The sequence below is a fragment of the Ixodes scapularis genome, unplaced genomic scaffold (genome assembly GCF_016920785.2).
Source record: "Ixodes scapularis isolate PalLabHiFi unplaced genomic scaffold, ASM1692078v2 PGA_scaffold9__187_contigs__length_104089568, whole genome shotgun sequence".
Classification (NCBI taxonomy): domain Eukaryota; kingdom Metazoa; phylum Arthropoda; class Arachnida; order Ixodida; family Ixodidae; genus Ixodes; species Ixodes scapularis.
Genome location: NW_024609884.1, coordinates 144,203 through 216,291, shown reverse-complemented (window position 1 = coordinate 216,291; position 72,089 = coordinate 144,203).

Genomic DNA, 72,089 nt, shown 5'->3' with positions numbered 1-72,089 from the left:
TGTTGGCATTTTGCGGAAATGCAGGGCCGGGAATAGGTTCAGTTTGTCCTCGCTGTCATCTGCTCGTCTCCTCCGTATGGATGTGCTTAGAGGATTGATGTTCCGTGGACGTCTTGTCACTTGATCAATTTATCTGCGGATAAGTTCATGTGAATCGGCAATAAGTGGACAACGGAGTCTGCGGTGACTTAAAGGGGTTATAACACGAAAATTAAACGGATCTGTTATTCTTGAAATGGATTGCTCATAGACTACTTAGTATATACACCAAGTTACGCAATTTTAGAGCTCTGGTAATTGCACTATTCAATTTACGAATTTGTATCATTTTCGTCTGGCGACCAGGCAACACTGCCCAAGTTAGTCACATCATGGTGCCCATAAAGCATGTGACCATGAACGCTCTTTCATTCTAGGGGCCCCCATGATCGCCCAAGCTCTCCTCGCCACGGTACGATCAAAACCGCTCGCGCAACTCGGTAACCCAAATGCTTTTCTCGCTCTCGCCGCCGGCCCGTTGACCTTCCAACTTGCATGCGCCTGCGAGATATTCCCGGGCGACAGTGACCACAACGAGTTCGTCCGTAACTCGCCGTCACTGGAGTTTGTCGCCAGCGGGACGCAGTCAAAATGAACAGCTTTCAACATCTCTTGATAGCAATCATACTCATCGCTGCTGCAATCAATGTCGAACACTCTGACAAGGCGAGCGATGTCGTAGACGTAATCATCACAAACCGCATGCTCGAAACGTGTAAGGTAAACGAGAAAACTGAAGCTCGAGACGCCAAAATAGCCAAATCTGTCAGTGCGTGCAAGGAGACATCGCGCTGGAGGCTGGCTACAAAGCCAGCCTCCAGTGCTGCTTGGATCCGCCCCTGCGAGGGATTCACATTTAAGTGGATTTATCCACGAAACTATCGCGCCATTCTCAAAACAAATCTAGCAGGGTTACAGGAACATACAATGGGTTCTAGCAGTATAGCTATCTTATATTGTATTTTTCGCGTGTCATTTCACGCCAAGCATTTTTGTTGACGTTGCCTGCACGTCATAAAAGTGTGTCTCGTATCCAATTAGACATTGTCGAAGGAACGAGGAAACTGCATAGTAATGTCGCACACTGTTTACCTTAACCGTTTCTTTTTTCTTCAGTTTTTGATCCTAAGTTGTTTTTTCTATATTTATTGCACGTACAGCCTAAGCTGCACATGTCTCCAATATCAGTCGCCATCCTTAAAAATGTGTACAATAAAAAAAAATACATGCTGCCATCTCTGAGCAGCACCGCAAACTATGCTCGGAACAAGCCTGGGATGTCCAAAAAGAGCCAAGGGGCGAGGTATAGTGCGCGGATGAGTTACACCCATCCTATACGGTTTAGGAACAACCCTAGGTGGACGAGCGAGGCTCGTCCAAAATGAGTTAAGGTGCACCAACACCTTCCACGTTGTTGAATATTATGTAGTAGTATATGATCCTAAATTACCAGACTAGGTTACAGAAAGTAAAGAGTAAGAGGAGGACGGGACGTCGTACTTTTTCATGTTCTCATTTTTTCGCCAGTCCTGTATTAAAAGGTTTTCATAGTAAAAGTGACGGTTGTATTTTATCTACGCTTTTGTTTCTCGCAATCTCCTGCCTACCAACTCAACCAGCAAAGTAATGCCCCCCCCCCCCCCCCCGCCCCCCAACACACATCCAACCCTCAATAGATATTTTTGGATACAAGATGCCATGAATGTGCTGTGCATGTGAACCAAGCTGAAGGCAAATTTGCGGTCTGAGGGAATAAAGAGTTACAAAACTGACAAACATGGCAGCAGCATACGTTTCACTTTTGCACATGTACAAGAACCGCTAATTTCTATTAGAAAAGCGGAAAAGCCCAAGGCTGTCAGGTTACTCACCGACAGCAACTATACCAGGAAGAGAAAGGGGAGGGTCATGATTGTGAGGGCAGCTGGTCTGTAATGCTTGTGCTTTCCTGAAAGTTGCAAGTAAGACTTTTAAAGAAAAATGACACAAACTATTGCAACAAAATATTCTTTCATTTCATTTCTCATACCAAAAAGGTTGGCATGAGGAACTTTGCCCAACTGACACGACGCAGAATCTGGTACTCATCTGCGTCGAAAAGCTTCTGTAAAGACGCGTCTACCACGCCGCAATCACTTTGAATCTCCAATCAATCTTTCACCCAGCAAGACCTTTCTTGTGGCTGTGGTGTACTGAAGGCGCAACTGCAAAGTCAGTGGAGGCATCTCCAAATGCCACTTAGCGGGCCCCGGACTTCACCGCCTCCACACCAAAGTCTCCTCGAGCAGGACCATGCTTCTGTCTCTGCCATGGTTTGGTTTAGTAAGGCTAGGGGCGCTTCGCAGTAAGCCTATCATGGTGTTATGTCTCACTCTGCACGTAACAGTGGCGCGCAGTTCTTGTTCAAAGCAGCAAATGTCTATTTCCATCTTGGACGACAGTGCCACAGTGTGGTCGCAAACATGTTCAGCTCGTCCTGGCTGTCATTTGCGCGTCTGCTACTTCGTGTGGATGCGCTTGGGAGACGGACGAACCGCGGATATGATCAATCTGTCTGTGGATCAGTTCGTCGTGTGAACCAGCCATCAATGAAGAGTGCTGTTCATTTTGAACTTGATATGAATAGCCCTTTTGCAAAATCCCCCAAGCACGAGGCATTGTGGGAGAGACTGTCCCTCGCCTAGCCGCTCTGCCTTGAGGTTGCATTGCCTTGTCGCTTGCCTCCTCTTAATCCTCTGTTTTTTTATTCCATTACCTGTTTTTATCTATTCCAATGTATTTTTTATTGCTTCTAAGCATAGGCGTAGACTTGGGGGGGGGGGGGGGGGGGGGGCATCGGGACTCGTGCCCCCCCTGGTGAGATCCGCGGAGGGGAGAGGGGGGCAGGGCAGGGCCCCACCCTCGGGCCCTGCCTTGCCCCCCTAAGATACAGCGGTGTGCTGTATCTTAGTTAAGTAAGCGGCACTCGAAGGCATACGCTACAGTGCGAGTAAATGGAGCAAGCGTGGGTGGCCAAATCACAGCTCGCTCGGCTCTCGCGTCACGATAGTTGATTCAGAGCTGTGCCTATCCCTATGACATGTGCGCGGGTGTTCATAAACGGCTCCTCTCGACTGTACGCGGGTCAAATTGAACCAACACAAACAGCTAACCAACACAAACAGCTAACAGCGCGATAGGAATCAGTAGCAATGGTAGTACTCATCCCGGGAAACGACGCGCGAAGCGACATGTTGTCCGTCGGCACTCCCGTCGAAAAAGGCAAAATAAAGCCACAAATACTATATACGTATATACAAGAAATATTGTGCACAGAAGAGAATAGAAACCCTTAGAAGCGATAAACAATACACTGGAATAGATAAAAATATGTAACGGAATCAAAAAACAAGATTAAGAGAAGGCAAGCGACAAGGCAATGCAATCTCAAGGCAGAGCGGCCAGGCGAGGACAATCTCTCCCACAATTCCTGGCGGGCGGGCCGGGGCCCTCGGGAAAATAGCGAATTGTCTATTAACTGAGCAGCACCTTTCTGTAGGATGGCTAACCTAACCTAAAACCCCTGGATATGTTTGTGTTAGTTTCTTAAGTGGTGTCAAAGTGCCAGTGCACGAGGCCCGTGCAGCACTTGGACGCAAATGGCAGTGTAGCCCTGAAATGAAAGGCATTTGGAAGTGAGTTGCATGTGTCTCTCACGTTCATACAATTCAAGCTGAACCGTATGTATGCGATTTAGCGAGCGACGGCAATGAGTGACGGAGAGCTCTCATTGGTCGGTTTTTGGATTTCTAGAAAGCTTTGCTCATCGCCTCGGTCGCTTGCTCCTGTCGCTTTCATGTGGCTTGCCTCGTCGTGCAGCTGATCGAGCGATAGCAAAAAGGGTCGCTATCACTTTTCTTGTTGCTCGCTAAATTGCTTACATGCGTTTTATACTTTATAGTTGTTGGCACTTGCCAAAATGTGAAGCATGCAATTTATTAAGGGCTTTGCCCTTGCTGACTCTCAGACTGCTGGGATAACTTTGGGTTCCAGTGAAATACGACCACGTGATTTCTCCCTTTGCTAATGAGCTGAGGAGGAAGTAGTTTAAAAGACTTTTTTTTTCTGTTTCTTTCGACACTAGTCAATGCACGTTTTTTTTGTTTTTTTTTCTCCTAACCTTTACAGTGAAGTACTGCCAGAGGGTTAGTAAATAAGTGCACCATATACAGAATTTTTTTTATAAGAAGTCAGTGCCCCAGTCGAGAGAGAACTCGTTTATACTCTTCGCAAGCAACGTCATCAATACAGACCTTACTTCTAAAGGCGCACGTCACGCAATGTTTGGAGTAGTTTCCGAGGACGAAAATCGAACTTGAATCTAACCTCGCACAGTGGAAGCGAATACAAGCGCCATCACACTAACGGGTACCTTTAGCAGTCGTGGGTTCCGCAAAACATACCGCCTAGCTGTCTGGTACCAAGCCGCCACCCGATTTGCAGAAATCAAGCTCCCTGATACACTCACCAAGTGCCCCGCTTGGCCCCCCTTGCCTCCGGTGGGACCTTTGCCTTTGGTTGCGTTCCCGCAATCTGAGTGCCCGTGCAGTGACACGTCGGTTCCGTGGCTTCCTTGGCAAAAGCTCGAGGGTCATCCAATGCGGAAAGCACCTGTGCGACAAGGAACCGCACACGTTCGCTTTCACGCCGACTGCACACAAAAGGATCACGTTATAAACGCTCCGAACAGAAAGGACTCAAAAAGTAAAACGAGTGAGCGAGCACTCACCAATTAGACTCATATCCACAGCTGGTTTTATGGGCGCGCCGGCACCTGGGACACTTCCCTTTTCCAAGAACGTTCTTCGATGTTTGTTCCTAGAGTCTGAAAGCGCCCGAAAGTTGCGAAAGTTGCGAAAGTTTTGAAACTCGCTTCGTTTTCGAAAGTTTTTGCGTTTTGTTACGATGGCGATGGCGATGCGGCGATGCGGCGATGCTCGTTGGTTCCGAGTTCTGACCGAGTTTATTTGATGCAACGTGAATTTGCTTGTTTTATTTGACTTAAATTAAAACTTTAAGATACAAAAAAATTGTTTTAAGATTTATAAAATGATTTGTAATAAAGCATGTCGAAGCGCATTGTGTACTAAACTGGAGCTTGGCTTCGTCAGCTTCATTTCAATTTAACATGGCGGCGACCACTATTGTGCCGTGTACCGTGCTCGACCTATTTGCTGTGCATTGGTTGTCTTGTTATCCACCTCCTGCGATCCTCATCAGCCCCAAGCCTCGCCGGAAAGAATATCCAGTCTTCTTGGAAGCGTTGCTCGAATGTCGTTGGCACCCACGAACCGACTCGGCGAGCCTCACGTCGTTGCTTGGTTTCTCCTCGTTTCCTGCGATGGATCCCCCAGCCCTGGCCTCAGCCCTACAGGACGTAGCCGGTGAAAAACAATCTACGACAACGCGGTGTCTTTGGAATTCGATAGCTACGATCAGTGGCTCTTAAAAACTCAGTAGCCCCCCTTCAATAGTGAACTCTTCGATGTGAACGCCCTTACCCTCAGTGTCCGGAGACTGCTGCAAACCTCCGACGAGAGCGGACGTCTTCTCCGGGCTCCGCAAACCCCAGAGAACTGTACGCGACTGTACGTGATCCTGGTATAAACATCGCCAAAAATATTCCAAAAGCCGGGAATCATAATGATCAAAAAAACTGCTCCGACTTTACTCAACAAGATTAACAATTTAATCAAACGTTTCGTCTCCCATCCAGGAAACATCGTCAGTGAAACCTACAAGCAGGAATGAGAGAAAAAACTTCAACAGTCCTATTTAAGCAAGTCCGCGTACACATCGGGGAGGGGGCCGCGGTTCGAGTTGCAAGCTGATGAGTCACTTCGGATGAACCATGATTCCACGAACCTGCGTGGACCCCACCTTTGTTCGCCCGCCAGAGTGGACGCATTCTCAAAGTCGAAACAGTGACCCGTATTCCAACAATGGTCTACGAGTTCCGTCTTCGCTCTTGTCGCATGCGTGGCCTTCGCCACGTCCCTTTTGTGTTCGTTTAAGCGAGTGCAGCGCTTTCGGCCTGTCTCCCCAATGTAGGATGCGTCACAGTCTAGACAATTCACTTTATACACAACACCGCACTGGGACTCTGGGGGGGTGTAATCTTTAGGTTTAGAAATGAGGTCACGTAGTTTACGATGGGGTTTGAAAGCAGTACGGATATTCAAAGGGGCGAGGGCCCTGCGAATAGACTCAGAAACACCTCTCAAATAGGGTATTGTTACTTGCCCTGTCCTAAGTCGTCCATTATCCTGACTTCTTCTTTGCCCCATCTGTTTGCGCGTGTTATCAATAAAACGTTTCGGATAATTCCGCTTCATCAACAGGTCAACAATAACAGCATCTTCAGAAGCGCGCAATTGAGGATTAGAAGAAATGCGTTCGGACCGATGTAGTAAGGTTTTTACGACAGCCTTTTTATGTTCGACAGAATGGTGCGAGTTAAAGTTTAAGAGGTTGCCTGTATCGCAAGCTTTGCGGTATACTGTTGTATCTACACTGTAAAAAATTTTCACCCCATTTTACGGGCAAAAGTTGCCGGTTCAATATTGCCGGTATGGTTTGCCATAATCTAGAAACGGGACTGTCTGTAAAACTAAGGCATATAATTCCGTAAATGACAAAACGTCCGTAGTTCACTTTACAGACAGTTATCCGTTTTCCATTTTACGGGTAAAAGTTGCCGGTTCAATATTGCCGGTATGGTTTGCCGTAATCTAGAAACGGGACCGTCCGTAAAAACAAGGCATATAATTTCGTAGAATGACGGAACGTCTGTAGCCCACATTACGGACAGCTATCCGTAGGAAATGTGAAAGCTGTCCGCACTAAATACCGAAGGACTATACCTTTCCGAATTATATAAGGCCAAAGCCTCGAGCCATCCGTACCACCTGCACCTCCGATACATCAGGCGACTCACCTGGCAGAGCTCTAGATCTGCCAGGGGTGTCACCTGACTTATCAGAGGTGCAGGACTGGTGCGGATGACTCGTAGCTTTGGCCTTATATAATTCGGAAAGGTATAGTCCTTCGGTATTTAGTGCGGACAGCTTTCACATTTCCTATGGATAGCTGTCCGTAATGTGGGCTACAGAAATTTCGCCATTCACAAAATTATATGCCTTGTTTTTACGGAGAGTCCAGTTCAAAAAGACGTAAATGTCAAGTGTTTCATTATTTAGTGCAAAAAGCTTCCATATTCAAGCAAGCCTAAGTCACATGAAGCTTTTGGGGTAGATTGGTATGGAGAGTTCATAGCTCCGTCATTGTAGATATGAACTTGAATAATCTTTCATCCTCAGCCAAAAAGTTCATGTTTTGCGAAAGAGAAAGAGCACACAACCGGTACTTCTCACTGCAAGGATTTTGTTTGTGTGAGCTCAGCTGTTCCTATAGATGACAGCTCAACAAACGAACCAATTAAGAAGCTTCGCCACAATACCTTTATTGGAAGAAGGCATGCCTTGCTTTAACTTTGGAGAAAATTTACATTATAGTTGTCCTTGTGCTGGCCAATTAGATGCCCCTCCATGCTTGTGCTTGAAGTTGTCATTCAATTGAAGACCTCCTCGGTATCTTCATGGTGCATGTAAGGGCAGCTTGAAATAAAGAGCAGAAGAGGATTTGCATTCAAACACAATCGCAACAAATTGTATATGACATGCATGGTTAAAGTAAGTGAGCAACGTGCCTACAAACTAGCCTAGCTCCTACTAAACATGACATATAAAATAAACCCCCCATAAATTGAACCAAAGTAAAAATTTGCATTGATTTGAATACCGAACATATCAAGTGCTTGAGAAATAAAACTAGCCAATTAAAATTGCACAACTATTCAGTGATGTTAAGCATATTGGATTGAGCCAGATCTCCCTTAGTATATACAGTAGGCTCGCGATAATTCAAACTCGGATATTTAATACTTTTGGTTAAGTCAAACAAATTTCAAAACTTTGGTTGACCCGCTACGTTTTCAATGTATTTATAAGCCGCTTAACTCGAACGATGTTTTCGTGTAATTCATACTGTTTGTTCTCGCAGCACCATTGAGCGCACTTCTTTCGGAGCACCGGTGCACTGCGGAGAGGCAACACCCGTGGAGCTTGCTTCCGCTGGTGTTGCTTTTCCGCAGTGCACCGGTGCTTGGAAAGAAGTTTGTTTAACGGGGTTAAAGCAGAGCAGAACCGTGTATAAACTGTTTTACTAAAAGAGTGCGAGAGATAAAAGGGGAAAGGGCTATCGGCGCTTTCCCCCTTGCTGGAGCGTTAAAGACGGTGAAAGCCCCAGATGAGAGGCTTTGCCAGTGTTCGGTGTAAGCATTGCCCGAACTTCGTTCGTGTTTTGTTCTCTGTTTTAAACTCCCAAACTTAATTAGAGCCACGGGCTTGGATGGCAACGGTCCCCCGGTCATCAAGACACCATTGCTCAGTTATACGGTGCACGAATAACGACAGAAAGCGTCGAATACTGTCCGAGAGCCTGTGTAGCTTGCACGAAATCCGGCAAGGCGAGTGCGACTGCAGTGTCTTTAAGCTCCATCGCTTTCCACATAATCCCGATTTCCGGCAGTAGTGGCTTGCGTCCCTAAATCGAAAAGACTTTTCCCCAACGCCATCCTCTCGACTGTGCTCGGAACATTTTGTGAATGGAGTGGGCATGACATTTAACGCTGTACCGTCGATGAACACGGGGTGCGCTCGCAAGATGTGTGCAAGTTTTCTCCTCATATTTGCTTTCAGCTTGTAACATTTTGGAACTGAATTTATTTTAATATAGATATTTTGAAGTGGTGACATTGACTCAATTTTATTATATACAGCACTTAGTTGAAGGCTGATTTTCGTCGCCAGGTGTGGCTGGCGATTGTCAAAAAGTTAGTTCTATTGCTTTGCCTGAATCCCAATCTCCTGCGCAATACCAGAGAGCCATGAGCCCATGCTGACCGTCACAATGCGACTAGATTCTTCTCATTTTAAAAATTAGTACATAATGTAGCTGGAAAGAAACCTTCAATTTCTATTGCTTAAAGTTGAAACATGCTCATGCATCACTGTTTATAAACATAGAAACATGCTCATGCATCGGTGTTTATAAACGTTTTATTTGAGGATCCCGTGCCAACGAGTGTGTCTTTTGTCGAGAACTGAAAAGAGCAAAGTCGAGATGGGCCTTTTGCCGGAGCCAGTCGGTCAATGATTTAATGATTTGAAATTGATGCATGAGCATATTTCAACTTTCAGCAACAGAAATTGAAGGCTTCTTCCCGGCTACATTATGTACTAATTTTTAAAATAAGTATCTAGTCGCATTGTGACGGTCAACATAGGTTCACGGGTCTCTGGTATTGCTCAGGTGATCGTGATTCAGGAAGACCAATAGAACAAGCTTTTCGACAATTTTCAGCCACACCCGGCGGCAGAAATGAGCCTTCAACTCAGCGTTGTTGATAAAATTGAGTCATTGTCAACACTTTGAAATATCAATATTAAGATAAATTCAGTTAGAAAATGTTACAACGTGAAACAGCCATTATCTCGAGAAAACATGCACGCACCTTGCGAGCGTACCCCATGTTCATCGATGGTACAGCGTTAAGTTCGGTGTGCGCTCCATTCACAAAATGTTACGAGCACGGTCGAGAGGATAGCGTTGGAGAAAAGTCTTTTCAGTTTACAGAAGCAAACCACTGCCACCGGAGATTGGGGTCATGTAGAAACAGCCGCACTCACCTTGCCGGATTCCGTGCAAGATACATAGGTCCTCAGACTGTATTCAACGCTATCTGTCGTTATTCGTGTACCCTAAAACCGAGCAATGGTGTCTCGATGACCGAGGGACTGTCGCCATCGATGCTTGTTGCTTGAATTAAGTTTAGGAGTTTAGAACAGAGAAGAAAGCGCAAACGAAGTTAGGGCAATGCAGATGCCTAACACCGGGACGCAAATAGAGGGCTTGACAAGATCTCTTGGCCAACCAGAAGCCGAAAAGAATCTCCTAGCCGTGGATTGGGATTGGAGGGCAATGTTAAAGAGCACCTCATGTTTAAGAGAAAAAAAAAAAGCCGCTCACCTGATGTGCATTTCTGGAAACAGGCTTTGACTAGCAATAAATTATTGCCTCAGGAATGAAGTGCTGCTTCAGTAATGGTTCCTGCACAAACAATTCAAGTGTAAGAACACAAGCACCAAAATTTTCTTGCCATCCTCCTCCGTCTACTTTTTTGTGCATCTAATTAATTTCATCCCTTGGCAAATCCTAAAGATTTCGAAGTGCTTATCCTACGTCTTTCTCTTAGAGCCTAGTTCATGTTGCAGAAACTTAGCTGAGTGGATAAGCTGGAGCGTTCATTGTTCATTGAGACACTTTTTCTTTCACCCCATCCTGTTCTTGAAAGCAGAAAATCCTCTCCCTTGACCACGGTCATTAACGACTTTTTACAGATCATACACAGGAGGTTGGCATTGAAAACACAAACTAATGTCTTTACTTTGAGCATGGAATAAATGTATGTCTGATCTACGGAAAGTTCCTGTTATACCAAGGCGCGTACTATTCCGTTGTCAAAGGAGCAGGCATTGTTCATAAAAACTTCGCTTAATTACATTGTTTCAGAGAACAATTGTTCTTTTTTTAATAGGGATCAATTAATCATATTAGGACAATTGTCAAATAATGGCAGATTCACGCGATGGATTGAATCGCAATTTTCATCCGTGGACCGTTTGTCACGTTACCATCATGTCGGCTATTCCTCCGATTTGCACCTCGTCAGCAGACGCCCAGACTTAAGGGCAAAGTGCCCTTCCATGCCCAGATTTTTAGCGGGTGAGTAAAGGCCCGTTCACACTCTTGCGACCGAGTTAGACCGAGAGAGACCAGACCGGTTTTTAAGCCTCTTGCGACTTCTTAGGTCCAACTCCGCTGCATCGCATCCGGTCCTAAGAAGCCGCAAAAGGCTTAAAAACCGGTCTGGTCTCTCTCGGTCGAAGTCAGTCGCAAGAGTGTGAACGGGCCTTAACAGTAAAAGCGTTTACGGTAGAGCACCAACAGCAGAGCAATATTTTTGGTTTTCGAATGAGCCAAACAAAGATAGTGCACTGTATTTTGTCCATTCGCTGTTTCATTTTGTCGAACCATTCTTATTTTCCACTCGTGAAAGAAGCTGCAAGAACTTTGCCCAGCCGACAAGCCGCAAGTTCAGGTACTCCTCCGGGTTGGTGTCAAGAAGCTTCAGTGAAAACTTGCCTAGCAAGCTGCAAGCTTCCCTGTGTGTCCACCCAGTTTTCAACCCAGCCGAGACATTTCTTACGGCTTTAGTGTGCTGAAGAGTGGTGCACAAGCAAGCAGTGCGTGAAGGTATTTCCAAATGCCCCTCCGCAACACTAGGACTTCATCACTCAGACGCTGAAGCCTCCTGGAGCAGGATGATACTTGTGTCATGTGGTTAGTAAAGCTAGTAGCACTTCACGCTAAGCCTGTCATGATGCTTTGTCTTGCTCGGTATATAACAGCAGCACACAATACTTTTTCATAATAGCACAGTGATCGTAGTCGCAAACATTACTTCTCACCTTGGAAAACTGTGCCACAGTGCGATGTTGGCATTTTGCGGAAATGCAGGGCCGGGAATAGGTTCAGTTTGTCCTCGCTGTCGTCTGCTCGTCTCCTCCGTATGGATCTGCTTGGAGGACTGATGTTCCGTGGACGTCTTGTCACTTGATCAATTTATCTGCGGATAAGTTCATGTGAATCGGCAATAAGTGGACAGCGGAGTCTGCGGTGACTTAAAGGGGTTATAACACGAAAATTAAACGGATCTATTATTCTTGAAATGGATTGCTCATAGACTACATAGTATATACACCAAGTTACGCAATTTTAGAGCTCTGGTAATTGCACTATTCAATTTACGAATTTGTATCATTTTCATCTGGCGACCAGGCAACACTGCCCAAGTTAGTCACATCATGGTGCCCATAAAGCATGTGACCATGAACGCTCTTTCATTCTAGGGGCCCCCATGATCGCCCAAGCTCTCCTCGCCGCGGTACGATCAAAACCGCTCGCGCAACTCGGTAACCCAAATGCTTTTCTCGCTCTCGCCGCCGGCCCGTTGACCTTCCACCCTGCATGCGCCTGCGAGATATTCCCGGGCGACAGTGACCACAACGAGTTCGTCCGTAACTCGCCGTCACTGGAGTTTGTCGCCAGCGGGTCGCAGTCAAAATGAACAGCTTTCAACATCTTTTGATAGCAATCATACTCATCGCTGCTGCAATCAATGTCGAACACTCTGACAAGGCGAGCGATGTCGTAGACGTAATCATCACAAACCGCATGCTCGAAACGTGGAAGGTAAATGAGAAAACTGAAGCTCGAGACGCCAAAATAGCCAAATCTGTCAGTGCGTGCAAGGAGACATCGCGCTGGAGGCTGGCTACAAAGCCAGCCTCCAGTTCTGCTTGGATCCGCCCCTCCGAGGGATTCACATTTAAGTGGATTTATCCACGAAACTATTGTGCCATTCTCAAAACAAATCTAGCAGGGTTACAGGAACATACAATGGGTCCTAGCAGTGTAGCTATCTTATATTGTATTTTTGGCGTGTCATTTCACGCCAAACATTTTTGTTGACGTTGCCTGCACGTCATAAAAATGTGTCTCGTATCCAATTAGACATTGTCGAAGGAACGAGGAAACTGCTTAACAATGTCGCACACTGTTTACCTTAACCGTTTCTTTTTTCTTCAGTTTTTGATCCTAAGTTGTTTTTTCTATATTTATTGCACGTACAGCCCAAGCTGCACATGTCTCCACAATCAGTCGCCATCCTTAAAAATGTGTACAATAAAAAAAATACATGCTGCCATCTCTGAGCAGCACCGCAAACTATGCTCGGAACAAGCCTGGGTGTCCAAAAAAAGCCAAGGGGCGAGGTATAGTGCGCGGATGAGTTACACCCATCCTAAACGGTTTAGGAACAACCCTAGGTGGACGAGCGAGGCTCGTCCAAAATGGGTTAAGGTGCACCAACACCTTCCACGTTGTTGAATCTTATGTAGTAGTATATGATCCTAAATTACCAGACTAGTTTACAGAAAGTAAAGAGTAAGAGGAGGACGGGACGTCATACCTTTTCATGTTCTCATTTTTTCGCCAGTCCTGTATTAAAAGGTTTTCATAGTAAAAGTGAAGGTTGTATTTTATCTACCCTTTTGTTTCTCGCAATCTCCTGCCTACCAACTCAATCAGCAAAGTAATGCCCCCACCCCAACACACATCCAACCCACAATAGATATTTTTGGATACAAGATGCCATGAATGTGCTGTGCATGTGAACCAAGCTTAAGGCAAATTTGCGGTCTGAGGGAATAAAGAGTTACAAAACTGACAAACATGGCAGTAGCATACTTTTCACTTTTGCACATGTACAAGAACCGCTAATTTCTATTAGAAAAGCGGAAAAGCCCAAGGCTATCAGGTTACTCACCGACAGCAACTACCAGGAAGAGAAAGGGGGGGGGTCATGATTGTGAGGGCAGCTGGTCTGTAATGCTTGTGCTTTCCTGAAAGTTGCAAGTAAGACTTTTAAAGAAAAATGACCCAAACTATTGCAACAAAATATTCTTTCATTTCATTTCTCATACCAAAAAGGTTGGCACGAGGAACTTTGCCCAACTGACACGACGCAGAATCTGGTACTCATCTGCGTCGAAAAGCTTCTGTAAAGACGCGTCTACCACGCCGCAATCACTTTGAATCTCCAATCAATCTTTCACCCAGCAAGACCTTTCTTGTGGCTGTGGTGTACTGAAGGCGCAAGTGCAAAGTGAGTGGAGGCATCTCCAAATGCCACTTAGCGGGCCCAGGACTTCACCGCCTCCACGCCAAAGTCTCCTCGAGCAGGACCATGCTTGTGTCTCTGCCATGGTTTGGTTTAGTAAGGCTAGTGGCAATTCGCACTAAGCCTATCATGGTGTTATGTCTCACTCCGAACGTAACAGTGGCGCACAGTTCTTGTTCAAAGCAGCAAATGTCTATTTCCATCTTGGACTACAGTGCCACAGTGTGGTCGCAAACATGTTCGGCTCGTCCTGGCTGTCATTTGCGCGTCTGCTCCTTCGTGTGGATGCGCTTGGGAGACGGACGAACCGCGGATATGATCAATCTGTCTGTGGATCAGTTCGTCGTGTGAACCAGCCATCAATGAAGAGTGCTGTTCATTTTGAACTTGATATAAATAGCCCTTTTGCAAAATCCCCCAAGCACGAGGATTTGTGGGAGAGACTGTCCCTCGCCTAGCCGCTCTGCCTTGAGGTTGCATTGCCTTGTCGCTTGCCTCCTCTTAATCCTCTGTTTTTTGATTCCATTACCTGTTTTTATCTATTCCAATGTATTTTTTATTGCTTCTATGCATAATGCGTAGACTTGAGGGGGGGGGGGGGCATCGGGACTCGTGCCCCCCCTGGTGAGATCCGCGGAGGGGAGAGGGGGGCAGGGCAGGGCCCCACCCTCGGGTCCTGCCCTGCCCCCCTAAGATACAGCGGTGTGCTGTATCTTAGTTAAGTAAGCGGCACTCGAAGGCATACGCTACAGTGCGAGTAAATGGAGCGAGCGTGGGTGGCCAAATCACAGCGCGCTCGGCTCTCGCGTCACGATAGTTGATTCAGAGCTGTGCCTATCCCTATGACATGTGCGCGGGTGTTCATAAACGGCTCCTCTCGACTGTACGCGGGTCAAATTGAACCAACACAAACAGCTAACCAACACAAACAGCTAACAGCGCGATAGAAATCCGTAGCAATGGTAGTACTCATCCCGGGAAACGACGCGCGAAGCGGCATGTTGTCCGTCGGCACTCCCGTCGAAAAAGGCAAAATAAAGTCACAAATTCTATATACGTATATACAAGAAATATTGTGCACAGAAGAGAATAGAAACCCTTAGAAGCGATAAACAATACACTGGAATAGATAAAAATATGTAACGGGATCAAAAAACAAGATTAAGAGAAGGCAAGCGACAAGGCAATGCAATCTCAAGGCAGAGCGGCCAGGCGAGGACAATCTCTCCCACAATTCCTCGCGGGCGGGCCGGGGCCCTCGGGAAAATAGCGAATTGTCTATTAACTGAGCAGCACCTTTCTGTAGGATGGCTAACCTAACCTAAAGCCCCTGGATATGTTTGTGTTAGTTTCTTAAGTGGTGTCAAAGTGCCAGTGCACGAGGCCCGTGCAGCACTTGGACGCAAATGGCAGTGTAGCCCTGAAATGAAAGGCATTTGGAAGTGAGTTGCATGTGTCTCTCACGTTCATACAATTCAAGCTGAACCGTATGTATGCGATTTAGCGAGCGACGGCAATGAGTGACGGAGAGCTCTCATTGCTCGGTTTTTGGATTTCTAGAAAGCTTTGCTCATCGCCTCGGTCGCTTGCTCCTGTCGCTTTCATGTGGCTTGCCTCGTCGTGCAGCTGATCGAGCGATAGCAAAAATGGTCGCTATCACTTTTCTTGTTGCTCGCTAAATTGCTTACATGCGTTTTATACTTTATAGTTGTTGGCACTTGCCAAAATGTGAAGCATGCAATTTATTAAGGGCTTTGCCCTTGCTGACTCTCAGACTGCTGGGATAACTTTGGGTTCCAGTGAAATACGACCACGTGATTTCTCCCTTTGCTTATGAGCTGAGGAGGAAGTAGTTTAAAAGACTTTTTTTTCTGTTTCTTTCGACACTAGTCAATGCACGTTTTTTTTTTTTTTTTCTCCTAACCTTTATAGTGAAGTACTGCCAGAGGGTTAGTAAATAAGTGCACCATATACAGAATTTTTTTTATAAGAAGTCAGTGCCCCAGTCGAGAGAGAACTCGTTTATACTCTTCGCAAGCAACGTCATCAATACAGACCTTACTTCTAAAGGCGCACGTCACGCAATGTTTGGAGTAGTTTCCGAGGACGAAAATCGAACTTGAATCTAACCTCCCACAGTGGAAGCGAATACAAGCGCCATCACACTAACGGGTACCTTTAGCAGTCATGGGTTCCGCAAAACACACCGCCTAGCTATCTGGTACCAAGCCGCTACCCGATTTGCAGAAATCAAGCTCCCTGATACACTCACCAAGTGCCTCGCTTGGCCCCCCTTGCCTCCGGTGGGACCTTTGCCTTTGGTTGCGTTCCCGCAATCTGAGTGCCCGTGCAGTGACACGTCGGTTCCGTGGCTTCCTTGGCAAAAGCTCGAGGGCCATCCAATGCGGAAAGCACCTGTGCGACAAGGAACCGCACACGTTCGCTTTCACGCCGACTGCACACAAAAGGATTACGTCATAAACGCTCCGAACAGAAAGGACTCAAAAAGTAAAACGAGTGAGCGAGCACTCACCAATTAGACTCATATCCACAGCTGGTTTTATGGGCGCGCCGGCACCTAGGACACTTCCCTTTTCCAAGAACGTTCTTCGATGTTTGTTCCTAAAGTCTGAAAGCGCCCAAAGGTTGCGAAAGTTGCGAAAGTTTTGAAACTCGCTTCGTTTTCGAAAGTTTTTGCGTTTTGTTACGATGGCGATGGCGATGCGGCTATGCTCGTTGGTTCCGAGTTCTGACCGAGTTTATTTGACGCAACGTGAATTTGCTTGTTTTATTCGACTTAAATTAAAACTTTAAGATACAAAAAAATTGTTTTAAGATTTATAAAATTATTTGTAATAAAGCATGTCGAAGCGCATTGTGTACTAAACTGGTGCTTGGCTTCGTCAGCTTCGTTTCAATTTTACATGGCGGCGACCACTATTGTGTCGTGTACCGTGCTCACCGTGCTCGACCTATTTGCTGTGCATTGGTTGTCTTGTTATCCACCTCCTGCGATCCTCATCAGCCCCAAGCATGCTGTCTAAGTATTGTGTCCTCGCCGGAAAGAATGTCCAGTCTTCTTGGAAGCGTTGCTCGAATGTCGTCGGCACCCACGAACCGACTCGGCAAGCCTCACGTCGTTGCTTGGTTCCTCCGCGTTTCCTGCGATGGATCCCCCAGCCCTGGCCTCAGCCCTACAGGACGTAGCCGGTGAAAAACAATCTACGACAACGCGGTGTCTTTGGAATGCGATAGCTACGATCAGTGGCTCTTAAAACCTCAGTAGCCCCCCTTCAATAGTGAACTCTTCGATGTGAACGCCCTTACCTTCAGTGTCCGGAGACTGCTGCAAACCTCCGACGAGAGCGGACGTCTTCTCCGGGCTCCGCAAACCCCAGAGAACTGTGCGCGACTGTACGTGATCCTGGGGGGCTATGTTCGACAAATGTTTCGTTTCTCCTAAAAAGAAACGGAAGTGACGAAAGTGACCATATCACGTCTGATTGGTCAGAGTCTCAAATGACAAAAGTTCTCTCTTTCGTCATTTGAGCTTCTAGCCAATCAGACGCGATATCGCCATTTTCGTCACTTCCGTTTCTTTTCAGGAGAAACGAAACATTTGTCGAACATAGCTCCCCTGGTATAAACATCGCCGCGCTCCGTCGGCCCGCCGCAGCATGTCCGCCGAGAGATCGGTTCGCTCGAGTCTCGTTCTGCGAGCGGCACGCCCGTTTCTGCTTCGAATATGGCTACAGCCGACATCGCCGCTTCGCAGCTTACCAATATCTTTCCGTCCATCCTGAGCCAGGACATGAAAATCTCTCTAAGGCGAGACGACCAAGGTGGGAAATGGATCACCCCTGGAAAGCCCCGCAAATCTCGTCTTCCGGCCGACTTTGACCCCGAACTTCACGTAGTTATAGTGCATTTCCCAGTCCGTCCTGCTGGCGCAGCTGCGCTGCCTCTTGACAGTTTGCCGGGGTTCTTGCAAGCCGCACAGCTCCCTGCTCATACATGTACCGACGTGTCGCTCCACCTCCGGCAAAATAACCGTCCTCCGCACCCATCACGAAGCATCGTCAACTGGCTACTTCGCATCACCAATATCACCTTAAAAAACACTTCCCCTCCCGTCCACTCCTACCTAGCCGCTCCAAACAACTCCTGCCGAGGTGTTATACGTGGAATTGCCTCGGAGGCCACCCCCGACGAGATCATCAATGATCTGGAGTCTTATCAAGGTGACATCCTTCACGCAAGGCGAGTAGGCACAACAGGTTCAGCCATCATCACCTTCATCGGAACCCATGTCCCTTACACAGTGTACTACCGCCGCCTTGAATTTCGCTGCCGTCCCCACAAACCTCGAGCCCATCATTGCAACAGCTGTGTCGAGTACGGACACCGCACTCTGGCCAGCCCGGGCAACCAGCGACGCTGCCCCCCGTGTTCCACCACCTTGGCCCGCCCAGACGAACCCCATCCCTGTACTCCCTGGTTTGCGTTGCTTCAACTCGCAGTGTGGTTCTCAAACAGGGCACTTGGTCCCGAATAAGCTGCTGCACCTTCACTCACTCCATGAGACGCATCCCTGAACAGTTCTAGCGGCATGTAAAGCGTGGATGCAGGATTCGGTTTATGGCAGTCACCTTGTCAATTGCTACAGTGGAGCACACTGCTTACAGAAAGGATCGTGCTAAGAACTGTAGGCTCACTCCGGATCACTCACTGCTTTGACATTGGCTAGAATTCTGGACCTTCACTGGACGACCAGAGTTGATCTCAAGTGTGGCCCTCCAGCGGGTTGTCTTATTATGCCTCCTAAACAGCGTTGTGGAACTGCAAGTTCATGAGACAGCACTGAAGGGAGTTGTTTGCAAGAATTGTGCTGGTGCCTTTCAACCGTTTCATACTCTTTCAACCGTTTCGTACTGTAGAGCAACAGCCTTCCTTCTTGGTGTGGTCTTCACTGTTCTGGCAATCCCTTTATTTGCACTCACGCAGAACCCCCCTAACAATCATCACAAGCTCGAAAACATCTGTAGACAGGAAACTCGCTACCTTCACCCCACTGAGGTAGAGCAGTGCCTATGTGCTTTAACGTGAATTGCAGACTTTTACTTGATTTCTATTTTGTGTTTTCCCCCACTTTTATTTGTTCCTTTTGCAGGGTACTCGGGTTTCTCGGTATAGTCTTTGGCCTCTTTACTATTCGCCTCGCAAGTGGGCTCATTTTCGTCTTCTGCGCATGAGAAAGGAAGTAGCGGTGACGTCAGAACGCCGAGTCCTGATTGGCTGATCGCGACCCTCTATTGAGCGTCGTCTGCTCCTTTGCAACGTCGTCTGCTCGCAACATCGTGTGCGTCTGTCTTACCTTTCCTGCGACTTTCGGAAGTCGAGCTCGACTTCGCCTTTCAGAGAGGACAGACGAAATAACTCGAGCGGTACGTTGTTTTCGTCTAACAACTAGCAGACGCGCATCAAGGAGGGAAGTCAAAGGACTCACTGGCGAGGTGTCCTGGGGCGCCGAGGTTTGTTTGCTTAGTGTCCGCAAGTTCCCTCCCAAATACTTTTTACCTCCATTCGTGTGCGGCGAGACCCCTGGCGCAGTTAACGTCGTCTGCTTTACGTCTGATAGTCAAAGCGATGGCAGCTGCTTTACCTTTCCTGCGTCTGCCAGAGATTCGCCGCTTTTTCACCGGCGAGAGTCACCGTTGCCTCGGGAAACAAGGAGATAACAAGAGGAAGAAATTGACCTCTTAATCTAAAATTGAGGTCAGCGATCAAAGTATAACACGGGAAGGGTTCACAAGGGTCGCGCGGGCATATTCCATTCAGCACGTCAGCCGGTCGTGGGCAGACGATCGCCGAGTCGCGGAGTGCCTGCTAGGCCTAACTGCCCAGCTCGTTTGGTCGCGTTCGGTGGAATCGTCGCCGTTGGAGCTTTTCCCCGGTGTCTGTGGATCCAGTGTTCTTGTTCGTCGTGCTCTGTTTCAAGTAATTTTTACTTTTTTTTTTGCTGCTTGAAGTCAGGACGCGTGAGAAGCTCACGTAGAAAAATAAACGTCGGTGGGTCGTCACGACCGCGACGCTGTCGGCCATGCTGACTTGATCGTAAGAAGTGCGTAAGACAGCTTCGGAGCAGTCGTAGGATTTCGTCGTAACCTGCGCAAAACTTACGAAAATTTCGTTTCGTGAATACGAATTTGTTCTTAAGTTTTGTCTAACGCACATTTTTGGCGTAAGATCGTTTCGTGAATCTGGCCTCTGCACTTCCGAAAGTCGCAGGAAACGTAAGACAGACGCAGACGACGTTGCGAGCAGACGACGTTGCAAAGAAGCAGACGACGCTCAGATAGGGGGGCTCGATCAGCCAATCAGAGCTCGGCGTTCTGACGTCACCGCTACCCCCTGCGCAAGGAGCAGACGAACTTGCCCTCCGCATAACGAATTGCTCTTAGCAGGATTAGACGATAAAAGCACTTCTAACGCTTTTATCTTTTACTATGGTACTCTTTGGCACACAACTGTACTATTTTATTCAACCTAACGAAAAACGGGTTTTATGTCCGTTAACTAAGAAACGGACACACTGTCCGTCAGAATTACGACAAAGTGTTTGTAAAATTACGGAAATTTTTTACAGTGTAGGTTGTTGATGCTCAAGCCTTTCGTCCGCGGCTTGCCGCCAGCTGATCCGGCTGCTCGACGGTGAGGAAGCGGCGAAAGTTACCTCTGAAGTAAATATAAATCCTTGTTCATACAGTTATTCGGTGTCAAAGTGTGGAAGGTGTCCAACGTGTATTGAGGGCGGGAACTACGAGCGTTTTGCCTTGCTTTCGTAACCGAAACCAGAACAGCGAGATAGCTGCCTTGCGTACTCCAAAATGATGAAAGCAATAAGTCGTCAAAAACCCGTTTCTAGGGTTTCGAACCAAGTAAACAAGACAAATATAATTCAACTTCGTTGTCTGTATGCCGGAAAAGAAAGTAAAACTCAGTCTGCCGTATATAGCAGCAACTTCTCCGCTGCAAAGCCTATGCTGGCAACGTAAGCGGTTTTAATATGGCAGCCTCCGCTTTGCGCCGCGTTCCCTTTCCCTCCTTCCCCCCCCCCCCCCCCCCCCCCCCCCTGCAAGAAACAGTCCGCCGGCAACTCCAGCCTCCAACGTAAGTGGCTCGAGCACCGTTCAGAAACTTGTCAAACTTGACAGAGTCAGCTGTTGCTTGATGTAGTGCCCATCGCTGGAAAACTTTACGAAAGAACGTCCCAAAGCCGAGAAAAAAATTAATCTTTCGGCTAGGGGACCAAGGGTTCCGCCATAGGAAATCCGGAGCAGATAAAGTCTCCAAATAACTCGTCGCTGGTAGATTGGGAGGTGCTATGCAAGAAGCAAAAACAGGTTTGTCAAGAAAACGTACGACAGAGGAGCGCTGAGCAATATCGAACCTGAAAATTGCTGCTTTCCTGTGGGAAGTCGCATCAGTGCTCGTACAGTAAAATATCCACTCGATCGGAGTTAAACTACAGTCGTCGGGTCTTCTACGCAACGCGTGCTCACGTTTGACACCAACATCGCGTCTCGGAAACGAAAATTCAGCCTCGGAGGTCCGAACACAGGTTCCGAAAGTAGAATTGGCCGCCATGACCATGCCCACGGTAAAAGCGTCGTAGCTTCGCGTAAACTTTTATTACACAAGTTCAAAGTGGTGTTTATAGAGTCTAGAAAGACCAAGGAACACATCGGTGCTAGCGGTAATGAGCTACGACCAGTATTAATGAAGGGAGATCAACGAGAATGCTCCTCTGAATAAATAGTGCAAAAATAAAGAAAATAATAAAGAAAAAAGAAGCGTCGTGAAGGGGATCACGCCTCCTGGCGGAGGGCAGACACACTAGCCCAGGCGAGTGGTGTGTCTGCCCTCCACCAGGCGGCGCGATCCCCTTCCTGTTTTGTCGCGGCAGTTGCGGTGAGCGGACCTGTTTCCTGCAGGTTCTCCTCGAGCATCCGAAGCTAAGTGCCAGTTTTTCTTCTTTTCTCTCTCTTATTTTGAGAGTTGATTGGAAGTGATTATGCGGTAGCAGTATTAGGTTTGAAGAGCAGCAGTTAACGTTAGTTTCGCCAAGTAGGCTCTGTTTGAATTTTTGGCGGGAAGGGACGGTTTGTTCCCGGTCTAGACATGGGTCTAGATTTGGGTCGGCATGACAAGGGTGGAGACGGGTTGGTGCAGTGGGAGGGGTGTGGGAGGTGGTGTTACCTAGAGGAGCCGGGTTTCGGAAGCCTGGAGGAGGCGGCGGGGATGAGTTTCGAGTGTCGGCTTTGTGTGAAGGTTCAGCAGGTAACTGGGGAATGGGAGGGTAGAGTTCGGGAGATTGAGGCCCAAATTAAGGAAGGAGAGAAGTGGGTGGGTCTCGAGGCCCAGGTTGAGGTGCTGACTAGGCAGCTTAATCATGAGAGGGAGCAGTGGGTCGGCCTCGAGAAGCAGGCGGAAGAGCTGGGGGAAGTATGGAAGGCGGGCTTAGAGCAGTCTAAGAGGGAGTGTGACAGTAGGGTAGAGCGCCTAAAAGGGGTAATTCGAGCGAGTGAGAGTAGCGAGGGAGGAAAGGAGGAAGTGTCAGTTCTAGCGGGACGAACCACCAGTCTGCAGGCTGGGGTCACTGGTGGTCGGGAGTCCAGCCTGTTGGCTGGACTCGCACCACAGGTGCGAGTCCAGCTTGCACTTGTGCCAGCAATATCAGGTCGCAACCCATGAGGTCTCTATCTGAAGTATGCAAGACTTAACTTGAGGACTGCAATCCATGCGTCGGTGGTGGAGGTTCGGTAGGAAGGACATTCAAAACAGGGATGCCACCGTATCGTTTTATCAATCGTAACAGAAGACATGTGTTCCAGGATGCTTCAGGTGGTCCACTAGTTCTTGAAAATTCCAAATGATACTGCCTGCATGGTCTTCAACGAGGTAACCTATAACGAAAGCACGTATTGTCCTTTCATACAACAGCGAGGTAAAGTTTCATGTTCAAGGCCACCACCTAGAGACAAAGAATACCAGTTCATTCCATCGTGACGTCATGTGATAAATGTTGACAGGGGCGTCCTTATTGAACAGGCGCATGGTGACATTTTGATAGAATTTAGGATGACATAGAATTTATATAGAGGTCGAAGTCTTTTCGCATCCCTCCTTAGACAGACAGGATGTCAGGAAAGGGACCGCGGTCAGTCTTTGATGGAATGTTTTTTTTTTTTTTTTTTTAGCACACTGAAGACTCCTCGTCGTCCGAAATCACTAACTTCAAGGCAAAGTGCCAAGCCTACGGGAAAGTAATTTCAGAATCGAAAGCTTCCACTTCAAGCTTCATCTCACTTGGCGTCTCAAACAAATTTGGAAAATGTATTGCAGTATCAGTATTTCCGTATTTGTATTTCTGCCCTCCCTAAAATGTATTCCTGTATTTGTATTTCCAAATACTTTTTGCCTCTATTTAAAATGTATTTCCGATACGTGTCGCGATACACTTTTACAGATATATTTCAGTATCAGTATTTTAGCTACTATTTTAATGTATCCCAGTATTTGTATTTCCAAATACATTTTTGAGTATTTCTGCCCAACCCTGTGGGATCTAGAGTACTGGTAGCTCTAACGTAGCACGCGTTAAGAGGGGTGTACATAACAGGGTAAAGGGAGACCAGAGGGTAGCCGTAGAGGTCCAGCCAGGGAAGTGTATGGTGGATGCTATGACCACAGCACGTGAGGGGGTGTGGGATAACCGGGAGGGAAGGAACCTAGTAATAGTTCATGCGGTGCTTAATGATGTGCTCAAGGGTAGGAGCCAGAACCTCGGAAAGCAGCTAAACGTGGGAATGCGTAAGCTGAGGGACGTGTCTGAGAATGTGCACGTGATTTTGTGCACCATTCCAGAAGTTCGGGGGCAGTCCGGGGGGACGGAGAGAAGGGTTGTCGAAGCCAACCGAGTAATTAAGGGTAAGAGTCGACAGCTTCGGTACGACGTTAAGGAAGTAAACAGGGAAGTGTGCGAGGCTGGTTCCCACCCTTTGCAGACGGCCTTCACTACAGTGAGGTCAGTGGTTACAGGGTGGGAGATAGGATGGGCCGCACGGTGACTGCTTTTTTGGGGGGATCGAGGGCCCTGGGGGCTCTGAAGTAACTGAAAACCCAACAAAGTCAGGAGAGGCACCCAGGGTTAAAAAGAGGAGAAAACGTAAGAACATGCATAGACATGGATATATTAAGATGCAGGGTGGTAGAAATAGGTTAAAATGGGAAGAGGTAGAGGGGCAACTAAGAAAGGAGGATTTAATAGTGTATGAGTTCGTGGAAACACATCTCAGAGACATGGAGCAGCCACCTTGCAACCCTGACTATGTGTGGGAAGAATGCAACAGAATGGAGGGAACGAGGAAGGGAGGTGGAATTGGAGCATTTATTGAGAAGAATATGAACTTTCAAAGGATCAGAAAGGAGTGCGCCGAGCATTTCTGGCTGAAAGGAAAAGTCGCTGGGGAATCAACAGTCCTTGGAGTTGTTTACTTGTGGATAGGGACAGGTGCTAAAGAGGAAAACAGAAAAATGATTGATTGCATATCAAGAGACATTAGTGAGCTAGAGGAAGGCTCTGAATTAATTATTATGGCAGACATGAATGCCCATATCGAGAGTCTGGATGGGTATGCGGACTCAACTGGAAGTATATTACTATAACTGGTGGAAAAACATGACTTAGTTTTATGTAATACCAGTCAGAAGTGTGACGGGCACATAACGTGGGAAACTGGCAATCTACATTCAACAATTACATACAATTACAACAATCAACATACAATATATGGTAAGTTACAAGTAATGAAAACAGATGAAGATGGTTCCAAAAGTCTTGGTACACTCTAAGAAAAAAGGGAGCGTGATTTAGTCCCTTCGGGGAGTAAATGCGCTGACACTACCTTTAGTCCCCTTGGGGGCTAACGGGGATGGGAGCAACTGTTGCACCCGTACGGATAGTCCCTCACAGTTGGTCCCCATAGGACTAACTGTTGCACTCTTGCATTTAGACCCCTGGGACTAACAGTAGCGCCCTTCCATTTAGTCCCTTAGGACTAACACATACACCCACCACTTAGACCCCTAGGACTAACTGTTCCGCTCTTGCATTTAGACCCCTGAAACTAACAGTAGTGCCCTTCCATTTAGTCCTCTAGGACTAACACATGCACCCACCCCTTAGACCCCTAGGACTAAATGTTAATCCCACACATTCAGTCCCACAAGACTAAATATTAATCCCGAAGGAGTAAATGTTAATCCATTACATTTGTTCCATAGGGACAAATATTTGAGCCCTTGCTTTTTGTCCCCTAGGACAAGCTGTGCGCTTGAAGATGCACTCCTGTTGCCTCGATGGTTTTTCAGTTTGCAGCTCAAGTCAATCACACATTTATTTGAGACCTGCTGTTAAAAACATGTAACAAAATACAATGCAAGTAGTACAGTGAGCTTCAGTTGTATCACAGCATGCACCAGTTAATTCAGCCCGTTCAAGTTTGAAATCTAAACAAAAAACACCGCACATATAGGGTGAAAAAACATAATACATGACTTATTCTGGGGCATTAAGAGACACTGATATAAGAAAGTCAAAAAATCAAAAGCTAACTGTGAAGATGAAAATTATGAACACGTCCAACAAGTAAACAAAAGACAAAGAAAGTGGCAGTGGGCTGGAGTTCTATCACAGGGTGCACTGCAGGCACGACACTATAGTCAGTGACAGGTTGAGAACCCAGGACAAGCTGCCCCGCAAAGCTCTACACCATTTGAGCAAATGCTGGAGAGGAGGTCAGTCCCTCCTCGAACCATCTCCAGCAATTGCTGTGCTGAGGTGATAAGACTAGACAGCTTTGGGGAAGGGGGGGGGGGGGAGCTTGTACTGGGTTCTTAACCTGTCAATGACTATAGATCAGACCATAGGTAAGCTTGAATTCTAAACAAAAACAATGCACATCTGATGTAAAACACATAAAACATGATGTAATCTGACATTGCTAAAAAACAAATTAGGAAGATGGAATTCCACATGCATTATGCATGACGCAAAGTCAAGAACTGCAGTTAAAAACAAAAAAATTACAAAATTAGTACAGTGAGCCTGAATTCTATCACAGTGTGCTACAAAGCACAGCAGTTCAGACCCCTTGCAAGTTTAAATTCTTAACAAAAAACATTGCACATGTGGTGTGAAAAAAAAATAAAATGACATTCTGGACCATCAGGCGACAATGATATAAGTAAAGAAAGAATAAAAATAGTGAAATGGAAATTCTGGAAACAAGATGAAGTATAAAACTGCAGGGTGCTTCAGAAAGTGCAGGCCAAATTGTTCCCACCAGAACTATGCACCCACAGCAAAAGGCTGATGTCATAAGGCCAAACGTAGGAAAATGAATAGCCTAGGGAATATAGAGGTAGTTAATTATTTACAAATAATTAACTTTTTAAATAACAAAAATAAGAGCATAATTAAATGAAAATTAAAAACTCGTTACGTATAATGCAATACCACTAAACTGCCTCACTTTACAAAAATATGCGTGCATAGCATTCTTACAACGTCCTGAAAAAAGTATCACTAAAGCGTAAATTAAACGTGCTTTCATAGAGCACATTTTCTTCAGGATGCTGTAAAATGTGGCATGCATGTTGCATCTTTTTGAAGTACAAAGATTTAGCAATTTTCAGTGATGCCCAAGTTTCTTAATTGATCTATGCTCGTAGCTTTGTTAATTAAAAAGCAAATAGATCAAAACGCTGAACACCTCTTTATTCCAAACATTATTAAGGGGGAAGGCTGGTCTTTAACTTCGTGTTTTTTTATTTTTCATTTATCGTGCTAAAATTTAGTATACGGATGTATTTCTGAGTGGTGATTTCAAATATGCAATTAGTTTTCAGGTAGCTTTAGTAGATCCTGAGTAATCAATAAATTTGTCATTTTAATTAGGTCTTGCTTACGGGCCGTTACCGTAAAATTCTTCAGAATATATCAGTAATATTTATAGAATCGAAATCACCAAGTGATGTTTTGTGCGGTGATGTTATTTTTGTTGCTTTATATCTCATACAAGAATTTTAATTAATTAGTCTCAAAAAGATAGAGCCTCCCGTTTTGTGCAACTTGATTGCAAATGTTTTTTTACCAATGTAACATCATTAAATCAGGCTTAAAATAGCATCACCGCACAAAACATGTCTTGGTCAATGCAATTCTATAGATATTTCTGATATATTCTGACAATTTTATGGTAACGGCCCGTAAGGAGGACCTAGTTAAAATGATAAATTTATTAATAACTCAAAATCTAGTGAAACTATCTGAAAACTAATTGCATATTTGAAATCACCATTCAGAAATACGTAAGTATACTAAATTTCAGCCCGATAAATGAAAAACAAAAACCAAAAGTTAAAGTCCAGCCTCCCACCTTAATTGTTTTAGATAGAAAAATGAGATCAACCTCTTTGCTCTGTGGTGCAAAGTTTTCTCATTAAAATTTGGCCTGAAATTCATAAAAAAGAAACCTTTACAAGGTGTACAGCTGCCGGTCGGATAACCTAGCCACAAAGAATACCTATGGCCACCCGCACCAAAGGGCTAGCTGGGATGCCAGAATTAACCCCAAACACATGTGACATTAACTGCATTGTCTTGGAGGCTCTTGGACTAAATTCCATATAGAACACCCAATACATGGCAGTCATGTTTGTAATTGCACCCAGCAGCGAGTCTTCCCTGACATGAAGTCCATCTACGGTCACAACGAACGATGACGACTCATAGACGTTCTCCTCATAGCTCACTGCTGGGTACGCTTGAAGTGCGTCTGGGTCCTAAAGAAATGTAAAAAAAATAAGCATTATATTAACAAATACCATGGCACACATTTCCAAATTCTGTATTTTCTTTTGTAATTATGTTATTGTATAAGTGAGACAAAGTGCCAAGCATTCCACCCAAAAAGTTGTGTTGTGCAGATGTTTAGACAACATGAAGTTAGCCAGCCCTCAAAAGGGCCAGATAAGTTCTCTGCAGTAGATGAGTGATTTGGTGAGCACAGTGAGACTGCTAACATAGGATTGAGAACATGCTCACATAGCCCAGGCAGCACCGAGTTCTGGGCCAAAACTTGGCTTGCGTCTGGCAGTTTAGGGCATTAAAAAGCCCGAAGAAGCCAAAGTAGTGCCAAACCTGACCTCCCTTGGCAACAGTCTGGGTATCTTGGCCCTAATTCGCCAAACAAGTGCCAAACTTAGGCTTCGCTCTGGGTAGTTCGGTTATTATCTGGCATTTTCGGGCCTAAATCGCCTAACAAATGCCAAATTTAGGGTTACTGCCCGTTAGTTCGGCAGATCTTTGGCATTTTTGGGCCAAAATCGCCAAACTAATGCCAAAGTTAGGCTTCACTTTTTGATAGTTCGGCTATCACCTGGCACATTCGGGCCAAAATCGCCACAGATGTGCCAGAGTTAGGCTTACTACCTTGTAGTTCGGCAGAGCTTTGGCATTTTTGGGCCAAAATCGCCAAACTAATGCCAAAGTTAGGCTTCACTTTTTGACAGTTCGGCTGTCACCAGGCACATTCGGGCCAAAATCGCCACAGGTGTGCCAGAGTTAGGCTTACTACCTTGTAGTTCGGCAGAGCTTTGGCATTTTCGGGCCAAAATCGCCGAACTAATGCCAAAGTTAGGCTTCACTTTTTGACAGTTCGGCTGTCACCTAGCACATTCGGGCCAAAATCGCCACAAATGTGCCAGAGTTAGGCTTACTACCTTGTAGTTCGGTTGAGATCTGGCATCTTTGGGCCCAAGTCGCCAAGCGAGTGCCCAAGTTAGGCTTCGCTTCCCGATAGTTTGGCTGTGATCTGGCAGCGACGGGCCAAAGGTGCCAAACAAGTGCCAGAACTAGGCTTACTGCCCTGGAGTTCGGCTGATGAGGTATTTGATGTACGCGGGTGGTCTTCATCTTAATTAAATAGAAATCAAGTTTTATTCGGCTGGCAACTTTATCTTATTTTGGTTGTCTCTTGATTTCTGCAGTGCAAAGGTTGGCTGAATGTTTTGACGCGGCTGGAGCAGGCTTTGCAAACGCAAATTGTGCCGGATGTTTTACTCGCGCGTAGGTACACAAGCCAATATCGGGACGCGCCGTGAGACTGGTTCGACATTATGGCGCGTTCACACCGGCGATGCGATCTAGTCGCGCCATAACTTTCATCGCAAAAGCGACCATCGCGGGCAAAAAGTGACGGGTTTTGAGCAGTCGCTTGCTGACCCGACGTTTTGCGATGCACTCTAGTGGCGGAGAGGCCGAGCCAACCAACGGCGTTCGGAGCGAGAGTTTTTGAGACGCGACTCGCCAACGAAGGCATTGGACTCGCTCATCGCGCACGCCAAATTGACCAACTAATTACTTTTTTTTTATTTTTTTTTTTTTGCGATGCGATTTAGCTGGATCGCGCGTCTGCTATCCCCGGTGTGAATCCGCCTTTACAGAAAGTGCTGCCATTGAGCTAACACTGCGCAAGACGGATGTGCGCACGTCTCAACAAGATCTATCATTATTAAGGGGTGTCCAAACTGGACACTACAAAACGCACGACTCCTACAAATCGTGAAAATTGAAGCGGACGCGCCCGCTTCAAGCCCGCTTCAATTTTCACGATTTGTCGGAGTCGTGTCCTGTTTGGACATTCCTTTATGCGGCGCATTGCAAAAGCGAGCGTGGCTCTGTGCGTGTCTTGCATTGTGATTGAGCACTGTCAAATCCTAGGGATACCAAAGTGCGGAAACGACCGTGGCTCTATGGCGCGGTTCTTGCATCACACTTGGGGGATGAAAATGAAATCCCGGAAATCGTCCTATTTTAGCGTGTTGATACTTTTTAAACATTAAAAAGTGGAGACACAAAAGGGACGATAAAGATAGGACAATCTCTGAACTTTAAAGCCGCTGTACAAACGGGACGTTCTGCAGAGAAGAACCTTCTCTCCCGAAGCTGGGGGACGGGGAGGGAAAGGTCAAGCGTTGGATGGAAGGAGGTTTAGAGAATGGGATTAGCCTCGGGGCGAGGCCATCCTCTCGAGAGGGAGTGGGGACGGAACAAAGCTGGCCGTGGTGGTTCCGGCTACCAGGTGGAAGAAAGTTAAGCCATAGCCTCCTCTATAGAGGAGAGGAGGCTATGGTTAAGCTTGTCAAACGGCGACCTCGGATCCGAGGACGGGCACGCCAGAGAATTTGAAAATAGCTGCTTGATTAGCCGGACGACCCAGTGCGGTCTACTGGTTCTAGAAGGTGACTCGGATGAAGAAAACTCGTTTTGGTCGAAAACTCTAAAAGCATTCTGGACGTGAACCCTTGCCACAAATAAAAATAACACATGCATGAAAAACTGCGAAGGCACCTAAGCTTTCGCCTATGATGTGGGAATGCGTGAGCATTACTGGCAAAGTTATGTTGGCGCAACTTGCAATAAAGAAAGAAAAAAAAAAAAGTTATGTTGGCTGCAATAAAGAAATAAAAAAAAAAGTTATGTTGGCGCAACGGATAGCGCGCTAGTTTCACGATCAAGAGGGCCTAGCTTCGAAACCGGGCAGGGGATAATTTTTTTTCTCGTGTTATTTTTTTTTTCGTTTTTTTTTTGGTTTGGTCACGTGGCAAGAAAAATCACATGAACAGAATTTTTTTTGGCCAAGTCACCAGAGATTTTTTTTTCTAATTTCTCCTTTTCTTCAGTCTTTCTTTCTTTCTTTCTTTCTTTCTTTCTTTCTTTCTTTCTTTCTTTCTTTCTTTCTTTATTTATTTTTTTTCCTTTTTTTCGGTTTACGCTTCCTATCGCAAAACTCTTTGCACCTATTTCGCGTTACATTGGCGTTAGCCAAATCATTTTATTTATGGCAGGGAATTCTGCCGTACGTATCTTATGTTACTATTACCGGGATGAGGACGATTCGTCACATGCGCGCTCGTCACAGGACGATTGGTCACAGGACGATTCGTCACGTAGGAACATTCGTCACAGGATGACTCGTCATGCGGGCAACTGGTCACATCGATCGGGCAGGCGACGATAGTAAATCGCAAATTTGAACAACTGCCCACATTCCAGCTGATGAGGACTTTCACGACTTCCCACTGTCACATAAACCAGTGGTTAGGAAAACTAATCTCACAATGCTCCTCTTCCGCTTTTACTTTCATTATATTACGAGTCTTTAGCAGGTTGATATCAGTTGCTGGCTTGAAGGAGCAATAATCCGACTGGCAGCTAAATCAGTTTTTACTTTTGCCTTGCATACACCTATTCGACAAAATCAATAAGTGTCGGAATTTTTTTTGCTAAATGTGTACGAGTGAATTTGTACAGCCTCTCTCTGTTGCGATCCCCTCCATTATTTTGAATGTAGTCCGATAGTCCGAGTTCAAAAATAATCACTCTTATATGGCTTCCGCATTCACCGTTCGGGACGGACCCAGAAGCTAAAACGTCTGTTACAAATTCTTTGACCTTGAGCAGCGAAAGACATGTTAAGATGTGACCCACTTTGTGAGACCGAACCAACATTCAATGTTCGGGACCGAAACAGAGGCTAAAACCTTTGTTACAAATTCGTCGCCTTTGAGAAGCCAAAAACATACTAAGATATGAGGTGAGCCACTTTGTCCGCCCGAACCAAATTGAACATTTTTGGGGGGACTAACTATTGTGGGACCGGTTGGCCATGTGACGAGTCGTCCTATGATGAATGTTCCTGTGTGACGAATCGTCCTGTGACCAATCGTCCTGTGACGAGTGTGCATGTGACGAATGGACCCTATCCCACTATTACCAACCCTGGATTTCGTCCGGCAACCAGTTTGGGAATGACGACGCCAAATTTCTGTTATAATTTCTTTGAGGTCTAAGGCCTCGTTATCCGTCGGCCTCTAAGATTGGCTCTTCAAGTATCTTTTGGGAAAGAGTTGACGACAGGCATCTTTAAGGAGCACGTGTGTCGACCAGAGTAAACATTGCTGAAGCGCCTCTAGTGTGATTTTGGCCGTAAATAACTGGAGGCCCCGGGCAAACCAACCCAATGGAGAAAAGTATCTACCTTTCTGGTTTCATAGAGAGCTATGAAACTCAGAAGGGACGAATCCCAGCCGAGTCAAACTACCGGCTTGCAAACGCAATCGTGTTGATAATAGCGCAAAGGAGTTTGTATGACTCTCTCTCTCGGTGCGCACAGGGTAAAGGCACGGAGGTAATATATGCTTTTGCCCAGTCACCTCGCGAACGGTTGGGTATTGGCTGCAGAGATCAATTTCGCGTTGTTTTATTACGGGATTATATCTTGTTTTCTTTGTTCCTAGTTTCACAGACAGAACGAAATCGCTTTTCTCGTGTGGTGTCACGGCGGGAAGACAGAAATCAATCAGAGTACCGAAATTCGACGCTTGTGCTCGTTCTATAGCGCTTCTAAAAACCGTGCGATCACGGCTGTGTATCGTCAACATTGCATAAACTGCCGTTACTTGTACTCGTATTGCATCGTGAGGGAACGACTATGACTGGGTAAACAGAAATAGGGAGAATGGGTGCGTGTGATTTGATGAAGTTCGAATCAACAAATCGAGCTTCAACGAATGCGATAGTATTGCATTCACTCAACCAGCTATATGAGTTTTCAGATCCTTCCAAGTATGCGATTCGTGTTCTGCCAGTGGTACCTCAGTAAGATTAAAAAACAAAATCCACGTTAAAAAAAAAAAAAAAAATTACGGTGACTCGAGTTGCTCCCGCGCCGAATCATGTTTCACGTAAGCGTAATTTTGGGTTTGATGCACGACGAGGGGTCTTCAATTATAAAAATATTTTGATTACGATTATTTGCGGCGCTAAAAATTTGAAAGCCAAGCAGTGAAGACGATGGTGTTCTTATAAATATTATATACATTTTATTTTACACTGTTTGAATACGCTGCCGTCGTTATGTCCTTGAATTATTGGCTAGCTTGTGGCGGACAGGGAAGTCTTGCAGGACCATTATGATAGCACCTACACTAAACCTGCCGCGCTTCGAAAAACGTTAGTCCAATGCATACCAGCTTGTTCAAGGCGGACGAAGCATTACGCATCCGGCAAAGCGCATTAAATCGCTGCCCGCGACGTTTTTTTTTTTTTTTTTTTTTTTTTTTTTTTGTGCAGCGAGATAATTTTTAGTCAAGCAGCACGCCCCCTCTACGGCGGGTTATGCCGGATTAACGGAGGCGTCTCCTAATCCATTCTCCGTGTTGGCCCCTCGGGGGAGGGCGGTGAAGTGAGGAAAGGAGGGCAGGAGAGGAGGAAACGCAAAAAAAAGTGGAAAGAGCGAACTTTATTTTCGGCTTCAACCTCAAAACCCGCCCGCTCCGTGGGAGTACCGGAAAGAGAAATCTTGGCGGAAGGAGAGGAACCGAAGGAAGTGTACGCGATCCCCCTGTCCTGCGGGACCAGGTACATCGGGCAAACGGGGCGATGCCTCAACGACCGACTCCGAGAACATCAAATGGACGCCGAAAGAGCTGCTTCGCACTCAAAGCACCCGATAGTCATTCACGGGAGAAAATGTCCCGGTTGCGCTCCTAATTTATGTAATAACAAAAACGGCTTGACATAACAAAAATAACAATTTAATTAAACGTTGCGCCTCCAATGCGGGAGGCATCTTCAGTAGAGCACAGAGCGAGTGAGAGTCGCACAAAAAAGTTCGGCTATTTAGGCATAAAGTTTGTGTACACGTCCGGCAGGGGGCCACGGTTCTTGTTTACCAGCGATGAATCACTTCCGCATTTGTCATTCTGGATGAACCAAGATTCCAGCAGCTTCCTCGGTCCCCACCTTATATCTCTCGCCAAGGTCGATGCCTTCACAAAGTCAAATTGGTGTCCTCACGTCCATGCGTGGTCGACGAGTTCGGACTTGAAGCGGGTGGCGTTCGTGGAATTGGCGACATCCCTTTTTCGTCCTGTCTCTCCAATGTAGGAAGCGTCACATTCCTTGCAGTGCACCTGGTAGATCACGCCCCTTTCTGCCTCTGGCGGGGTCAGGTCTTTTGGCATGGCGATAACATTGACAATTGTTCTTTCGTACCCCCAACGGCCTAAGGGCGCGTCCCAATGCTTCCGGGATGCACACGACGTCACGTGTTCGTTCGGCTCGATCCGGGCGCCGACGGGACATTTGTTTCTTAACGCGATTGACAAACCAGTCGGGGTAGTTACGTTTTTTCAAAGCCTCCCGCACATGGCTAAGTTCTTGAATGCTAAGTGTTGACTTAGATGGGAGAGTTTCTGAACGATGAAGTAACGATCTTACAACTGAGCTTTTGTATTGAGTAGGGTGATGAGAGTGGTAGTCAAGAAAGTTTTGTCTGTCACATGGTTTACGATATACGGATGTCTCCATCTTAAAAAAAGGTTCACTAGTGCTATGGACACGTACATCTAAACACGGCAAGGTACTATCGGTTTCATGTTCGCAGGTGAACTGAATTGAGGGGTGGACACTATTCAAATTGCGGTGAAAATCAGTTACGTTCTCTCTGTTAACCATTACAAAAGTGTCATCGACATAACGACGGTAGAACTTCACGAGGAAATCAATGCCAGACATTACCTTTCCTCAACATATTCCATGACGAGATTCGAGACGGTGACGGAAACTGAACTCCCCATAGGGCATCCGCTGACCTGTTGATATATGTCCCCATTAAAACTAAGATTACACTGGTTGAGACAAAAACGCAAAAGGAGTATAACGTCTTCAACAAGGAGGGTTGTGCGAGTGGACAACGACTGGTCTGCCAACAACCGGTCACGGGCGACATCAACCGCCAGGGCGTTGGGGACATTCGTAAATATTGAAATCACATCAAAGGATACCATAGCCTCGTGCGGTAGCAGGGTCTGAGCGCGTATAAGTTCAACAAAGTCATGGGAATTCCGGAGGCTAAACTCATTTTTTCTTGTAAGAGGGCTCAGAATCATAACCAGATATTTGGAAAGGCTGTAAGTGGATTAACTAATAAACGATACAATCGGGCGTAGGGGGCAACCCGGTTTGTGAATTTTGGGGAGTTCATACATCTTGGGTGTCGCGGCGTCAAAGGAGAAGAGACGACGGTATAGGTCGTCACTGATGCGTCCTTTCTTTTTCAGCTCTCGAAGGTGGTCAAGTAACTCTCTTTCGGACTTAGCAGCGGGATCTCTTGATAGCCTCACGAAATAGTGACTGTCGTTTATAACTTCATACATCTTCTTCATGTAGTCATCCCTATCAAGCACAACGGTTCTTTTTCCTTTGTCGGCCTTTAAAATCATGATGGAGCTGTCTGACTTCAACTCATTAAGACCAATGCGGTCTTGTTGACCAACAAACAAATGTCCCATCGGCGCCTGGATCGAGCCGAACGAACACATTACGTTAAGGGTTTCGGAGGCATTGGGACGCGGCCTTGGGCCGTTGGGGGTACGAACTGCATACAAACCCTATAGAACAATCGCCAATGTTATCTCCAAGCCAAAAGATCCGACCCTGCCAGAGGCAGAAAGGATCGTGATTTACCAGGTACAGTGCAAGGAATGTGACGCTTCCTACATTGGAGCGACGAGACGAAAAAGAAAAACGAGACTAAAAGAACACGCACGGGACCGCCACCGGCTTCATGTCCGAACTCGTCGACCACGCATGGATGTCAGGACACCAATTTGACATTGACAAGGCATCCACCTTGGAGGGGGATAAAAGGTGGGAACCGAGGAAGCTGCTGGAATCTTGGTTCATCCAGAACGACAAACGCGGAAGTGATTCATCGCTGGTAAACAAGAACCGTGGCCCCCTGCCGGACGTGTACACAAACTTTATGCCTAAATAACCGAACTTTTTTGTGCGACTCTCACTCGCTCTGCGCTCTACTGAAGATGCCTCCCGCATGGGAGGCGAAACGTTTAATTAAATTGTTATTTTTGTGATGTCAAGCCGTTTTTGTTATTACATTTATCACGTCTTCGCCCGGCTTGTGGAGTATTTTTGCGCTCCTAATTTCACCGGCACGACAGCCATGGGAGGCCACTGCGAGCAAATGGGGAGAGAAATAATTGAGGCCTATCGGATGGCGACAAGCCCGGAAAACATAACCACCCCGTCCATTTCGCTCTCAAGAAAGGAGATTATCTTTCTTAGGCCCTTAAAGGGCCCATGAAACGATTTTTGGGTTGGGATAAATCATTTTAGATTGGGATTTTACTAATAGCACATCGTTCAGTGGACCAAAAAAAAAAAGGTAGAAAGTCAAAAGCCTGACTTTCAGTGCGAAAATTTGAAAACAGAGCGGACTATTTCGTACCTCCTCCCCTTCGCAACCTCTCTGCCTTTTCACTGTGATACAACCGCGGTCCCAAAAGCGCGTTATCGGGTCCAAACTGACGTCACACGCAACCGGACCTCACTTATTCCCTTCAGCCCTAAGCTGACATTGTGGTGGAAGCTACACGCTTGCCGGACCAATCAGCCGCCTCCCTTTCATCACCTGACTTCATTCTCTGCAGCCACATTTGCCACGCTCACGTGGCAAGTGTGGCTGGCCCAACGAGCACGTAGCTTCAACAGCACTGTCAGCTTCGGAATGAACGGGGTGGGGAAAGCGACTTTTGTCTGAATTTTGAGCGACGGGCTAATCTTCTAGGGGGAGAATGGATGTGTCCGGGATTACACAAACGGGAGTGCGAGCAAGAGGGGACTCCCCCTTTTCGTCTTCTTCAACTGTTTGGTGGAATGCGCGATTTATGAGTTCAGGAGGAAAGCGAAACAGGAAAAAGTTGGAAAAGCGTTTCATGACCCCTTTAATGGAAGCCGAACGCTGACAGACTAAGCGACAAGGTCACCGGCAGAAGCGGCCTTTCCTTTTATGCGTTGTTGATGCCCCTTCGACCTCGCCTTTTGCAAATCCTCCCCACCTGCTTTTGCGTCTTCGTGTGGCTGTCAGCGAGCGCGACAGCCGCTTTAAGCAAATCAAAAGGATGAAGCGAAACGCGTTACTCAGCGTGACCTCTCTACATAGGACGCGTAGGACAAAAAAGTTTGGACGAAAATTTATCACGTGACGTTTTCTGTCACGCTGATAGGATCTCTGGGGCTGTCGTTTTCGCCGTTTGCCTAGTTATAGAAATAAGCAGGCCACGTAGGTCCGGTTTTCGAACTGGGCTCTTCAGTGTTCTGTTGCTTTCGTGCGTTGCAGACGTGGCCGTGTTTTTTCGTCGTAAACGGTCGGAATACGTCCATGCCAATTTTTCGGTAACAGTCATTTTTTGCACCGGAGTTCGTGGAATACTTGTGATGTGTTTGTTGGACACGCTTCGACAAAAACTGCTCTTCGCCGACGACGAGACGTCAGTTGAATGTGCGCGACCTTCTTCCTCGAATGTGTTTGTGGGGTGCCTGAGTTGGATTATGCATCTATCAAGGATTACATGATATCGCTCTTTTATTAGTAAGTGCACTGCAAGCATGATTCTGATAGTCGCCCTGCTTTCCTTTCATTCTCCGCGGTTTTACGTGTGATGAGTTTTGCTTGGCATGAGGACAGTGTTAATTGTATTTTATAATTTGCTTTTCGTTTTACAGAGAAGTGTGACCTTTGTAAATATGTTGAGAATACACTGTGTGTAATGATAGTTGTTTAATAAACTTCTGGGAGCGATCGAAAAAATTTGTTTGTCCGTATAAGTGATTGGATATGCAACAAATGACATGTAACGTACACATACTTGCACGACGTTCGGCCAATACGAAGCAGACGCATCGTAGAGTTTTCGCACAATATTACGCGAACGCTAGGCCGGGGCGAAACAGCTGTACGGCAATACCTGCCGGGTATCAAACGGTGGTGCAAAACTGGACAGTTGAGCGATATTGTAACCGACTTTCGGCCGGCACTGGCACAATACTGCAAAGTATTGCCGTGCTGCTTGGGAACGGAGGTGATGACATCTTACTATCGTGCTTCCAACGCTTATTTATTTTATTTCTCTCCTGGGACGCGTAAAAGAGCACTTCTGTGACACACCAGAGATATTCGAAACTTGGGCTGGCCTCTCGGCTTTCTTTGCCACTTTTGGCACTTATTTGGCACTTCAGTGGGTAGCCAGAAAAGAGCCAAACTTCGGCATGCCCCGAATCGACAAATTAACATTTACTGCGGCAGTTATGGCTCAAGTCTGGCACTTACTTTGGCACAACTGTGGCGGACCAGAGAAAAGCCAAACTCGGCGAGGCTGAAATACCGAAATTAGGCGTTGCTTTGGTAGTTATGGCTCAAGTATGGCACACTTCGGCACTCCTGTGGCGTATCAGAGAAACGCCAAATTTTGGCGTGTCCGAAATACCCAAATTAGGCGTTGCTCTGGCAGTTATGGCTGAATTATTGCATCAACTTTGGCGCTCCTCTGGCGCACCAGAGAAACGCCAAACCTTAGCACGTCCCAAATACCGAAATGAGGCGTTGCTCTGGCAGCTATGGCTGAAGTATGGAACCAACTTTGGCGCTCCTCTGGCGGACCAGAGAAACGCCAAACCTTGGCACGTCCCAAATACCGAAATTAGGCGTTGCTCTGGCAGTTATGGCTGAAGTATGGCACCAACTTTGGCGCTCCTCTGGCGGACCAGAGAAGCGCCAAACCTTGGCATGCCCCGAATTCCCAGTTTTGGTTTTATTATGGCAGTTATGGCTCAAATCTGGCACCAACTTTAGCGCTCCTCTGGCGGACCAGAGCAACGCCTAACTTTGGCATGTCCAAAATACCCAAATTGGGCATTGCTGTGGCAGTTATAGCTCTAGTATTGCACTACTTCGGCAATCCTGTGGCGGACCCGAGAAAAGCCAAACTTTGGCACGTCCCAAATACCGAAATTAGGCGTTGCTCTGGCAGCTATGGCTGAAGTATGGCACCAACTTTGGCGCTCCTCTGGCGGACCAGAGAAACGCCAAACCTTGGCACGTCCCAAATACCGAAATTAGGCGTTGCTCTGGCAGTTCTGGCTGAAGTATGGCACCAACTTTGGCGCTCCTCTGGCAGACCAGAGAAATGCCAAACCTTGGCATGCCCCGAATTCCCAGATTAGGATTTACTATGGCAGTTATGGCTCAAGTATGGCACCAACTTTGGCACTCCTCTGGCGTACCGGAGAAGAGCCAAACTTTGGCATGCCATAGGATCGCCCAACTAAGGCTATACTTAGGCACCCTACTTTGGCACTGATGAATGCCATGGTGCAAAAACCGAACTGCGCCAAAGTTGGGCCCTTATGTTTGCCAGACCTTTGCCCAAGTTGGGCATTCCTCTGGCGTGCTACCTGGGAGTAGATACACAAACAAATGCCAGTATGATGCTTATTCAGATTAAAATAGACAGACATTGAACAATGTCTCTTTGGGTTCCGCAATATGACCTACTACTCTACGTGCCCTAAGCTGTTGCGCACTGAGCACAACAATGTAGTGCAAGGTGCATTATCGCATTCCTCTGCTACCACTACCACGCTCTCTTTTTTACTAATGCCATGTCAAGTCAGCTACGGTCACCATGGCAATAATGTCATGGTTTGCCGCAGCTTACAGCAGTGCAAGACAAAGATAGGTGTGATCCGGTTTTGCAGAGCTCAAAAATTTTAAGATGCACACATTTTGTGCATAATTTACTAAATCTGCATGGTGCAAAACAGCAGGATTACATAAAATCATATATATACACTTCCAAAGCACTTACTACAGCAGACATGAAAATTAATGCAAGCACCTAAGTAAAAATGCAGAGATAAATGCAAAAAAAGAAATAACAGCAGTAAGAAGAGTAGGAAGTGAGGACACACAGCATTGAAATTCAATGTGCTATAGTAATTCTTCTAATATTTTTGGCATTTTGAGTTCTCAAATGGATCTTAAATATTCCTACAGCGTCCGATGCAATATACATAGGGTTTAGCGTTTTCAGTTCTGTTGAATTCGGCACACGTTATTTGGTTTCTATCTCAAAATAATTTTTTGGGGGATAATATTGTTCTGAAAAACAAATTGTTTCTTTTTTCAGTTACCATGTGCATGCATATTAAAGTTCAAATGTGCTTGTTCAGTGACCAGTGCAGACGTGGGGAGTATGAAAATGCCATTTGAAATTGTGACAATCTGGACACTAAACGTATATGCCTAGAGCATGACAATATAAAGCCGAGAAATAGGACACTATTTGTCCAAGTAATGCGTAATGTTTCAGAGCTGTGCCTACTACATATAATCACTGCAACCGGCTAGAACTCTAATTAGGATATAAATCTAGGTCGTTGTTTGCTCTGAAATTTTGAAACTGCCCTCATACATAGTTGTTAGCCGTTTCAGGCAATGAAAACAATCGAAACATTTTCTTCGAACGGCTGGTCACTTAACACACAAAATCCAGTCCCCCAAAAGAAAACAGATTTAACCCTTAAGCCAACCTTGGACACAATGCCCAAAAGACTGGATCTACAACAGAGACCTTCTGATGATGAGCTGTCAACTTGATAAAAAAATGTGTGGCAAGGTCATAAAATGGGTAACCGCAGGCTATTGCTTGCAATTAGCCGAGGAGCTCCCTTTTTCTTGGCAACTTCACTCTGCAATATATCTCAGAACAAGGGACGTGTAACGATGTTTGGTCACCTTTCTAATATGCATACCTGTCAACCTGTGGACCGATCCGTGGCCACCGGATACACGGATAGTAAAGACGGTAAAGACCACGACGCTGCCGTGGACAGTACCTATCGCCCTCTTGAGGTGGTGCAAGATACCGCCAACAGCGAATTAAAAATAAATAAATAAATAATTAAAAATATGTTTTCGTAAAGTTTGAAGCAAAATTCGGAAACTCGGAAGAGTTGGCAGGTATGAATATGGGAATAAGCCACAGATTATTGCAATTCCAAGGTTTTTTAGGGGGGATCGGTGGCCTAGTGCACCGTGTCGCAGCTAGGAGCACGTGTAGCGAAAGCTTGCGCTGCAGAATCCAGGGATCCTGGGTTCACTCCCTACCCCTGCCCGTTTCAATCTGGATGAGCATCGTACCGGCACACGTTCGTGTTTCACTACTGCATTACCTACGTAAAGACCCCAGGCTGGCGGTTGTACTGCTTTGGCTAAATTTCTCATCTACAGTGCGAGACATGTCGCATCACTTGAATGCAGACAAACGCCGCGCTGCATAAATATTCCCACACAACACAATTCAGGGTTTTTAAAACCTTAGAGTGTGTAAATGAAGTTACCACCATAAAAAGAAATTTAGTGCCGTCTTATAAGAGCCAGGTAAGAATGTATATTGACTGCTTCAAAGCCATTTAAAAAGCTGCAATTACATTATAAACTGTGAAGAACAAGATTGGTCCCTGAAACTTACATGTGTGTAGAGAAAGGCAGAGCTTCTCTCCTTAACCAAGGAAGGCAACACATAAAGAGCAGCCGTTGTCAAAACTTCTGTAATGATAAAGGCCATGATGACGTTTAGTACAAACTGCCCACGAAAACATAAAATGGCTCAAGGACATTGGCTCTACAAGTCACAAGATGGCAAAACACAGCACGAAGTATGAGCAGGTCATGCTCCTGAAGTTAAGGCCCACAATCAATCAGAAGGTTGCTTAAGAATATTTCTGGCTTATGCTGCCTCAGAATATGAAAACCTCTACTCTCTTCGATATACAATCATCATGGCTGATATGATGAAGAGGCGTACAACTATCTGTTTTACTCTTACTCGGAAACTAGGTTTTCCTCTTAGCTAATAGAATGCTACAGACGTGAGGTGGAGGCTGAGGTAGGCCCGAATGTAATGCGCGTGCTTGTGCATTGAAATCAACCCTTCAAGCTAAGAGCTTGTGCATTGTACCCTTTTCCGTGTTTTAGTGTAAATGCCTGGAACCCAGCTGCTTTGTGGACATAAGGGAATTACCCAGGGTGTCTACCAAATTACTGAGTTCAAATTTCCTGACTTTTCCAAGTTTCTCCCCGACTATTTTGATAAAACTCCCTGACAGTTTCTGGGTAACATTATTTAGCATGGCTGTGCCGATGCATAACCATCGCCTTCAATCCAGACTGCCACGCCACTTTCACTGGTCATTTTTCCTGATTTACCGTATTTTTTTCGAATCTAGGCCGATAGTTTTTTTTAAATACCAATACATCAAACTCTAGTGTCAGCTTAGATTCGAGGTTTTTGAAACATGTGCCAATTTCCAAGTAAAATTAAAGTGGCGCGCAACTAGCTCTACCTAGAAAAGAAAGTATTGTAGCCATTACTAGCCGAGCCAGTAGCCACTTAAGTAGATGGGGAGTTATCAAATATCACCACTATTAAGTATCACCTGCAATTGAAACGCCACGCCGCACGCCTGCGTGCGGCGTGGCGTTTTCTTGCGATTATAGTTCCGCTTTTAAAAGAAAAGTTGTTTCAGCCGCAGAGTTGTCGCCGAACGTTGAAGCCGGGCGGGACTTCAGCATGGATGAAAGAACTGTCCGTTGTTGTAGGAGGCAACGGGAGAGAATATTTGAGTGCGCCGCAACGAGGATGGCATTCACCGGACCACAAAGGCCGTCACCACGACCTTTTCGTGGTCCGGTAAAAGGCCGTCACAACAGCCTCTTCATGGTCCGGTGAACATGAAGATTGAACATCGTCATGTCCAATAAATGTCTCATTTTTGTGAACGGTGTCTTCGCCTTTTGGCTCGGCCCACATTCGAGGCAAGTTTTTTTTTTTTTTTTTTTTTTTTTGCTGGTTTCAAGCTTTCTGGGGTCACCTTAGAATCGGAGCCGGCCTAGATTCGAATAAATACGGTAGCCAACTTTCTAACTTCCCTGATATTCTCTGACTTCTCCAGATAATTAAAATTCCCTGAGAATTCCCGGTTTTCCAGATTGGTAGACACCCTGATTACCACATGCCTCATAGGAAACCATAGACAAGCAAGAGCACGCTTCCACACAACTAAGTCTAGGTCTCAATGCGAATAAGGAATGTTGGCTGAAACTTAATACTATAGAGACTAGATAACAAACTATTACGGAGCACATGCAACATTTCATTCAAACAACTAGAAAGAGGAAACGAATAGGGGACGACACAGGTGGGACCATCTTTCAACTTTAAAACTACATTTATCACGCATGGTGCCCCACTCCATGGGAAAAAGGGAATAGGAAAATGCTTAAGTCAGGGGAAGGGGGGGGGGGGGCAAAAGGATTGGCATACAAAGATGCTTCTAAGTGGAAGGGGCGGTGGGGCAGATGGGAATTACAGCGAGAAGGGGCGTCTGCGTAGTAGACTCTGCTGAACTCATTCTCTTACCGTGTTTGTCAATCCTCAACGTCCATAGTCAGCCTCAGAATGGCTAATCCTTTTTGCTATAGAGAGATGGGTGGGGAACCTAATATTCTGTGGGCTCAGTCAACATCCGAAAAGCCTAGATTATTTCTCTGACAAACTTGCAGTGGCTCCCCAAATTCGTCATGGCAGCGAAATTAGGAGCGCAGCCAGGGCATTTTCCCCCGTGAATAAAAATTGCATGTTGGGAGTCCAAAGCAGCGATATTAGTGTCCATACCTTCGCATTCCACCTGGCATGCAATCGTTTTGCCCCCCTCCCCCTTCCCCATAGCAATTTCCCATTATCTTCTTCCCACAGAATGGTCGTACGCCGTGCTTGAAGTCTAAATGAAATGTAGTCAAAGGTGGAAGATTGTCCTGTCTCTGTCATCCCTTATGTGTCTCCTCTTTCTGAGTGCATAAAGGCTACCAACACGCCCAAAAAGTAAATTTCTCTCCTTTCTACCTAATCTATCTAAACAAAGATTAAGCACAGGAAGACTGAGCATTGAAGCCTTCCTGCAGTATTCATCTTATCAACCCCAAGTTATTTGAACCATCAAGTCCTACCATCTTCCGGGCCCTTGTCCCCTTGTGCGACTCGTCGGTCCAGATCCTCGAAAAAGCTACACAGGTGTAGCTTCTTCCTAGCGGCATCCAAGATCCGCAGGCAGCTCTCGGACAGGCAGGCCGCCAAGCTGACCTCCATTGGCTTGCTTGTCACAGCAGTAAACTCTTGCTGCAACTGTATTAAAAAAAGAGAGGATGTCAAGGCAAGTGAACTGTGTTTCTGGAACACTTAAAGGGGCACTAAAGTGCTTTTTATGATCATAACTCGGTCTACGAGTTCTAAGCGTCCTAAAAAACCCGCAATTACATTCATACGCGGCGGATCGCCTTATTAATCAAGTGATCAAAGATTGTGAGTTACCGTTGCTGCAGACGGACACATGGTGCTACGAAACCTTGCTGAATATGGTTGAATGACGGACAATGCTCGTCAGCCTGCTGCAAGCGATAGGTTCCTGTGTGGACGGCGGGAACCCGTCACTCGCAGCTGGCTGCCGAGCACTGTCCGTCGTTCGACCATATTCAGGAAGGTTTGGTAGCACCATGTGTCTGTCCCCAACAACGGTAACTGTCGCAATCTTTGATGACTTTTTTTAATAAGGCAATCGGCCACGCATGAATGTAATTTCGGGTTCTTAAGGATTCTTCTTATATTAAGTTATAATTAGGGCTCTGCGTTTTTTTTCCTCTAAAATTCGGCATACTTTTGTTCTTTTTTTTTCTAAATGATGTTTTTGGTTTTTATTGGTAAGTATATATACAGATGCAAGTTAACCGGTTTTTGTCGATGAATATGTAATGATGAAATACACTCTTTTTATGCTTGTCCATCCAAAGTGCAGTACATTAGGCACTTAACTGTTTTATCTGTTGCTGTATTTTCAATTTTCCTTAAACCAATTAGGACAGTGTAGTTTTCACTTTGATGTGGTGAGCAGACTCTATGTGCTCTTCTAGACAATGATAATTTTTGGCATGCCTTCTCTTCCTTCCCATTTTGAGGACTGCCAAAGCTGGTTAGTTTCTACTGGCAACATGCTCGTACAGCAGCAAACTGAATTTCCTTTAACCAAACAGGAAGCGTGATGGTGTGTGCTAGATAGTAGCGTGTTTTTTTTTTTTTCGGTGTCCCCTACAGTACAACCTGAATTAGATCAGACAAGATGACCTGCCCCCTCTCTCTTTGAGAAAAAATCAAAGGAATAAAATACAATGCCAGCAGTTGAGACTCTATCTTGAGAGGACAAGAGCAAACTTGACACAGGAAGACTGGATCACGAACAACACAAATTTCATCCACAAGGCATGCCCAAACTCCCCTTCAGCAGTGTCAGCCGGTGAAGCCTCCACCCTACTAGGCCCGCGATACTACTCAAATACTGACCTTTTTCGGTTAAAACCGAATTTCCGAAAAATAATTCGGCATACTTTTGTCGCTTTCAAGCGAAAACACCAAACCCTAGTTATGACCACAAAATGAGGATCTCAAAACGGACTTGAGTGCCCGTTTAAAGGGTCTGTGCAACAATTTTCGAACTTTGGGACGTTAAGCCTGGGAGTTAGTCTTCACCATCTCTAGAATAGAAAACAAAGTCTTTTTTCCTACGAGCCCAAATTGTCATTAAAAAAAAAGATTCAAACGTAAAACGCCTTTTTAATCTCGAGGAGACGTCCGGTTCCCGTGGTAGTGACGCAAGTAAGATATGAGCACCACTGACGTCAACTGTGAGGAGAATACCTGCCAAGGTCGCACGACAGGCAAAAGAGCGTAGAACATGGTTTTAGTCAACACAAGGAGATGGTGCCACCATCCCAGCAGAGAGGACACTTATAACATCATCCGTCATTAACGCAGGCAGTGTGAAACTGCATGTTTCACACTGCCGCCACGTTGCTAATGCAGATAGAGAAATAGTCCGTATTCATTTTTCGATTCCTCAAAGGTATGGCATTATTTCCGAGGAAAGAGAAGCTACTTCTATTACTTGACAAGGTAAACAATCTAAAAATTACAAACTAAGAATTCTTTTTAATGTTAAAATAGTTGCACAGCCCTTTTAAAATCCTACCTTCAATATTACTTACAAAACTGCTATGTTCAAAAGCAGGGTATTTTGCAACAATGGCTGCCACACTTGGGTGATCAGTGGTTATCCATGCCCGCCGTGTACCAAGTGTCCTCGACATGAAGTCGGAAACATAGGCGACATTTGGATTTGCTTTTCGCAGTTTTTTTTTCATGTTGACGATATGGCCCTGCAGGCTTTCGTCATCCTCTCCATGTGCTGGCAGCACTATGTTCTGAAATATATTACACAAAAGTAAAAAAATTAGTATCAAGGCTTACCAATTCTTGAAGGGGCACTAAAGTGCTTTTTGAAACCTCGTTTTATGGTCATGACTCCACGTGGGAACCCATCACTTGCAAGTAGCTGACGAGCGCCGTCAGTCATTCTGTGTCAACGGTGTCAGGATCTTTGATCACTTTTTTAATATGCAAATTGGCCGCACATGTTAGTAATTTTAGATATTTTGAGATGCTTCTTCTAGCTTCGTGACCATAAAACGAGGATGTAAAGAAAGCACTTTAGTGCCCCATTAAAATAGAAAAGAGTCTCCATGAAACAATCTCTCCTACCGTCCCAGGCCTCGTCACCCGCTTTGGGTTAGGGTCCCTCGATGCCCGCGGCTGATTCCGCGGTGAAGCCTGCTTTTCAGTGTTGTCCTTCATCCGCAGCTTTGACCGTTCACGTTTTGCTTTGTATCGCATAGCAACGCGCCAGGAGTCCTGGATGTACCCACAAAAAAAGAATTTCAGACAGCTTGTTTAAAAATAATCCTGGCAAAATGGTATCTCTTGTGTACAGCACATCACATCTCACATGGGCATGTATTAAGAAACATATCTACCATAATATCCCATTCTAGCAACACACTGAATAAGAGGACTTCTCCTAACCGAGCTATTAAAGACCATTTGCATAAAACTATGCCGCTGAAACCCATTTGACGTTATTACATATCTTCCAACTTTGTTTTGTAAATGCGATGGTTTCATCAATAAATTCGGTTCAGCCGCAGAACCCTCATCTCCGCCCATTCACTGAGGCCGCCATGTTTGAAAGCGTAGAACCTTCCCCCATCCCTTAAACGTCCATACACTCCATGTACGGCGGCTGGTGTGCCGCCGTACATGGATAGTTTGATATTTAAGTTATATTTAAGCATTCAATATAACAAAAAAACTCAAAAACGCCTTGGCATTTCTCATTGGCCAAAAGTTGCGCACGTTTCTAGCCCCAACACTTGCTCACTACATCTATTTCAATAAATAGTTTGATATTTAAGTTATATTTAAGCATTCATTGTAACTAAAAACTCAAAAACGCCTTGGCACTTCTCATTGGCCAAAAGGTGCGCACGTTTCTAGCTCGAACACTTGCTCACTACATCTATTTCATTAAATAGTTTGATATTTAAGTTATATTTAAGCATTCATTGTAACAAAACTCAAAAACGCCTTGGCACTTCTCAATGGCCAAAAGTTGCGCACGTTTCTAGCCCCAACACTTGCTCACTACATCTATTTCATTAAATGGATTGATATTAAAGTTATATTTAAGCATTCAATATAACAAAAAACTCAAAAACGCCTTGGCACTTCTCATTGGCCAAAATGGTGCGCACGTTTCTAGCTCCAACACTTGCTCACTACATCTATTTCATTAAATAGTTTGATATTTAAGTTATATTTAAGCATTCATTGTAACAAAACTGAAAAACGCCTTGGCACTTCTCAATGGCGAAAAGTTGCACACGTTTCTAGCCCCAACACTTGCTCACTACATCTATTTCATTAAATGGTTTGATATTAAAGTTATATTTAAGCATTCAATATAACAAAAAACTCAAAAACGCCTTGGCACTTCTCATTGGTCAAAAGTTGCGCACGTTTCTAGCTCCAACACTTGCTCACTACATCTATTTCAATAAATAGTTTGATATTTAAGTTATATTTAAGCATTCAATATAACAAAAAACAAAAAAAAAAGCATTGGCACTTCTCATTAATCAAACGTTGCGCACGTTTCTAGCTCCAACACTTGTATCACTACATCTTTTATTATTTACTTTTATTAGTCTCTGTTCTGATTTTTCTTTTTTTCAATGTGTCACCAAGCCTACTCGATTACTGATGCGACGGCCAATGTGTTAGACCTTATTCTTACAACTGACCCTAATCTCGCGTCTTCTATAACTTATTTACCGGGCATTAGCGACCATGCTATTCTGAATTTCAGCCTGCAAGCTTCCTCGGATGTTGCTAACAAATCTACCAAACACTTTTTCGATTATAGCAAAGCAAACTTCGCTGCAATAAATAACGAGTTGGCTTGCTTTCTTGATGAATTTCTGCCTGCGTTGTCAGATCGCACGATTGAGACTAATTGGACCATGTTTAAAAACAAAGTAAATTCTCTAATTAATTTATTCATTCCGTGTAGGAATATCGTATCTAACCACGTGTCTCCCTGGTTTAATGTAACTCTTAAACGCCTTGCTAATAAGAAAAAACGCCTTTTCCGCGCTGCAAAGTTGTCTTGCCTCGCTGAGAGCTGGGAGTTTTATAAATCTGTTGTCAATGCTTATAGACCTTTTCGGCCTCCGTCGCATGGGCGCTGCCATCTTGGTATCATGTGACACGGCCGCCATAAGGTGGCTTCAACTCGTCGCTCCACTCTCCCCTCCGCGACTTGGCGAAGGCGTTGCATTTGCGTTTTTCGACGCGTTTCACCGCATTTCTCGCCTTATTGTAAATTGCCGCCCGATGTTTACATTTACAACTTAATTGCATGCAATCATTATGTACACGACGACATATGCAGTTAAGTTTGTAACCGATTTTGACTATTTTCACCGTCGGCGTACCGGATACGCGTGAGGAGGGAGGAAATACATGAATCAGGGTCAGAACTAGCGCCTATTAAGCCCAATTATTTATGACAAGTGAAGTTTACACAGTGATAGTGGCGGAATATTCGAAATACGTATAGCGAAATGTATGTGTATAATCGCGCATTTAGATTCTTAAGGAATGTGACCAAAATAGTATTCAGCATATGAAGCGATGTGTGTTTTCTGAAAGCCTCCAGGCCTTGCCTTCATAACAAATTTAAAATAGTTATTTTTGATTATATAGGACATATAAGATATACAGGTGACGAACGTTTAACTCACATTTTATCTGATGCTTGGAATAATGGTAACGTCCACATCGGGCGATTTGTTTGTTGACGACATTGCACCTAAATCTGTTAAACGGTCTAAAATCGTTTTTGCAATAAAAACGTTTGTTTGATTTGTTTATTTATGAACTTAGAGAAACTGTAAACTATGCTCGGTCACACATCTGCAGTCATTAAATTGTGTTAACATTTTTATACAGAATTTAATTAATGAATTTTATTTATTCTAAACAAAAAGACCCTTGTGAAATAATCTGTCGCAGGCAACTTCAAAGTGCCTAGGGTTCGCATTATGTAATGCCGAAAAGAAGCCATTCTACATGGAAATCACCCAAGTTCAAGGTTGATTTTAAATCGCATCAGTTTGGATGGAGATCTGTCATGAAGGTTCATGAAGTCGTGCCTAGCATTCGATTTCAACCAAACGTACGAGAGGTCACTTCTTTCGTACCCTTAATTTTATTTCGAAAGGTTTATACAAAGAAAAAATTTCAGATTTTACTTGATGGGCCTCACTTATCTCATGTGCCAAGCACGTTGTAATCAAATGTCAGTAAAACAAATAGTTAATTTTCTAACGCCAACGTTGTTAAATGCTGCTAATAAGTACTTTAGCAAGGTCAATAGCTAAAGAAATTTCCACCCGACAGGACGCGGTCTATGGAAATATATCTCGAGTAATTTTTTTTTGTTTTAAGAAAACAGCCCCAGACAATATCACTTATTTCTTGGAATATCTGCGTATTATAGGAGATATTTCGAGTTTCTAAAGTTCACAGAAATTTGGTGTCCGCGAAAATCAGTCGGTGAACTTGGGACTTCGTGTGTTTTTCGCGATTTAGGAGGTTTTTAATTAGGTTGTGGACCTGCATTTTTACTATCTATCTACTCATTGACATTCCGAAAGCTATGTGCATCCATTCTGAACGAAGTCATTGTCAAGGCGTTTACTGATAATGATGGTTTAGATTATCCTATTTTTCCAGATTATGCATTCTTTCCCATGGATCCGCATGCTTTTGATTACGACGGGATTGTAAAGTTGATTGATAATTTGAAAGTTTCTTCGTCGTGTGGTGTTGACAACATTACCTCTAAATTTCTTAAAAACACTAAACATTACATGTAAATTTTTCTTACAAACTTTTTTGAGCAGTCACTCAACCTTGGTGTCTTACCGGATGATTGGAAAAAAGGAAAGGTGGTTCCACTTCACAAGACAGGTAACAAACATAATCCTCTTAATTACAGACCCATTTCGTTAACCAGCACCCCCTGCAAACTTTTAGAGCACATTATTTATTCTCACTTAGTTAATTTCTTAGATTCAAATTCTTTCTTTTCACCCTCACAACATTGTTTTCGCAAATCTCTTTCTTGTGAGACTCAGCTTTTGTCCTTCACTAATGACCTACTTTCCATTCTTGACCGTGGGTCCCAGGTTGACTGTGTGTTTCTTGATTTCGCCAAAGCTTTTGATAATGTTTCTCATAAATTATTACTTCTTAAACTTAGCAAATTTAACATTGATCCTAATGTTTTGTCGTGGATTACATGTTTCCTAACTAATCGATCTCAATATATTTGTACAAATGAAACTAATTCTTCCATTAGTCCTGTTACCTCTGGTGTCCCACAAGGTTCCGTTTTAGGACCTCTTTCGTTCCTTATTTATATAAATGACTTACCACTGTGTGTATCATCCTCAATAAGTTTATTTGCCGATGATTGTGTAATTTATCGTGAAATAACTAACGATTCTGACGCAACACTACTTCAATGTGACCTGTGTGCTGTATCCGAATGGTGTAACTTATGGAAAATGACTCTTAACACTAACAAATGCGAATTCATGAGGGTTTCCCGTCAGCACGTCCCCATCACCATACTCAATTTTCTAACAACCTACTGGAATCTGTGACGTCTTACAAATATCTTGGTGTTCACATTACTTCTAACTTTTCATGGAAATTACATACTGATCATATTATCGCTAACGCTAACTCTATGCTTGGATATCTGAAAAGAAACTTGTCTTTAGCCCCAATATAATTAAAATTGCTTCTGTACAGAACTCTAGTTCGTTCAAATTTAGAGTACGCCCCATCAATCTGGGACCCCGGTCACACAACGCTTGTGACTAACGTTGAAGCTGTTCAAAATCGTGGAGTACGTTTTATCTATTCTAACTATCATCGCACCGCTAGTGTATCATCTATGAAAACATCATTGTCCCTGCCTCTTCTTTCCTTACGGCGAAAAATATCTCGTCTATGCCTTTTCTACAGAATGTATCACTTCAACGCTTCACTAAAGGATAAGTTATTCCTTAACCCCGCATATATCTCTTCACACATTGATCATCGTTTCAAGTAATGTTTGGAGGTGGGCTAGTCGGTGATGCATTGTAAACATAGAAATAAAACAGCGCAAACGAACACAGCGCTGTGTCTGTGTCTTTTCTTCTACTTGTCCTTGTGTTCGTTTGCGCTGTTTTATTTCCATCGTTTCAAGGTCGGCATTCCTCACTGTGAGACATCAGCATACAACGACTCCTTCATACCAAAGACGTCTTCGGAGTGGAACCACCTTCAAGCATCTTTAGCAGCTATCCCATCACTTGATTTATTTAAAGAAGCGCTTACTAATCACTTTTGTTAATATTTTGTCGAATTGATTGTGTTTTAATCACTGCCTTTTACGTTTGTATTTTCTTTTGAGTGAATTCTTATATGCCCCACCCCCTCTGTTATTTATTTTTTTCAATACCCGGGTATTGAAATAAATAAATAAATAAATAAATCTATTTGCATTATAAAGTTTGATACTCAAGCATACATGATACTGCCGCTATACTCAGGGATTATACCATTGTATATAATAAAATAAACGTCGCTAGTTTGTTGTTCGTCACGGCTTGTAAACAACCCTCAGAAAGTTCCCACGCGGTGCGAGAAGAACCGGAGCCACTCCATGAACTGCGCTCGGAGTATCGGCGCTGCGTTCACCGACATTGTTCTGGGCGCCGCCATTTTGGTGCTTGTACAGAGCAGACTAAACTGTCCGATCGTCACGATTCAAAAGTGCCACTTCCTCAGCCTTTGACTCGGTGTTATATATAGATAAGCTCACGTAATATTGCTTTACTTTGTCGCCACCTGTTTAAACATTTGTGGAGGACGGAAAAGCGTTTCCTGTGATTTCAGATAACGCTTCAGATAACTGGCAACCATGATTTTTAAGCCACAATATGGCCAAGCGTCTTTACTCTGAAGCGTAGCATATATAGTGGCACTAAGACGAACCATTAGCACCCTGGATCGCGCTTCCCCGCTTGGTTGCATGCAGCGCGAGTGAAGCAACACCGGACGGCCATCTCGCGTGCTGCCAAATTACGTTTTTGCTATCGTTGCAGAGGCTGGCGGCAGCGTGCTGAAGACACGCTTTCTAGACTCTAAAAAAAGGGAATCAACGCTGACTCCCTTTGGGGGAGTCAAACGTTGTCCCTGTGGTGGCTCCTTTCAAAGACTCAAATGACTCTAGAGCCCGGTGGAGTCATCAGATGCCCTCTCCACTAGCGTCTGCTGACTCCACCAGCTGGTGGTGTCACGTGACGCCTGCCCTCTCTGGGGTCATCTGATCCCCTGTCACAAAGAGTCAGTGGATTATCTCGATAGAATTATGGCACTCCAGTATTGCAGGAGTCACTCGACCTTCTCACCATAATCACGAGACTCCAATATCTAAAGGAATCAGGCCGCCCCCTCCGGGAATCACCGTATTCTTTCTCTTCTGGATTCACGTGACTCTCTATCGGGAATTGTCAGATTCCGTTCCTGGTTTCCCATTATTCCACCGAAGGGAATCACTTGATCCCTTTCTTTCTAGACTCACCTCACTCATGCACGGGACTCTCTGGATTCTGTTTTCGCTGGAAAAATTTTCACGCCATAAAGAACCGTAGTGGAATGACGTGATTTCATTGAAAACCACGTGCCCCTCCTTTGCTTTTCATGGAATTACATGAGTTGCAATATCACAGTTTTATTACATAGACAAAATCTGTTTACAATTTCTCTCCAACTGCTCCCATCTTGTTGACTGCAATGGGCTGTTGAGGCTATCGAGCTGGCCTTTTGCCCCTATTGGGTGTAGAGTACGGCCCACACCTGACAGCCAAAAGCATGCGGCTAACGACGCATGGCTGTTGCTGCCCTCATTATACAGTCACAGATGGTTGCGACGGCTGCATGTAACACAAAATTTCTAAAAGCAGAAAGGTTTGGTTGTTTGTTTGGGGGACATGGCTAAAGGTACTTTGTAGTTGTTGGTTTACTCTATCTGGTTTTCCTTCCTTGTCCCACCCTGCTTGGGCCTGGCATTGCTTGTGGTGTAAATAAATAAAAAGAATGGACATTCACAGAATTAGAAAGCACAAAATTAAAAAAAAACCGTTCGAATTCGTAGTATTGAGAGCTCGTATTATGAATAGACTTTCGGACAAGATTTTTTTTTTAATGCTATCGCACGTAGCTAGGAAAATGGGATAGCTGGAACGATTCTTTTTACGGGGGAGTGAAAACATAGTGCGAGGAACATTCCACCCGAATGATACCGATGTAGCCTATGTGAAACAAAAGTTATCCACAAAACTGGAGGCTTCATTGCATGGGGTTATGTCATCGTACAAAAGGAAAGCATTATAGCGTTCAGCGAATGATCGCTATCGAAATTGGGACGAGCGCTGCGATTTCCTACCCTACAGCTGGTGTGAAACTCATTCGCGAAAGTCGGTTTTGCGACTTGGATCGCAGAGCAACGATATCGTCCAAGTTTCACCTCTGGCTAAGCAAGACTGCATTCCTTGATTGTGAAAAGCTCCGAGGAAGATTTAGTGAAATCGTCTTAGCTCATGGGAACCCTGAGTTATTCATCAACAAGAAGGGGCTTCACAAAGAAGTACTGCGAGCTCGTAATTAGATTATCAGGGCAGTGTCGCGCTCCTGATAGGAAAGCGCGTGCGTGTTTCACCGAGACAGCTTTTATAGACCTAATAAAAGCTTCCTCACTCTGAGAATTCAGCTTACTTTTTTCTTTTGTGTGTGTTTGAAAACAAAGACTCCTTGAAGTACCGTTTCTTGAGGTAAGTGTTTACATCTAGTGTGAATATTTTATGATGAAAGTAAACGAGCACATAACATCTTGGCTTAATTAGAGAGAGTCGGCTGTTGCTTGATGTAGTGCTCATCGCTCGAAAACTTTACGAAAGAACGTCCCAAAGCCGAGAAAAAATTAATCTTTCGGCTAGGGGACCAAGGGTTCCGCCATTTGAAATCCGGAGCAAATAAAGTCTCCAAATAACTCGTCACTGGTAGATTGGGAGGTGCTATGCAAGAAGCAAAAACAGGTTTGTCAAGAAAACGTACGACAGAGGAGCGCTGAGCAATATCGAACCTGAAAATTACTGCTTTCCTGTGGGAAGTCGCATCAGTGCTCGTACAGTAAAATATCCACTCGATCAGAGGTAAACTACAGTCGTCGGGTGTTCTACGCAACGCGTGCTCACGTTTGACACCAACATCGCGTCTCGGAAACGAAAATTCAGCCTGGGAGGTCCGGACACACGTTCGGGAAGTAGAATTGGCCGCCATGACCATGCCCACGGTAAAACCGTCGTAGCATCGCGAAAACTTTTATTACACACGTTCAAAGTGGTGTCCATAGAGTCTAGAAAGACCAAGGAACACATCGGTGCTAGCGGTGATGAGATACGACCAGTATTAATGAAGGGAGATCAACGAGAATGCTCCCCTGAAGAAATAGTGCAAAAATAAAGAAAATAATAAAGGAGAAAGAAGCGTCGGGAAGGGGATCTCGCCTCCTGGCGGAGGGCAGACACACTACCCGAGGCGAGTGGTGTGTCTGCCCTCCACCACGCGGCGCGATCCCCTTCCTGTTTTGTTGCGGCAGTTGCGGTGAGCGGACGTGTTTCCTGGTTCTCCTCGAGCATCCGAAGCTAAGTGCCAGTTTTTCTTCTTTTCTCTCTCTTTTTTTGAGAGTTGATTGGAAGTGAGTACGCGGTAGCAGTATTAGGTTTGAACAGCAGCAGTTAACGTTAGTTTCGCCAAGTAGGCTCTGTTTGAATTTTTGGCGGGAAGGGACGGTTTGTTCCCGGTCTAGACATGGGTCTAGATTTGGGTCGGCATGACAAGGGTGGGGACGGGTTGGTGCAGTGCGAGGGGTGTGTGAGGTGGTGTTACCTAGAGGAGACGGGTTTCGGGAGCCTGGAGGAGGCGGCGGGGATGAGTTTCGAGTGTCGGCTTTGTGTGAAGCTTCAGCAGGTAGCTGGGGAATGGGAGGGTAGAGTTCGGGAGATTGAGGCCCAGCTTAAGGCAGAAGGAGAGAAGCGGGTGGGTCTCGAGGCCCGGGTAGAGGAGCTGACTAGGCAGCTTAATCATGAGAGGGAGCAGCGGGTCGGCCTCGAGAAGCAGGCGGAAGAGCTGGGGGAAGTATGGAAGGCGAGTTTAGAGGAGCGTAAGAGGGAGTGTGACAGTAGGGTAGAGCGCCTGGAAGGGGTAATTCGAGCGAGGGAGGAAAGGAGGAAGTGTCAGTTCTAGCGGGACGAACCACCAGTCTGCAGGCTGGGGTCACTGGTGTTCGGGAGTCCAGCCTGTTGGCTGGCGGGCTCAACGACGCTGGACAGCTGAGTGACCCTCAGCTCAATGGCGCCTTCGAGCAGCAGGCGTCAAGAAGTCAGGTGACAGGAGATAAGTTGCAGGACAAGGGCGCGCAGGTACCAGGGGGATCTAGGGTAGTGGGGAGCTCTAGCGTAGCACGCGTTAAGAGGGGTGTACATAACAGGGTAAAGGGAGACCAGAGGGTAACTGTAGAGGTCCCTGCAACCAGGGAAGTGTATGGTGGATGCTATGACCACAGCACGTGAGGGGGTGTGGGATAACCGGGAGGGAAGGAACTTAGTAATAGTTCATGCGGGGCTTAATTATGTGCTCAAGGGTAGGAGCCAGAACCTCGGAAAGCAGCTAAACGTGGGAACGCGTAAGCTGAGGGGCGTGTCTGAGAATGTGCACGTGATTTTGTGCACCATTCCAGAAGTTCGGGGGCAGTCCGGGGTGACGGAGAGGAGGGTTGTCGAAGCCAACCGAGTAATTAAGGGTATGAGTCGACAGCTTCGGTACGACGTAATGGAAGTAAACAGGGAAGTGTACGAGGCTGGTTCCCGCCCTTTTACAGATGGCATTCACTACAGTGAGGCCACGGGTTACAGGGTGGGGGATAGGATGGGCCGCATGGTGACTGCTTTTTTAGGGGGACCGAGGGCCCTGGGGGCACTGAAGCAACTGAAAACCCAACAAAGTCAGGAGAGGCACCCAGGGTTAAAAAGAGGAGAAAACGTAAGAACAGGTATAAACAAACAGCACAATCAGACATTGGATATATTAACATGCAGGGTGGTAGAAAAAGGTTAAAATGGGAAGAGGTAGAGGAGCAACTAAGGAGGATTTAATGGTGTATGGGTTCGTGGAAACACATCTCAGAGACATGGAGCAGCCACCTTGCAACCCTATGTATGGGAAGAATGTAACAGAATGGAGGGAACGAGGCAGGGAGGTGGAATTGTACACTCTAAATAAAAGGAGCGTGACTTAGTCCCTCCGGGGAGTAAATGCGCTGCCACTACCATTAGTCCCCTCGGGGACTAACGGGGACAGGAGTAACTGTTGCACCCCACTCGTTAGTCTCCCTCAAGGACTAAGTGTTGAACCCCTTCATTAGAACCCCAAAGAGTAACAGTTGCACCCCTATACTTAGACCCCTGGGACTAAATGTTCATCCCCTGCATTTAGTCCCAAAGGACTAAATGTTAATCTTTAGCATTTAGTCCCAAGAGAGGAAATGTTTATCCCTAGAATATAGTCCCAAGGGACGAAGTGTTTATCAATAGCATTCAGTCCCAAGGGAGGAAATGTTTATCCCTTGCATTTAGTCTCAAGGGAGGAAATGTTTATCCCTAGCATTTAGTCCCAAGGGAGAAAATGTTTATCCCTAGCACTTAGTCCCAAGGGAGGAAATGTTTATCCCTAGCATTTAATCTTTCAGGAGTAAATATTATCCTTTGTATTTAGTCCCATAGGAGTAAATTTGATCCCTTGTATTTAGTCCTTTATTTCGTCCCCTATACTCCATTCACTGCAAAGCTGACGGGATGATGCTATACCGTGCTGACTAGACCAGTCAACAATCAGTTTCCCGCAGAGAGCAGTCAGGCAATTGACTCATCCAGCAAGCATGTCACTTGCATCGACTTGTCACCTTAGCTGTGAACTGAGTATTAGGAAAAAAGACCAAATCCTAAAAAAAAGATGGAGCTCAAGTCATACACTTTTATTACTTCATGAAAGTTGAACAATCTGCATGTGTCATTCCAGATGGGAACATTCATTTAAAGCCTAAAGCAAATGTTGGGCAAAAGCACCAAAAAGAGCATTGAGCTGAAAAGCTAAAACCAGAAGACATTTTTGTATTTGAAATGCATACATTGACAAAATAACCAACGATATTAAATGCTTAAAAACATCTCGTAAACCACATACAAGTGGAAAATATGTAACTTTAGATGAGAAACTATCGCTCTTCACTAAGATGCTTGAGAAAACTAGGACAAGTATATCACAGGGTGCGACGAAGCACAGTATTGGATGGTTCAGTTCCTTTAACCTCTGCACAAGACGTAACAAAGCCCTCTTGAGAACATTTTGACGTCTATACAAAAAACGTCAGTAAACAAAACAAAGATAAAATAAGGCATGAATGATTTATCCTATCGGTCACAGTGGTCCCTTGACCTCTACACAAAAAATATTGCACATACGGTGAGCATAACACAAAAATAACAAACCTATTAATTACTCTGTTGGTTAAGGCTGTTCTTTTGACCTCTATACAAATAACACTGCAACACGGTGAGCAAAAACACACAAAACAAAATAACTTATTCTATTGGTCCAGGCTGTTTCTTTGGCCTCTACATTTAAAACATTGCACATACATTGAGCAAAACACAAAAAGATGCATCCTATTGCATTCCCAAGTAACATTGATATGTTGTAGATATGTTGCGAGAATGTTCCGAATGTTGTGGGAGTGTTGGGCTATTTTGCGCAACAGTCCCCAATATGTTTCTCACACAACAGTGATTGGCACGACAAACACGCAGCGTTACGCTACTGTTTCGAATGCCATGCTGCCTGGGGTTTCGAACGCCATGCTGCCTGGGGAACTGTGTATTAAAAGTTGGAAAAGGCTGAAGGTACAACGTTTGCTAGGCGGCATAATTTAAATGTTGCGCAACTGCAGCGCGCGACATGTTGCTTAAGCAACGTGGTATCAGTGTAGTACAAACGCGAAAATCGCAACGTTGTGTTGTGAACTGCTTCCAATATGTTTCTGAAGCAACATTGATCGGCACAACAAGGCACAGCGTTAGGCTACTGTTTCAAATTTCATGCTGCCTAGGAAACCGTGTACTAAAGGAAAAAAAGGTTGAAGGTACAACGTTTGCTGGGCGGTAAAATTTAAATGTTGCGCAACTACAGCGCACGATATGTTTATTATGCAACGTGGTATTACTGTTGTACAGACGCAAACATCGCAACGTTGTGTAGTGAACTGTATCCAATCTGTTTCTGACGCAATATTGATTGGCACGATAAAGGCGCAGCGTTAGACAACTGTTTCGAATTCCACGCTGCCTAGGAAACCGTTTTCTAAAAGTCGGAAAAACGTTGAAGGTACAACGTTTTCTGGACGGCATAATTTAAATGTTGCGTGACTGCAGCGCGCGACAAGTTGCTTAAGCAACGTGGTATCAGTGTAGTAGAGACGTGAAAATCGCAACGTTGTGTAGTTAACTGTTTCCAATCTGTTTCTGATGCAACATTGATCGGCACGACAAAGGCACAGCGTTAGGCTACTGTTTCGAATTCCATGCTGCCTAGGAAACCGTGTGCTAAATGCGTAAAAAGGTTGAAGGTACAACGTTTTTTAGGCGGCATAATTTAAATGTTGCGCGACTGCAGCGCGCGACATGTTTCTTAAGCAACGTAGTATCAGTGTAGTACAGACGTGAAAATCGCAACGTTGTGTAGTTAACTGTTTCCAATCTGTTTCTGATGCAACATTGACCGGCACGACAAAGGCACAGCGTTAGGCTACTGTTTCGAATTCCATGCTGCCTAGGAAACCGTGTGCAGAAAAGTCGGAAACTTTTGAAGGAACAACGTTTTCTAGGCGGCATAATTTAAATGTTGCGCAACTGCAGCGCACGACATGTTTCTTATGCAACGCGGTATTACTGTAGTACAGACGTGAAAATCTCAACGTTGTGTTGTGAACTGTTTCCAATCTGTTTCCAAAGCAACATTGATCAGCACGACAAAGGCACAGCGTTAGGCTACTATTTCGAATTCCATGCTGCCTAGGAAACCGTGCGCTAAAAGTCGGAAAAAGGTTGAAGGCACAACGTTTGCTAGACGGCATAATTTAAATGTTGCGCAACTGCAGCGCACGACATGTTTCTTATGTAACGTGGTATTACTGTAGTACAGAACCAAACATCGCAACGATGTGTAGTGAACTGTCTCCAATTTGTTTCTGATGCAACTTTGATCGACACGACAAAGACACAGCTTAAATCTGCTCATTCACACCGGCGTTCGAAACGCGAATACTTAGCAGATCCTCCCGTTTTCTCCATCGAATCGCGAGCAATTGCACTGAATCTTTAAAGGGATACTGAACCAAAGAATTTAGTGCCCATAATAAGTGGCGCACGTTCTTTCCACCAGCCAGCAGTCGCCGGTGTGCGCGAGCACACTCAACAAAAATGACGTCACAGACCTCCATTCGCGGTTGAGATGACAGTGAAATGCATGGGCGTCGGACTAAAGGAGAATAAAGATTGGCTTTTCATCTCTACAAGTGAAAGCTACGTGCTTGTTAGACCAATTCATCGCTTACTTTTTACACCAGGCAACACTGTGTAGATGAAAAACTTGTCTTTATTCTCCTTTGGCCCGAAGCCCATACATTTCACTGTCATCTCAACCACGAATGGAGGTCTGTGGCGTCATTTTTGTTGCGTGTGCTCGCACACACCGGCGGCTGCTGGCTCGTAGAAAGAACGTGCGCCACTTATTATGGACACTAGATTCCCTGGTTCAGCATCCCTTTAAAAGGATACTGAATCGAAACTTAAAATATACACGAAACACCTAGAGATAAGTCAAATGGAATCAGATAAACCAGTAATTGAAAATCACATAGTCATATTTCAAGCGGATGGCTGTATTTCTCGTTCTAAATGCCTGGATTTCGGCGAGCGCTTCAAAATCAGCCGTCGAAGAGCGCGATGCACCTCGAGAGATCCGGCGCGGTCTTGACATCATCATGCCTCGGAGGGCCAAGCGTACCGTAGTTATGAGTCTTGCCACTTGGTGGCGTCAGCGTGTTAGAATCTCGCATAGTCGAAGTACCCGAGGGCTATAGCATATTGCAGAGCCGGCGGAGCGGCTGGAGCGGCTTCGAGTGAATGGTCGCCGACCAACGCCGCTACATCACCAGGCCATGATGGCCGAGAAGCGATTCTGCCTAGAGTCGTATTTGTACGACCCGTCTGCCTTGTCTTCGTCGTCCGCAACAGGTAACAGAGCTTCCTCACAAAACGATCTTACAGCAAAACCTCAGAAAAGTTCCGTATTCACGAAGCGCGATTATCGAAAGTTTTTCGCACGCTACAATAAGATCCTACAACCACGCCTACGACAGCTACAAAGCTTTACTCACTTTTTATGGTCAAATTGACATCGCCGGCAACATCGCTCGCTTACGTCGTCGTGACGACCAACGTGCATTTCTATGTGCTCTCTGTGCGCGTCCCAACGAGAGAAAAGAAGAAAAAAAAAGTAATTGAAACTGAACGCCGCGGCGGAGACAAACGCTAGAACCACGGATACCTGAAAAAGCTACAACGACAAGAACTCACCGACCAAGCGACCACCAAAGACGCTAGGCTAGTAGGCTTATCAAAACGCTTCGACGATCCGTGGCAAGACCACACGATCGGCTGGCTTGATGAATGGAATGCGCCCACGCGACCTCTGTGGACCCTCCTCGTATGAATTGTTTGAACCCTGACCTATAATTTGGGGTAAGAAGGCCAGTCTTTCCCCTCGTCGTACCTAGCTTGTTTTCAGGTGCAGCGGTGACGAACGATCTCGTCGAGAAGGGACACTCTCCTCAATTCAATCTCGTTTTTTTTGCGTGTGTGTGTTATAGAGCTCAAATAAAAGCCATATGGATTGCCTTCCAACTTGGGTGCGTACACGTTTTTTAGATGTCCATTTTATTTCGACATGATACGCCAAAACATGTCGAGTGAGAGCAGTTTTTGGGAGCGACTCAATGCTGGTCCAATCTTTCTCTCGCGAGCGTCTCGTCAGCATTGAGTTGCGATTGTCTAGAGGCCCAACGGTTCCTAAAATCGGTTGTAAAAGACCGTTTTCGAAGCGGTTACCAAGAACGCAATGCCAGCGCGGTTCTGCTCCCAGCGCGAACAGGCATTTACGTGGATTTTGCTAGCTGACACTCTTTTACTTCAAACGCATCTTCCTGGACGTTGGCTCTCTCCCGCATCCCCGAAAAGCGCCGCAGGGATTTGTTTACATGCGCGCCGCTTTGCACAGCCGTACGGGCCGTCAAGTTTTAGCAACGATGGTAGTTGTGTTGACTTGTTAGCGATCGAGTTCGTTATCAGTTGCGGTCGACGAAGGCGGCTATCTCGTGATCAGGAAAGGTGAGCATGCGGGCCCGCTTAAACAGACATTTTGTAGCGTGAATATTACATCGTACGAACACAATCTCCAAACCACCCCAAAGAAGCGTTGCCGGAAAAACCACCTGATACTAAAACAAACGGTGGCCAACTCTACTGCTGCTTTCTTCACCAAAGCGCTTCGGTACTACGTTCAGGCCTAAGTAATGTCTATGAGTGACCGTATTTCCCGTTGTGGCGCTGCTCTTACGGGCATGTTGTCGTCACGACATTCCATCGAAGCTTCACAGACATCCACGAGGTGGTTTTTGGTTATCGTTTTATTCAGTTTAAAATTCGTTTTCTCGCGTTATCCTGCGGAATATTGGTATTGGTGAAGTCCTATTTTAACCCTCTTTAAGTTCAAGCAAAGAGATGGGCTCTAGAATTTGGTTTCCGTACCCCTTTAAGCAAACTCTTTCACAAACGCGACTCAACCGCCGGTGTGAATGGGCCTGCACGGCTTCTGCCCCTCGCGCCCTTCCTCTTCTCACCCTATTCCAAGAGTCACGTGACGTCAGGGGCTTCTTTTGTGTCGGCTTTTCTTGTACGGATAATCCTCAAAAAGCGCAGAATGAGCGGCTAGCTCCGAACGCGACAACGACCTTGAGACTTCCAAGTGTCTTCCCCTCATTGTCGCGGGCACGCTCAATCCGCGAGACTGAGGACGCCAGCGCGGCCCATCGCAGGCCCGAGGCCGCTCGGTCGGTGGAGATCGAAGGGCCGCGGTGTGCTGGGGTCGTTGCAGCAGCCGCCCTCTGGCATCGCGCGGCTGCTGGAACCATTCCCGTGTCTGCACAAGGATTGGCTTGCGCAATAAAGGGTTCAGGTCGTCGATAATACATTTCTTTCCGAGACCTATAAATCAAGTGGCTTTCCCTAATCTCGTCATTACTGAAGCAATGGTGAGGGTGCAGGCTAGCTGGTGTAAATTGAGCATAGTTGTAAACCTGAGACTGGGGATACGGACAAGGGACAAAACACAGAACGACACGGACGTGTCGTTCTGTGTTTTGTCCCTTGTCCGTATCCACAGTCTCGGGTTTACAACTATGCCCGTCATTACTGTTCGAAGCATAGATTTCCCTCATAGGTTCTTCATCCCATTTTGAATTATTTTGCGAATTTATTCGTCCTTACCTCTGCTCGATGTTTGTTTTATAACTTGATAAAGACCTTTATATATTGGCGCGGGCTTCTGGGATCAACGCTTTATCGAATTTATCAAATATTGGACAAGACTGACGTCAGGTGGGTGGATGAAGCAAGCCGCAATTTTGGCTTCTAATAAAGACGGTGCAGTCGTGAAATAAGTCTTTGCTTCACCTGCATCCGCAACGCCCCACCGTTTGCACGATCATAATTTCTCAGTGACATAGGTGTATACCACATTTTACTCATAGTTACCATAGATGTGCCCCCACAGGCTTTCCCGTTAATTATGAGCGAGTCGACTTTTGAATGACCGGTGGCTCTCCTGAGTGAGAATAGATATTATCATCTTCCCACAACAACCACAGCTTTCTCTCTCCCCCCCCCTCCCCCCTTTCCCGAATTGGGGAGATATCAGGCCACTTCAGGAAGCAGCCTGCACACAGTGTTTTAGGCTACTCATTCTCAACACATTCGAACTTGGAAGTAAAAACATCGCATGAACGTCGCCCATTTATTTGCAACCTAAATAATGTAGCTCTACTGTTAGGACCCCATCAATTTCATCATCAATCATTATTTGTTATGATTTCATAGTGAAAGTATGTTCTTCGTGATGCCACAGAAGTGGTCGATTCAAATTTTAAAGGGAGAAACAGGTCCTCGTATTTATTTTGCGGAAATACTTGCTCCTGTGACGCTCCAGTGCGTAAGGTCAAAGCACCCGAGGCAGTGCGTCATACTTTACAAACTGTCATTGACGATGAAACATTTGTGGGAAGTGCGTAAAATTGTTTAGACCATATATTGTAGCACCCTAAACAAAGAAAACAACCCACATATTAGCTTGCAAAAAATGTTGCCTCCCTCCTCCCCCCCCCCCCCCCCCTCACCGCTCTCTCTCTCTCTCTTCATTTTTTTCCCCGCGCCACTACAAAGAACAGCGGCCCAGCAACGAATTTCTACCAAAACCTCGCTTCTTGGAGAAAGGATTCGGTATATCGTAGTGAATCTGTCAGGGGGTTTGTAGAAATAATAGGCGACTGTTGAATCTAGCCTTTTGCACAAATCATGCCCAGGATATTTCCATTTTCCTTCCACGCGATTAGAAGTCAAGATGGTGCGGGAATTCAGGCGCACTAACATGCTGCTTCTAAAAGAGAGTGCCAGATTTATAGTGCATGTCAATTTACACGTAAATAGTTTAATCACTGTACACAAACATTCTCGGCCTGGAGGATCACATGGAAGCATGGCGGAAAGCAGCTTGCGGGAAATAGAAGTCTCTATTGAATTGCACTGGTGGGAAAAATTATCACGTATTTTTGTCTTATTTTCGTGCGAAAATAAAAACAGCATTTAGAAACCGAACATTGTGAGATTTGAGGAGCGCCGAAAGGACATAAAAAACCGGGACAACCTCAACAATACGAGGCGCCTTGCGGCACTCAGCTTGTCCTGGTTTCTTGTTTTTCCGGAGCCTTTCAAAAGTGGATGAAAAATTATGAACCGGCTGACCCGACTTACCACATTAGAGCAGTTGATTTTCATTACGACAGGCTCTCTTCAAACCTCATGCATAGTTCAGCTTGTACTGGTCCGTTTTTATTTTCGGGTCCTTTCAAAAAGTGAGCTGTAAGCCACTGAACCAATCTACCGCATTCATAATTTGCGGAAGCGAAGAAAAGGAAATGCGACAAAAAGAAAGTTTCGCCAGCGTTACTTGAAGCCTATAGAAAAGCGGACCGGGTACAAGGAGGCCAAAATCTTTTACAGGGAACACATAATATTCTCTACAGTTCTGTGTAACAATTTGATATGAAGGTATAGTTGGACGCCTGTATTATTTGTTTCGGAATCAAGCGAAACTTTGCACCGGATCATTCTACGTCTACGTTTACTACCATTCGATGATCATCATGTTTTGGACTCCGTATCCCCGATCCTTTTGACACCGGAAATGTCTCCCAGCAGTGTTGTGCCCGTTACCAAAAATAATAAACGGAATAGCGTTACTCGTTAGCTTGGAAAAAGCTTACGCGTTACAGAGCTCCGTTACGATTTTGTAAATGCAACGAAATACCGGTGTCGTTACTTGCCATGACTAACGGAGGTTACTTTTACGTGAGTTTGTCGTTACTTCGTGTTTCACTGTTAGTATATGACTGTAGCGTCTGAACCACAAACGTGACTACTGTCGAACACTTTTTGAGAAGCGGGATACGGTCGATTTTCCTCTGCTTCTTCAAGGGTGTGTTGGGAAAGTAGTTTGTGGCTTCGGTCTTTCTCTAAAATTACCACGAACCCTGTCGCTGTCAGCTGCTGTGAATAGAGGGACTGCAGCGGAAAAGAAAAGCAATTATGACTGGTGCGAAGCACCGCTGCTAATTTCTAGCTATCGGTCGTGTGGAACAACGAAAAATTACCTAAACTGCATCACGCATTAGTATAGAAAAAAAACAAAAAAAAAAAACAGTATAAATAAACTGCAACCTTAGACATATCACATAGGCGTGTTTTATAACTTCTATGATTCATTTATTTTCCTTCTGAATTATACAGGTAAACTAAACAGCCGTTTTCGAAGACATTTTGCTAGGTTACATTAATGAGCATTATGAGATGGCAGATGAAAAACTGCGACTTAACAAAACGATCTCGAGAGAAAGTGCGTTCTTTTGGCTAAGAAAGCTTAACGACGACATTTTAACGGAAAAAAAGTAAGTGACATTGAAGAATAAAGGCCGGTTTACACATGCAGCGAAGCGCTAAGTTAGCGCTACGTGAGCGCTCTAAGGAGCGCTCATGTGGCGCTTCCTAGCGCGTGATGTAGCGCTCGGTTAGCGCTTCAGTAGCGCTCTGTTAGCGCTTCAGAAGCGCTTTATTAACGCTACAGGGCCCGTTTGCTCGAAGCACTAACCGCGGCTAAAGTTAGCCGCAGTACTTAGGGGAGGGATTTTGAGATCACGTGACTGGCTCGGTAGGGATGCGGGGAAACATGGCGGTGCCCCAATGAGTGAGCGCCGCTCGCTTTGGAACTAATATGTCGTTGTGGTTCCAAAATAGGGCGCGTTACTCAGCAGCGAATGGTGCAGGAGGCTTTCGCTTTGCCTTACCTCACTTAAACCGCAAAACATGGGCAATGACATCGCCGCATTTTTTAGATAGTGTTTCGAATCTGGGCACTCCTAAGCCTAAATGAACGCGATAATTGTCGACATAGCAACGTCTTTGGAAAGCGGATTGTTGATAGCACACAAAAGGAGACGGCGTCCCAAAAGACCATTTTTTTTTTAATTATCCAAGCACCGAGGTGCATGCTACGACTGTAGTTGCACGCGTCGCACGTGCTGGCGTCTGCAGTAGTAACCGTTCTAAAGCAAAAAGTATAAAACAAATTTTGCTTTGCACGCGCGTTCGTTAAAGCCTTATTATGATTTTTTACTTCAAATCTTCTATAAGAGGAAGGCCAGCGCGCGTGAACCGTAGCATTATACTTCCAGCGTTCTCCTCGCGATGCTTGGATAATTTAGAAAAAAGTCTGTCGGGACGCTGTCTGCTTTTGTCTGTTATCAACAAACCGCTTTCCAAAGACGTTGCCATGCCGACAGTTATCGCGTTCATTTAGGCTTAGGAATGTCCAGAATTGAAACACTATCTAAAAAAAAATGCGGCGATGTCATTGCCCATGCTTTGCGGTTTAAGTGAAGTAAAGCAAAGCGAAAGCCTTCTGCATTATACGTTGCTGACAAACGCGCCCGATATTGCAGCAACAACGACATATTAGTTCCAAAGCGACCGGCGCTAACTCACAGGGGCACCGCCATGTTTCCCCGCATCCCTACCGAGCCAGTCACGTGATCTCAAAATCCCTCTCCTAGGTACTGCGGCTAACTTTAGCCGCGATTAGCGCTTCGAGCAAACGGGCCCAGAAGCGCTTTCTTAGCGCTCTCACTCCCTTTGTGCCGTGCTTGCTGCTGCGGTACAGCGCGTGCACGGCGATTCCTTTGTTGTTGTTTTTCCTTTGGCATTGGAAGAAGAGGAATTAAAACAGCCGCTCTCCAATCAAAGGTTCGGGCAGGTGATTCAGAGTCATGGACTCTGAGCGACTAATTGATTGGATACGACCTCATCTCTTTCTATTCGATATGCGTGACCCTGGTTCGAAAGGCACGCAGTTAAAAATAATCGCCTTCGAAAGAGCTCTGTGTCTCGGTCCTTTAGCCTATATGAACAAGGTTCGCTGGGTACCTGTTGGTATCTCGCGAGATACCGACGGGTACCCAGCGAACCTTCTGGATGCGCGAAATCTTTCTCCACCGCGGTGGAGAAAGATTTCGCGCATCCAGAAGGCTCTTCTAGGCGTTAAGCCGTCCACACACATATGCACTAATCGCGTATCTAAGCGCACTTGTCGAATTTCTATTTCAGCGTCCCACATGTCCGCCATGGTGCTGCTGATGCACACCCAACCACAGGAACCGGAACCGCAGTGCTCGCGCTAATCCGCGGCACCGCGGTACAAGAAGCGCTACTGAAGCGCTAACAAGGCGCTACAGAAGCGCTAATCGCGCGCTATGTTAGGACGAAGTCACGCGCCAGGAAGCGCCACATGAGCGCTCCTTGGAGCGCTCATGTAGCGCTAACTTAGCGCTCCGCTGTATGTGTGAACAGGCTTTTACTCTTAATGTGCTTTTTCAAATTAGAGTTCGACGTCCTGGATGTGCTCAGCAGCTTGAGTTTCGGCATACAGAGCAGACATTTAAACAGCGAATTGCATGACTTCGTTTCGCTCCGTTTAAACATAGCACTTAAGGCTGAACTCCGTGGGACGAATATACAGAGAAAAATAGACGAATTTTGTCCGGCTGCTTTTGCTCTGCGCGTAGCATTAGCACAGTGGCTGCTACGTCACGCGCAAAGCGAGCGTGCCGTCCGGCGGCGTTCGTCAGTTATTTGTCGCATAATCCGCTCCATGGACTTCAGCCGTTAGCCCGGGCCATAGCAACGAAGTTTCGGTGGTCGTTGCCATCTTGCACGAAAACTGAGTGCGAGATCGCAGTAAAAATGGTTTTTATAAGAAGCATTCCAAAATGGTCTTGTTGGTTATAGGCAGAAGTTTCATGACAAACGCAACTGTACAGTACAGGGACTGCTCACAAACAGCATACCTCATATCCACACCGGCTTTTAGCCACAGCCCGGTTTAGGCTACACTGTAAAAAATTTTCACCCCATTTTACGGGCAAAAGTTGCAGGTTCAATATTGCCGGTATGGTTTGCCGTAATCTAGAAACGGGACTGTCTGTAAAACCAAGGCATATAATTCCGTAAAATGACGAAACGTCCGTAGTTCACTTTACAGACAGTTATCCGTTTTCCATTTTACTGGTAAAAGTTGCCGGTTCAATATTTCCGGTATGGTTTGCCGTAATCTATAAACGGAACCGTCCGTAAAAACAAGGCATATCATTTTGTAGAATGACGGAACGTCTGTAGCCCACATTACGGACAGCTATCCGTAGGAAATGTGAAAGCTGTCCGCACTAAATACCGAAGGACTATACCTTTCCGAATTATATATAAGGCCAAAGCCTCGAGCCATCCGTACCACCTGCACCTCCGATACATCATGCGACTCACCTGGCAGAGCTCTAGATCTGCCAGGGGTGTCACCTGACTTATCAGAGGTGCAGGACTGGTGCGGATGACTCGTAGCTTTGGCCTTATATAATTCGGAAAGGTATAGTCCTTCGTTATTTAGCGTGGACAGCTTTCACATTTCATATGCATATCTGTCCATAATGTGGGCTACAGAAATTTCGCCATTCTACAAAATTATATGCCTTGTTTTTACGGAGAGTCCAGTTCAAAAAGACGTAAATGTCAAGTGTTTCATTATTTAGTGCAAAAAGCTTCCATATTCAAGCAAGCCTAAGTCACATGAAGCTTTTGGGGTAGATTGGTATGGAGAGTTCAGAGCTCCGTCATTGTAGATATGAACTTGAATAATCTTTCATCCTCAGCCAAAAAGTTCATGTTTTGCAAAAGAGAAAGAGCACACAACCTGTACTTCTCACTGCCAGGATTTTGTTTGTGTGAGCTCAGCTGTTCCTATAAATGACAGCTCAACAAACGAACCAATTAAGAAGTTTCGCCAGAATACCTTTATTGGAAGAAGGCATGCCTTTCTTTAACTTTGGAGAAAATTTACATTATAGTTGTCCTTGTGCTGGCCATTTAGATGCCCCTCCATGCTTGTGCTTGAAGTTGTCATTCAATTGAAGACCTCCTCGGTATCTTCATGGTGCATGTAAGGGCAGCTTGAAATAAAGAGCAGAAGAGGATTTGCATTCAAACACAATCGCAACAAATTGTATATGACATGCATGGTTAAAGTAAGTAAGCAACGTGCTTACCAACTAGCCTAGCTCCTACTAAACATGACATATAAAATAAACCCCCTTAAATTGAACCAAAGTAAGAATTTGCATTGATTTGAATACCGAACATATCAAGTGCTTGAGAAATAAAACTAGCAATTAAAATTGCACAACTATTCAGTGATGTTAAGCATATTGGATTGAGCCAGATCTCCCTTAGTATATAGACCGTTTTATCGTGGGTAGCGCCATTTTGAGAGCGAGAGAGAAAAGGGAAAGGGCTACCGGCGCTTTCCCCCTTTCTGATTGTGTAGGAAGAGTAAAAGTCCCGGATGAGAGGCTTGGCCGGTGTTGGGTGTCTGCTGTGCCCCAACTTCGTTCGCGCTTTCTTTTCTGTTGTGATCTCGCAAACTTAACTAGAGCCACGGGCTTCGATGGCAACAGTCCCCCGCTCATCGGGACACCATTGCTCGGTCATAGGGTGCACGAATAACGACAGAAAGCGTCGAATACCGCCCAAGGACCTCGTAGCTTGCATGGAATTCGGCAAGGCACGTGGGGCTCCAATGTTTTGAAGCTCCACCGCTTTCCGCGTGACCGGAAATGATGAACCATTCATAAATTTTTGCTTGCAATAGGCCCATTTCAAAGCAGCCGTTTTTAGTAATGAACAAGCGATACACGAAACGGGAACCTCAATTAACTTTTGTAAACACCCGGAGCTGCTACATATCGTTTTGCTGCGCTGCTTTTATCTTGCGTGTCCGTGTTCTCATGTTTCATTGTGGATGAACGACGAAGACGTTCTAGATGTGCTTATATCGAACCGCAGAAAGCGTCAAAGCAGCCACGAGTTATTTTACTATTTGATGCAATATTTTGAGTACTAACCTCCAAATTCTATCACTGACACGTTCGCTGCCGCTGTTCCCCCCGTTGCCGCACTGGCGGATGCCATGACTCGAACAAAGAAACGTACACACTGGGCTCGAAGACGCAGATCGCAACACACGAGTCGTACCCTGGAGCGACTATCCAGCGCTTCAAAGCGCCCAATCAACGGAAAAAACCCAAACAACCCACCAGCGGCACTCCAAGGAGCGCTTTTGTCGGCTCTCTGGTATCGCACAGGGGATCGCTATTCAGGAAAACCGATAGAAGTACCTTTTCAACAATTTCTAGCCTCACCCGGCGACGGAAATAAGCCTTCAACTAAGTGTTGTAAATGATGAAATCGAGTCAGTCACCACTGCAAATTATCAATATTAAGATAAATTAAGTTACAAAATTTTACAAGCTGAAACAGCAAATATCACGAGAAAACTGGCACGCACCTTGCGAGCGTACCCCATGTTCATCGGCGGTACAGCGTTCGGTGCGCCCTCCATTTACAAGCTGTTCCGAACACAGTCGAGAAGATGATGTTGAGGAAATGTCTTCGGTTTACGAAAGCAATCCACTGCCGCCAAGACCGGGGTCATGTGGAAAGCGATGGAGCTTAAAGACATTGCAGCCGCTCTCGCCTTGCCGGATTCATTGCAAGCTACATAGGTCCTCGGACAGTATTCGACGCTTTCTGTCGTTATTCGTGCACCCTATGACCGAGCAATGGTGTCCCGATGACCGGGGAACTGTTGCCATTGAAGCCCGTTACTCTAATTAAGTTTGCGAGTTTAAAACAGAAAAGAAAGCGCGAACGAAGTTGGGGCACAGCAGACACCCAACACCGGCCCAGCCTCTCATCCGGGAATTTTACTCTTTCTACACAATCAGAAAGGGGGAAAGCGCCGGTAGCCCTTTCCCTTTTTCTCTCTCGCCCTCTTCCAGTAAAACGGTCTATACAGTAGGCTCGCGATAATTCAAACTTGGATATGGATTTGCATTCAAACACAATCGCAACAAATTGTATATGACATGCATGGTTAAAGTAAGTAAGCAACGTGCTTACCAACTAGCCTAGCTCCTACTAAACATGACATATAAAATAAACCCCCTTAAATTGAACCAAAGTAAGAATTTGCATTGATTTGAATACCGAACATATCAAGTGCTTGAGAAATAAAACTAGCAATTAAAATTGCACAACTATTCAGTGATGTTAAGCATATTGGATTGAGCCAGATCTCCCTTAGTATATAGACCGTTTTATCGTGGGTAGCGCCATTTTGAGAGCGAGAGAGAAAAGGGAAAGGGCTACCGGCGCTTTCCCCCTTGCTGGAGCGTTAAAGACAGTGAAAGCCCCAGATGAGAGGCTTTGCCAGTGTTCGGTGTAAGCATTGCCCGAACTTCGGTTGTGTTTTGTTCTCTGTTTTAAACTCCCAAACTTAATTAGAGCCACGGGCTTGGATGGCAACAGTCCCCCGGTCATCAAGACACCATTTCTCAGTTATACGGTGCACGAATAACGACAGAAAGCGT